This window comes from Lineus longissimus, chromosome 10 (genome assembly GCF_910592395.1).
Source record: "Lineus longissimus chromosome 10, tnLinLong1.2, whole genome shotgun sequence".
Lineage (NCBI taxonomy): Eukaryota > Metazoa > Nemertea > Pilidiophora > Heteronemertea > Lineidae > Lineus > Lineus longissimus.
The window spans coordinates 6,822,543-6,883,490 of record NC_088317.1 but is presented as its reverse complement, the minus strand read 5'-3'; the positions used below and the strand labels follow the sequence as shown (position 1 = coordinate 6,883,490).

Below are 60,948 nucleotides of genomic sequence, written 5' to 3'. Positions count from 1 at the left end.
ACGATTTTTTGGTAGATTTTTACGATTTTCAGTTTCAGTGTGGTGTGAAAGATGGCGCCACCTGAAGGTCTATTTTTGAATGAAATGCCTTGAAAATACCAAAGAATTCGTCCTTGGGTTCCTATGAACCTAGAAATGTATATATATATATATATATAGGGGCCGTGAGATTCAATTTAGGCTCGGCAGGAACTTGGACTATACCGCTGTCCATAGCGCGAGCAGGGGCGAATCTGACGCCCCCCTGATACCGCCCTCCGCACTGTGTAGTGCCACCCATCATCAGCCTCACTGGTTGCGACCCTCAAAGCCAACGGGCTTGTTCATTGTCGGTGAGCGTGCGTGTGTGCGTGTGTGGGTGGGGGGGGGGGGGGGTGTCAGTCGATTTGGGAATTATTGAGCTCTTATTTACAATTGCCTGTGACTGAACATTCCCGGTGAAGATTACCACGTGGCGATCTCACTCCGTATTTCCCGCAATGCGAACTAACGCATGACGTCATCAACAGCATGCTTGGTTCTGTATAATTCATGAATTTGCATGGCATTTCGAAGAATGATAAACTAGCTAAACCTGTAAACATGGTGGATGAAACAACGCTCTTTCCACTTCTTCCCTCTGATGAGGGAAATACCTCCACATTTGCCACTCTAAGCTGTACCCTTTTCCCGGAAAATCCAAGTCAGTGCGTAAGTACATCACCACCAGACAACATGGAACTTTGCCTGAGCTACAGACCACAACTACGATTCAATAGGCCTAATGTCATTAATCATGATGATGATGATCATGCATGTGTCACGTGATGACTCCCTTTCTAATTTCTTCCCTGTCAGTGTCAGTGTCACATGCCTATGTATTAAAGGGACAATATAGGCAGCAGCTAGGCAGGCAAGATAAAGTTACCCAAAGTCGCCAAGTGTGTTGAAATGATTGACGTTTGTACTAGGAATAGGCCTATTATATAGTGCTGAATCTGACATTTATATACCCGCCCGCATTTTGCAAGTGCCCTTAGGCCTTACTCATACTGTGTATACTATAGGCCTAGTCTTGTCCAAGATAATGGCAACTTCCGACAGCACATCGACAATACCACAACTAGAGCCAGCCGTACACTTGGGTTCTTAAGCAGAAACTTACATTCATGCCCCCAGGTTGCGCGAGCTAGCTTATTTCACAATGTGCAGGTCTACCATTGAATACAGCTCTCAGGTTTGGGACCCTGACGACAACAGCAGAGAGGCCTCTAACATCGAACGTATACAAAGAAGGGCAGCACGGTTCGTCACCCGGAACAACCAGCCCAAAACTAGTGTCACGGAACTCTTGAGAAATCTCAACTGGGAACGACGGAAAAACCAACGCCTCATCCTTTTTTACCAAATAATAAATAAGAAAGTCGAAGTTCAACTTGACCCCAATCTGATCAACCCTGGAAGAAGGAACAGACTAATTCAAACTACAGTACAACCTCTGTATTGCGGACACCCATGGGACTGGGCCCAGGTGTCTGCAATAGAGAGGTTATGCCAAATCGTCCGATAGGTGGATTTAAAGTTCCCTCCTTGCAGGTCTTGGTTTTCTCTGTGTCGACATCTAGCGTAGAAACTTTAAACCTGTTGGCTGATCGGTATTTGCTTATGATGTTGCGTTGAATGACGTGAGCTACTTTGGAACTCAGAGAGTCAATAATCTCTCTAGTAAAAGGTGCCCCTTTTATTGCAAAATCTCCTCGACATGTCATAATGTGTGAAAAAACACCATAATTTCTGTCCATCAGCCACCTTTGATTAATAATTAATTTTTTCTAATTTCTCTACTAATGCATATTCGCCGCAACACTGACAAAACCGCGTGGATTTATTGACACAATAGGCCTATGTGATTAGTTGAAAAGATGAGGAAACAAATGCCGCGGCTTATTTAGGATACAAAAACACAATGCCATGGGGTAATTACGTTGATTAATTACGCAAATATCACACCTGTCGGGCCTACTTGACTCTCCAAGCGCACGTGGGAAACCATTGTTTTTGCCTACTGTCCGTAATTGGGTGGGAATTGGACCAAAAATTGGCCAGCGCCCTGTCCGCAATTCGGAGTAGAGAGGTGTCCGCCGTACAGAGGTTTTTGTTATTGGAAATGACTTAGAAAAAAATCGGGACTGGCCGGACGTGTCCGTAATGTCATGAATGTAGAGGTGTCCGCCTGGCAGAGGTGTCCGCTAAGGGAGGTTCTACTGTAGATGCAACACCGACGCGTACAGGAAATCTTTCATCATTCGTACAACTTCCGACTGGAATAGTTTAAGCGCAGACGCTCGCGGGGCTACTTCACCCGCAGCGTTCAGGGCATGCCTCCCCAAGGCATGCTACTAACAAACCTTCCTCCCCGCATGCCCACACCCCAACCTCGGTTATTATACGTCGACAGACGGCCAACCGAGTAATTGAAGAAGAAGAAGTGCAAGATGTTGAGAAATCATGAAAATCGCTCTCAAATTCATAATTTCTGGGGAGTGCCTAATCTGAGAGCCAAGAACCCAAGAGTCCAAGAGCCCAAGAGCCACGAGTCACAACGTAATATGTCATCGCTCTTCACCGCCTGGAATTAATAGATGTGAAATTATGACTGGTCTCCTCTCCCACCCATACACTTTGCATAGGAAGTCTTGATTTCCTGAATCCCTTTCGGTTCTCATCACCTACATAACAATGGAGGAGGAGGTGCTAGATTCTCCATCCAAAGGAGATCCTAATTTTTATAAAAAATTCTACTTGGACTGTCTAAAGGTTACCCCGGTTAAAAATCCAGTACACCGCAAGTAAAACTGCTGGCCAGGGCACTGGAGTTCCAACTGTCGATGGTGGCATTGGTGTGGGTTCGAGTCCCGCCGAATCTTACTAATTTTTTTTCTCTAATCCTTCTCACACATCAAAGGCAAAGATTTTGGTAGAGTGACTCTGCTTCATAGGGACTTCATCCCCTTACACACCAAACATTTTGGTAGAGGGACTCCGCTTCATTGGGACAACATCACCTTACACACCAACAAAATTTCGGTGTAGGAACCAGTCTACTCAAAAAAGGCTCAATTACGGTTTTTCAGACGGTGCTCGTAGCATTTTTACAACTCATCGCTCTCACATTAGGTGGCTCGTGGCTCTTGGGCTCTTCGGCTCGTGGCTAGATTAGGCACTCCCTAATTTCGGACGGTTTTAAATGAAACCTACCTCAAATGATTTAATGAATCTTTGTAGTTTGTCTCGGCATTCTATTCCATCCATTCTAAAGTTTGTATTTACCACATCCTCTCCAAAATAAGGCCAATTGTAACAGCATAGGACATTTTTTCTACACAAAATTTGTACAGGCTTTGAGAGCCAGAGCCAAATGACCTCGTCAACAATGAGACTTGCATTGTTGATGACGCAACTTGTGTGCCAGTGCATTTCATTGCATTTAGCACAGAAAACGTATCTCTTGCTGCAAAGTTAACATTTCTGGTGCGGTTGTAGTCAGAGCAAAGTTTTGAATGGATTAAAATGGTGGAACAAGTTGGGAGGATTCATTTGAGGTAGGTTTCATTAATATAAATATGCAATTGTTAATTTAAGAGAGCGATTTTCAAGATTTCTCTTGAACAAGACTATTTATAGTCAACTGAAGATGGCCAAATTAGCCCCTCTGCTCCTGCCTATAGTCCCCCTTTGAATAAATACTTGAATGATATACTATTACTATCAAGGGTCACATCATTACGAAGTGCGTGTAATTGCGCCAATTTAATAGAGGCCCTCACACCAGTCCTAGCTCGCCATCGCGAGCCCAAGCAAACGAGTGTTGGAAAACAATGGATTACAAAACTATGGATTGGACTGGGAGAGTCTGGACTGCCAGTCACGATCTCCACCGCCAGTGTGCTGTCAACATTATGATCGGAGCACAGGCACTTGTGAATAAGAGCACACCCCCCGTGACAACACACATAAAAGAATTATTTTACATGTGTTGTCACTGTCAGTCATTACTTCTGATGAAACTACATTCAGATTTAATGTATGAGTTTTTGATTTGACCTACTTTTAAAGGTCACAGAGGTCAAACTCTAAATTTTCAGCGAATGTGGCACGTTTTGTCATTAATTGTCTTAGATAGACTCTTTGAATTTGATATGTAGTCACCTGTTGGGCATCTGTACATATTTTAAACAAAAACTCAGGTCAATGTGACCTACCTTTCACGTGTAGGGCCAGCCTAAGTAGATCAGGTCATGAAACTCAAGTCTCATTTCATCTAATGTACCACCAAAATCATTCCCAGGTGAGCACAATGTCCCGAGGACATTTCATTTTTATCCACCTTGAAATGCTACATTATGACTCCAATGCCTTTAAAATGCCTCTGAAGTCCTTGAAATCTTCAAAATAAGACCTTTTAACAAGAATTTAACTCTTTGCCTGCCAGTCCACGCCCTTTTTGGATTTATATCCCCCACTTTGCCAGGACTTCACTATTTTTACCAGATTTGCGATAATTTCTAGAAAAAAACCCAGAAGACACACTTTAAAATCCAACTTACCCCGCCGTCAGCCTAATGGCCCGAAAATTTCTGAGACCAAATTAGGTCATTTTACGACTTATAGCAGGCGGTAGGTGTGCACTGTTTGGAACAGCCAACTCTGTCAATCCTCGGTATTGTAAATTGAAGCATGGACATGACTGTTACGGTGCAAGACGTCTATTTCATTATTGTACCTTTAATAGAGTTACAGTACACTCATCTTATGTTATGTTATCTTATGTTTTGTCTGGACAAATCTTTTTCTAGGCTGTGGCTTGGGCGAAGACTTTGTTCAGACCTCAACCAACGCATCTAACTGTTCAGTAGTGCATGAACTACAGTACGTTGCAGAAAAATGTCATTCACAAGTCGTAAATACTCATGTCTGAAACATAATAAGCCTAGTATAGAGGGGGTGGGATGTAGGTGTGGGTGTGGGTGTGGGTGGGGTTGGGGTTGGGGTGGTTGGGTTAGTATACCTGCACTTTGCGTAATAAAATAGAAAAGAAACGATAGGTTTACAACAATTAACGTTTTATTAATTCAAAATTCATCGTCGTCGTCATCATCAAACAAATGTTCATCGTCAAACGTTCATCATCAAACTCCTCCAACTCCTGTACCCCGCCAACCACTAATTCCCCCTCATCAGCATTGTCTGGAACCTAAGGGAGCAAACCACTAGCCCTCCATCCATTGAGAATTGTCCTCTCGTTCACCCTCTCCCAAGCCAAACTAATCATTCTCACAACGTTCTGCCTCGAAATCTGCTCACAGTTCCTATCTCATTCGTATTTCTCACCTTCCACGCTTTCCACAAACACCTCAAATGACACTTAACACTGCGCATTACTGTCAGGTCAAGCGGCTGTAACATTGATGTGCACCGGCCTGGGATGAACGTCTCTGTTCCGTCAGCGTCGTTTATTTCATCTCGAAATCCTCTGTTCATGTGTGCTGGATAGCGGTCCAAAACCAGCAGAAACGTCCTTCCCGCGACGAACGGTACAATGACTGCTTACAGCCACTCCATCAAAGACTGGTGTCGAGCCCAACCATTCGGACTGCCTGTAACCTGAAGATAAAAACAAGGACGGTGTCAGATGACATTATTCATTTCATTATCTAGTGTTGACCTGCAATAAACATCTACCACTCGTAGGGAATCATGACCAAGCTGTAGGTCATTGATTGTATAACCAAGACATGCAGGATGCGAATGTAATGTACAGAAGATCTTGACCCTTATGCCGTCACGACAAGTCATGGTTCATGGTTCATCCATAATTTTAAAACACTTACCCGGACATTTTCTGGTGCTGTAGCTTGGAGATCCTGGATTACATTTCCATCGGGCTGTAGTCCCCTGAAGTTTACTTCCGCCTGGCCTTTGCGTCCATCGGATGTTATTACCAGGGTTACCGAACTTATTATTCCCTCTGGAGGACCGAATGTCAATGTGTTGAGATCCTGTCGCATTCATTGTGGTCCGTGGCACCATGTCATACAAAACGAACGTTTCGTTCATGTTCATGATCACGTCAAAGTTGCCATTACGAATGATCCCTTGAGTAGCGATTCTGTAGTCACCAACGACTTGTTGGGCGTTGTCCGGAAGAGTCTGTGAGTCTTTGGTCTTCTTCCTGTGACTAATTCGCTTCCTGAAATGGACAATCAATAATTTGTATGAACAGCATTTTTACCACGAAAATTTGGCACAGGGAGCGAGTTCAAACTACACCAAATCCATTGGGTGGCATTGAATTCCCGTAACATTGGTTGTTTCAGCTATATAGAGCCATGTTATGATAGCCTGTAGTAATTTTCCATAACTACCTTTTCATGAAACCCTGGAGCCATTGATCCGAAGCCCTAAACTGATGTTGACGAGGCCGCTTCTCTCGATATTGCTGTTTTCTGTCTTCAGGTTGTTCCCACCACGTTCTGAATTCAAGTTCAGCTTGGGATTGAATGTCTTCACCAGAGACAGGGAAACCTAATCTGCGCCGTTCCTCAAACCAGTCATACAGGGCATTCTCCATTTCTGGCCAAAACGCTGAAAATTAAAGTCACATTTTAGAAAAAGTGCATAAACCATAGCGTTGAATCCAAATTAGCATTGCCACAAACGCAACTACTCTTTCTTAAATAATGCTACAGCATCATTTAAGTGTATAGTATAAGCCTAGTGTCGTCAAAAATGGATTGCAAAATTGATGAAATCGGTGGAAAATAGCGTTTTACCTTGTTCATCATGTCCATGCTCCCGCTGCCGTCTCCGCGAACGTTGTTCCTCCGATGCCCTGTCTACTGCATCACGGATATCATCCTCATTGTTCAGCCAGTCTCTGAATGTGCGAGGATTGATGAAACGGTGTCGGGCAAACGATATTGGCGTTTCGGCATGATGGACGCCCATCGCATGCTCTAGCTGACAAGTGTCAATGTAGTCTAGCATTGTCGTGGCCAGTTGGGCGTAAGAGACGCGAGTCTCGTAAAAAATATTGTTGAGCAAATATCGTTGACCGAACCCGCAACATTCATTGCGGTCTTCGATTCTCAATAGCGCAGGTCCTGGAGACGATCCAGCTTAATTGTCCACATGGCTGTTGAAAACAATTTACACTTATCTCCTGCTAGAAGTTATAAATCTACCAGATCTGGTCTCGGAAATTTTTCGGGCGAAGCCGATGACGGCGGGCTAAGTTGGATTTTAAAGAATATCCTTGAAACCTGTTTTGTTTTTTTTGTCTCAGCTTACTCTTTCACCTACATTTACATATAAGTTGTATTGCTTTTTGTCCCCCGGAGCTTGTGTAGGGGGACATGGTATGACATGGTATTAGTACATGGCACCAACTTTGTGCTCGTTTCAACCCTACAGCTTCTAAATGACTCAAGCAATTTAATCGATATTTGGTGGAAGGAGTGAAGGACATCTAAAGATGTGTCCCACTAAAAATCATCCCGGTCAGATTCCCGGCCTGGCCAGTAGGGGGCAAAATGTTGCGGCGCTCGCCGGACGCACGTTTCCTGTCCGCTCTATAACTTCTGAACGACAAAACATTTTGGATTGAAATTTGGTGTGCTGATAGAGGGTGGGCCAAAGGTGTGTCGCGTCGAAAAATTGGCCGAGTTTGATTCTCCATTTGGCCGCCAGGGGGCCAAAACCAAAAACACATAAAGTGTTAGAACTCGCTTAATATTCGTCCGATCTTTACCAAACTTTTATGGTAGACTAAGCTAACAAAGGTACACGATATATCACCCGGGTTTTTAGTTTCATCCATTTTTCTGCCATATAGGGGGCGCTTCCTGAAAATCATGAAAATTCCCTTCCGCTCTGTAACTTCTGAACGACAAAATATTTTGGCTTGAAATTTCGTGTGCTGATAGAGGGCGGGACAAAGGTATGTCGCGTCGAAAAATTGGCCGAGTTTGATTCTTGATTTGGCCACCAGGGGGCCAAAACCAAAAACACAAAGTATCTTTACCAAATTTTTATGGTAGACTAAGCCAACAAAGGTACACGATATATCACCCGGGTTTTTAGTTTCATGCATTTTTCTGCCCAATTGGGGGTGCTTCCCGAAAATCATGAAAATTCCCTTCCGCTTTGTAACTTCTGAACGACAAAATATTTTGGATTAAAATTTCGTGTGCTGATAGAGGGTGGGCCAAAGGTGTGTCGCATCGAAAAATCGGCCGAGTTTCATTCTCGATTTGGCCACCAGGGGTCCAAAACCAAAAACACAGTGTTAGTGTTAGAACTCGCTTAATATTTCTCTGATCTTTACCAAATCGTTATGGTAGACTAGGCTAACAAAGGTACACGATATATGATTAATATATCTCTCGAGTTTTTAGTTTCATACATTTTTCTGCCCCATAGGGGGCACTTCCTGAAAATCATGAAAATTCCCTTCCGCTCTGTGACTTCTGAACGACAAAATAGTTTGGCTTGAAATTTGGTGTGTCTCGTTACTTGGACACCCAACTGAACCATAACTTCAGTCAATGACAGCCAATAACACCACACGGATTCAAACTACACATTTTTCAAAAAACACCCAACAGCGACGGGGGACATTCAACGCTATGCTTGTTTCTATGGTAGTCATTGAAACAATCACCATTGCAGAGGGGTACTTTGCAGGTTTTGCTTCTATCAGCAGAAAACGTGCGGTTTTTCCTGCCATTTTCACTTGATGATGATGACGTCATGAAATGCATGCGTAGAATGAGCACATGATCGTCTGCTAGGAAGCCTAACACATCAAACCATTACATGGTACAGTACCGAGATGACATCTTGTGTTATGACGGAGAACAAACCATTTCGTTCTGGAACGAGTTTGGCAGAAAACGGATGGGAAATTGCGGTCGTTCTAGAACGAGTTTGGCAGGAAACGGATGGGAAGTTGCGGTCGTTCTAGAACGAGTTTGGCAGGGAACAGATGGGAAGTTGCGGTCGTTCAAGAACGAGTTTGGCAGGAAACGGATGGGAAGTTGCAGTCGTTCTAGAACGAGTTTGGCAGGCAAAGAGTTAAGAATAATTTTCCAAGTGCATGTGAGAATGGGGCAAAAACAAAAACATAAAACCCGGATTCCCCCCTCTTAACTCAAAGGCTGCGAAGAACACTGCAATATTTGTCATTTGTCTTCCAGGATGTGATTGTCGCTGTGAAAAGAGGAATGGCTGCCTTGTCATTAATTGGCAGCGTGTTCATGATCGGGGTGATATGGCTTTTCAGGAAGTATTCAGCATTCACACAGAGATTGATCTTATATCTCAGTATCGCTGCTCTTCTTGACAGCATTGCCTATCTCATGGTAAGTTTTTAGCATTTTCGCATAAATGCCCTTGCAAATGCTCGTTTTGTTTGTCACTGTAGACCAAAAACAAGCTTTCACATTAACCACCACACCAAAAAACCGTACCACTGGATCATTAACCTTTGAGGCTCTCCAATCTGTACTGATGTTGTGGATTTTCTGTGTATAAGAAATTGTTTTTTAAGAAATTGCCCTGGTAGAGTTAACTGAAGAAATAATCCCCGTTTTACAAAAATATATGTCTCATATCATTCAACATGTTCAAAGAATGGGGCAATCGATGTGATCCAGAGTCACAAGTGATGTGTCTTTGTCTGGTATCAAACCCACATAGAGTCCAACACCTACATGTTGTAAAGGATTACTCTGTTGAAAAAATTTAACTTGAATTTCAAAATGTCTAATTGTGTAAAGTTGTAGGACTTTATACTGAATGTAGATTTCAACAGTAGATGAAATCGCAAGTTAAACTCATGTATGATCATCCTGTATTTTTAGGGTGAGATTCATCCAGACGGAGCACTTTGTGATTTTCAAGCTTTTTGGCTGAACATGTTTGGTAAGTGTACTTTTAACTGTAAGAAGCAGCTAGAGTTCACTCTTGTCCAATCATCAAAGACTTCTTCCATACCTCAGCAGGATATATCTTATCTTTTCCTTCTTCCTGAAAGTGGATAATTCCCTCAAGACTAGTGGCTGGGACTCTTGATAAGTAGACAAGAGGTACCTCGTTTAGAGGAATGCCTCTTTGTCTCTCTTGTCTTTCTCTACTCTAGATGTATTGGTATCTTTGCTACCGCACCCGGTATTTACCGGGTCAAGGCCAACCCAACTTAAAAATCAGCTTTTTGGCTCACCGTTAGGGGAGTCTATACAATAGCCCTGTGTCCGTCGTCGTCCTTCGTCGTCCGTCGTATCCTGTGGCACGTTTCTTAACCCCTAGTGCTATGAACTTGAAACTTTGTACACATGACCCCGTAGGTCAGAGGTACTCTGACACTGAATTTTGGTCCGGTCTGGTTCATGACTTGGCCACCAAGGGGCCAAAACTGAAAACATAAAAAGTGTGATATATATGTCTCTTATTATTGATCTGTTTTCAATAAAAATTGTATTGTAGGTACTCCTAGCAAGGATACATCACATATTATACGGGTTTTTGATTTGACCTACTTTTCAAGGTCACAGAGGTCAAATGGCGTAGTCAGGTGATCTCAGGGACCGAAGTTCGGTCCAATATGATTCACCACTTGACCACCAGGGGGCAAAATCCAAAAACCTTAAAAATGTGAATTTTCCTTAACTTCTTGCCCTATTGCCACCAATTTGATATCATGGGTACATCTAACCACCATACAGTATCTGTCACACAGGTTTTTAATTTGACCTACTTTTCAAGGTCACAGAGGTCAAATGGCGTAAATTGGTCGTCAGGCCGTAACTATGGCACGTTTCTTAACCGCACTGCCCATATTGATCACAAATTAAGTACACATGAACCCCTTGGTCAGGTGATCTCAGGTACTGAAGTTTAGTCTGATCTGATTTGCCGTTTGGCCTCCAGCCAAATCCAAAATTCTTCAAAGTGCTATTTTTCCTTAATTACTTGTCCGATTGGCACCAATTTTATATCATAGGTACATCTAATTCTAAAAACCATTCAGTGTGTCACCCGGGTCTTTTTTGATTTGACCTACTTTTCAAGGTCACAGAGGTCAAATGTACTGTAAATTGGCCATTTTGGGGAAATTGTAATTGCTTGGACCTACATCAAACCTAACACTACATGACACAATACCATGCTCTTCATCCATCTTTCCTCCACATGAGGTGAGCACAATGGCCCTGGCAATTTCATTTTGGTTCACCGATACGGTGAGTCTATACGACACCGCAGTGTCCGTCGTCCGTCGTATCCTATTTCAAAAACCGTGGCACGCTTCTTAACCGCTAGGGCTATGGACTCAAAACTTTGTATGCATGATCCCCTAGGTCAGATGACCTTTGACACTGAATTTCGGTCCGGTCTGATTCTTGACTTGGCCACTAGGGGGCCAAAACTGAAAACACAAATACAGTTGTTTATTTTACCTTATTCCTATGGTGAGCCGATTTCGGCTTTCACTACATGGCATATCATCTAACAGTGGTTATATCTCGAATTTGCCAAAAGCTTTTCGAAGTATTTCAAATTATCGTGAAAATATCATAATATCAAATATCATGAAAATCCTACTTTTTAAAAACTCAATGATATTTGTAAAAAATTGCTGGGTACTGAAAGTATGATGTGTCCTTAGATGGATATTGAAGGATGTTTTTATAAATCTTGCCTCATTTTCATGATATTTGACCATCAGTGAGCATATCAACCCTTAATAAAACACGAATAAAGCTCTTCTTTGTGGAATATCTCGATGAGGAAGACTGATTGAGAAGTGAAACTTTGCCAGTGAAGGTTACTTGTCAATGGCTACAAGATGAACCCAAAATCTCATGAGATATCAAAACTTTGATATTTTCGATATTTTCGATATAGTCAAATATCACGGAAATGAAAAGAGATTTTTGAACGGTTTCTTCACGTTTGTTCTCTGAATATAATGTACATTAATATTCGACGTTTTTCATGAATTTTTTTAATACTGGAAAAAGTTGGTTTTTCGCGATATTTTGAGATAGTGATATTTTGCAAGATATTTTGAATAATTTCGGAAGTTTTCAATTAAGATGTTTAGGATGGTATGTAGAATGATAGCAACCAATTTGATAGGTCATCTCATTAATACTATGCCAATGCCGTCAAAATGAATGGGGTATGAATACTTATGAGCACAACTGTAGTCTGATATCTCACTTATTAGTGATTTGTTTTTGATGACATTTTTGTGGTAGGTACTCCTAGCAAGGATATATTACATATCATACGTGTTTTTGATTTGACCTACTTTTCAAGGTCACCAAGGTCAAATGGCGTAAATTTGCCGTTTGAGTATAACTGTGGCACGTTTCTTAACTGGTAGGGCTACGAGCTTGGAAGTTTTTATGCATGACCCCCAAGGTCAGATGACCTCTGACAGCCAATTTTGGTCTGATATGATTCTTGACTTGGCCACCAGGGGGCCAAAACTGAAAACACATAAAGTGTGATATCTCACTTATTAGTGATTTGTTTTTGATGACATTTTTATGGTAGGTACTCCCAGCCAGGATACATCACATATCATCATAGAGGTTTTCGATTTGACCTATTTTTTAAGGTCATAGAGGTCAAATGGCATAAATTGGTCGTTTGAGCGTAAATGTGGCACATTTCGTAACTGCTAGGGCTATGGGCTTGAAACTTTATACACAAGACCCCCTTGGTCAGGTTACCTCTGACTCTGAATTATGGTCTGATCTGTTTCTCGACTTGGACACCAGGGGCAAAAAGTGAAAACCTAGAAAGTGTGATATCTCGCTCATTAGTGATTCGTATTCGATAAAGTTGTTATGGTTAGTACTCCCAGTAAGGATACATTACATATTCTATAGGTTTTTAATTTGACCTACTTTTCAAGGTCATAGAGGTCGATGAAAATGCCTTGAATTTGCTGTTTGGCGGCCTAACTATGGCATGTTCCTTAACTGCAATGACATATGAAGTGCCCTATGATTAGGATACAGATACTAGTAGTACCTCAGAGTCTTCCTCTGTCATATCTCAAGAAACATTCATTGTCAATTAAGTCGTTAACTAATTACTGGTGAGCACAATGGCCCCTGGCCATTCCATTTCATTGTGGCTTTGTCTTTTTCTGCCACCTGGATCGAACCACCTGGACCTGGGTTGAGCATTTTTAGGGTCAAAATTCGGATTTGCGATTTTAAGGTCTTCTTTGTTTTCATTCGATTTTTTTTTAATTGTAGATTGGGTGATCTTGATGTGGATCATGTGCGTCACTTTCAACCTCTTTATGAATGCTGTCAGAATGGTCAGCACAGATAGATTTGAATGGTAAGTATTGGTCTTATCTTCAAAAAGGATCTATATCTGACTCTGAGTTTCTGTTTTTAAAAATCATCTAAGTTAGCCTGAACAACTTTATTGAAATCTGACACTACTTACAGGACGAAATTTCAAATTTGTTGGGGGGGGAGGTTCAGCATTTTTTTTTCACAGGAAACATTTTACAAATCAAATCTTTGTTTTTTTCAGGGCCTACCACTTGTTGTCATGGGGATTCCCATTGTTTATTTCTTGCTTACCGTTCATCGATAATAAATATGGTCCAGCTGGTCTCTGGTGGTGAGTATCAGAAGTTTATACATATAATTTTTAATAACCAATTACAGATGATTGGTTTGAGACAGCATGAAACAGGTGATATGCCCATGCTACATTTGATTAATACCGAGAGAACCTGCTGTGATAAAAGCCCATGTCTCATGTAAAAAGTACAGAGTAAACCTGGGGATAAAAGCCCATGCGGTGTGTTAAATAGAGTGTGTACCTGGTGATTTTTCATGAGTAAAATTATTCGCATAGCCATGTGCTGTGAATGTTCTTTGCTTTTAATAGTTTTAAGTTGTTTTGTTAATTTTTTTCAGTTGGATTGAGGACGATTGGCGATGGAGGTTTGGAATGTAAGTCAACGGGCCCAATGGTCAATGACTCCGGAATGAATGAATGAATTTCCGGCAGTGTTCTTGGCTGACCTATATGTTTTATTGGGCCATAGGCCACAAGATAAGAGACCGTACCACCAGGCCAAGAAATTTGAAACTGCAAAGGTTTTTCTATTAAAAAATTTTAGCCACCAAACCAAACAATCCTTAATACCACCGGACCAAAAGTTGAGGAAAAACCCTCCCAGACTAACTAGGCTTACCACCAGTTATCACCTGTTACTGCAAAGCCCCAGGTTTAAAAACTGATGTTTTACTGGTGCTGGTTGTGTGCCTATCCCATTCTCAATGACATATCTGTAGCAATCTTGGGTGTCTTCATTCAAAATGTTACATGGGAAAATTTTGTATTAAAATGATTTCCAAGTATAGCACAATATCTTTTTTATTGAATTACGAATCCTTTAAAAAAAAAGAAAAGTATTTCACTGTCGTTTTTTTGTGACGGAGGGGGCACTGGCTGAGATTGTTGTTAGCAGGGTTCTTTTGAGACACCCTGTAATTGATAGAGTTTCATGTATTCTGACTACCCCAGATAAACACCCACTCCTGGGGGCGCTCAAAGCCGAGAAAAGATAAGATACATCTTCCAAATTGTGCCAGATTTAGAAAATGTTGTTACTTTCTCCTTTCAGCTGGTATGGACCAAACTTCGGCATTATTGCTCTGATGTTCATCACCTATCTTTATATTGTCATCACTGTCAACAGAAAGGTGCGTAAAATTCGTTTTTTTGGCAGTCATTTTGTCACTTTGTTTACACAATATTGTGTTCTGGCACACCTCAATGCAAAATGCATCACATGTATATGTGGCACATGTTTAGATTTGGCCTACTTGTGTGCCAGAGGTTAACCCTTTGCCCCCTGAGCTAGTACCCACCTGGGACTTGAGAGCACTTTTTCCATAATTGTATTTACCTGTCAGAAACGCCGTGAGTACTCGCCATTGTGTAGTTCTAATGGCCGCCGAATGTTTGTACTGGCAGCACGAATCATTAGAGTAGTTACGGAAGTTGTTTGCAGATGGCAGTACTATGCATTCACTTAAAGCGCATATTTTTTAGGCGTATCGAGTAGCGTGACGTGTCCTGGGATAGTAAATTACTGCGTACAGGGTACGCGTTACGTAGGCAAAGGGTTAAATGGATTAAATTGGCATTTGGCGATAGACTAAAGTGAGTGACTGTTATTCTTGACAACCAATGAGTGCATTGCCCTCTGGTCGTTTCATCTTATGCTCACTTTAAAATTTGCCTGAAAACATTTTTAATCCTTATTAATTTTTTCGAAATTTCAGGTGAAAACCTGGGAAGGATTGTATGACCCAGATATAGAAAGACAAAAACTATTACTTAAAGAAGATGTGAAGCCACTGAGGGCATACCCTTTTGTTTATCTCAGCCTGTCCATATTTCCTTTAGTTAATCGGTAAGTGTCATTAACTCTTTCATCGCTGGCTCCGAATCTTAGCAAACTTGCTTTCACGTGCCAGCGTATCCCCTTCTTAAGATTTATGATATCTCGTTAAATGCAACCCAAATTTTCCCATTCTTCCTGGTGCATCTCTCAGCCCAGTGTTCCCCTGGTTCTGTAGTGTAAGATAGTGCATTTTGCCAAGCGATTTTAGTTTAAAAGATATAAAGCCAAATCTTTCCTCTTTTTCAGAATACAGAATGCAATCAACCCTCATAACCCAGTATTCCCACTGGTCCTCCTGCATGCAATGTCAACACCCTTACAAGGGGCCATCAACGCTGTTGTGTTTGGCTTAGATAAAGAGACCACAAGCAAATTAACACCAACACAGATTAAGGTAAAGAAGTTTATTTTACTTATATAAATACACCCGCTTTGCCCTATACCAATACCATATACAGGGTGGCCCGAAAACCCTACAAGCATATTTCCACCACTTTAAGACTCAATTGCCAGTACCAGAGCCAAGTGGGAGGAGAATTTTTTTAGGGAAAAAAAATGAAAAGAAGATATCTCAATACCGCCAAATGGTGTTTTCTAACGAGCAAATTCTGTAAGGCAAAGTTGGGATTTTGGTCTCACGGTGGTGGAGGTATGGTTTTTTCCCACCCTTTATACATAATATGAAGGGACTACGGGTGCCAAGAATTCATAAAGACTAGACTTTATTAATTATGGATGGTGCTGACAATAAGGTGTGCTTGGTTTCGTGAAATATGGCAGCAGGAATTTTAGCACAACTTCAGCATCCCTTGCTTCAGTCACTCATGGGAGATAGGGCGACTCTATTTGGCAATACAATGACTTGAGGGGACATTGTACCAGCTACCAAGAAATCATCATACTGTAAACCTGGAAATTTTCACGGCTTTAAATGTTAGCAATTTTGATCTTTTCAGGATTCATGAGGATTAAATTCAGCATTTAAGATCATAACTTGAAGGTTAATGCATTAGAGAGGAAATTTTCACGAATTTAAATTAGTGAAAATAGCGAAAATAAAACTTGTAAATTTCCAGGTTTACACTACAGTATTAGTGTTTGTGCTGCGCATAATGCTACTAACTTGCAAACCCTGTAGAATATTTCTCCACAACTCCTTCATTAAGGTTTGACCATAGGTACCGCCATTTGGACCAGACCTCAAAATCCTAAAGCTATTAAAACTCTTTCCAAACGAACTGAATGCTCATTTAAAAACCCTGGAGGCTGTTCTCTGGAAAACAAAGAACAGACTCCTAGGCCCGGTTGTTAGAAAGCATGTTAGCTCATAACATCATGCTGGCATGTTGTTACATGCATCGATGTACATGAAACAACATGTCAACATGATGTAAATAGCTAACATGCTTTCCAACAACCTGGCCCTGCCTTTGAAATTCACTACGTTTTGTAAAAGTTCTAATTGCTTTAGGATTTCAAGTTCTAGCCAAAATGGCGGTACCTATGGTCAACCCTTTAAAAACAGACAGCAATTCGTGTTCATGCTTGTAGAATCACTTATATTTTGACCCGAAGACTGTGTCTGTCCTTTTATTTGCATGGCTGTTGTTGTAACTATATTACCAGTAGATGTGTGTCTCATTGATTGTTGTTATTTACAAACATTCATTCACAGCATTCAGTTGTCTATATTTGCTACGCATAATTGTGCTAACTCACATACTGTATTGCCACATTGCAGACTCAATTGTAAAGAACAGATTATACTATTAAATGAACAATTGTGAAATTGACCTGGTGTCAAATTGTTTTACCCCTACAACACAAACCCAGGGTATCATTTGTCAAGCTGCATCTGTCATCACCGATAACATGGACAAGAAGACTTTGATGACTAGGTCTCCCATGTGTCTGCAGCTCTTCAAAATTGCAGCTGCCTGTGGTGGGCCATAGACAGATTGAAGCAGACAACTCCAGATGTGAACCCTCCTGTCTGACCGAAGAAGCTACTACCAGAGGAAAAACAAGTGTCTTGCCGTCTTTCTCCATGTGAAATACCTGTCAGAGATGCATTTCGGTCTTCAAGGTTAAAGGCGTACAGACTTATTCAAAGCGACAGACCCTGCTGTTGCTGCAAGGGAATAGTCAATAAAGAGGTGTCAATCCAATGTATCTATCTCATCCTGTGGGCTTCATTCAGAGACTCTTATAAAGGAGACTGAGTGTGTTCTCAAAACCACATTTGTGACCCGTCACAGCAAAACCAGGCACTTGTCGCACAGCAGATGAGCCTAAATGACACCAGGAGATAATGCAAGAAATAGATGTGCTCATGGGAGTCATATTTCATAAAAGGCAGACAAGAGAGAAATAAACAAACAGTCCGTCTCAACCTGCCAAGCTCAGAGCGACATGCGCCTGGTTTTGCTGTGACGGGTCACATTTGATAAGCGTGGGCATTTCAGTTCAGCTGGCAACTTGGAAGTGGCGCATCATATCCCCAAAGCTTGCCTGAATCACGTGATGGAGAATGCTAAGTTTCCTGACAGGGACCAAAGGAGGTTCAAGCAAGGAGTTAAGGGAGCTTTTTTCGTGCCCTACAGCTGACCCTGAACAGTTACCAGGAGATGCTCGGTGACGTCATATTCCAGCCGAAGAAGGATCGACACTGCCAGTATCACTGGTTCAAAATTGTTTGTAATACTTGTAATTTTCATGTTGTGATCATAAGTTTAAGACCACTCCAGATTACCTTAAATATAATGGAGATTATACTGTTGGTGAAATAATGATGCAAAATAAATTAAACAACAAATGTTCAGTGAAAGTATCATCTAGTCAAGATTACTCTATATGAATTGTTAGAAATTTGTGAGAGTGGTATGGAATTACCGGTATAGAATAGTCTGATAAAATGTTTTGGTACCGATATGGGTTTAACCACTTAGCTACGATTCCTTACATGCATGCTTCATGTAGTGTTTCAGCCAGGATTTTAAAAAGGCAGGGCAACTTTGCACCCTGAAAAGGCAAGAGCAATTTTCAGCCAGAAAAGGGCATTTTTCATTGCGGCAATTTCTGCTTTTAGTTAAAGGAACAACAATTTTTTATAGTTTTATGATACAAAAGAGATTTTATGGAGCCAATTGTGCATTTTAAAACACATGTATGCCCTTTATTAGGTGTCACACCACTTCTATTAATCATAAAAACTTTTTTTAGAAGGGTTTTTTAAGGGCCCCTCCTGGTGAGGCAGGGCGCCGCACCCCCTTCCTTTCTGCTTTTAGCTGAAACACTCTCATGCATTTTGTAATGCATCACACTACATTGCGTCATGATGTCATCAAACTGGTATTTTGGTCTCGTGTTGCATCATGATGCTTCATGATGATCAGAATAATGGTAATTTGTAGTAATATGTGACCCGTCACAGCAAAACCAGGCGCATGTCGCACAGAAGATGAGCCTAAATGACACCAGGAGATAATAGAAGAAATTGATGTGCTCATATTTCACAAAAGGCAGACAATAGATAAATGAATAAACAGTCCGTCTCAACCTGCCAAGCTCAGAGTGACATGCGACTGGTTTTGCTGTGACGGCTCACATATTGTTAAAAACGTTAGTGTGCATTTGTTTGGCCACACCCTCTGGTTATAATCGTGCTTGCATTGTTCTCATTGTGTGAAGTGGATGCCTCCTGCAGTCTCCCTTTTAACCTCTCTGTCCAGTATTTGATGTTACCCTGGCAGCAGTGCGACCTTTCCGGCAGAAAGAAAACAAAAAAAGTTGGGTGAGACAACTCAAACCGCTTGGGTTGATGCAAAACATGGAAGCATGTCAAAAGCATTTAAAACCACATTATTCGATATTTAATTTGAGATGTTTTAGAATAGAAATTGATACCTCACTGTCGGTATTGATTGTCTCACCCAAACCGCTCGGGTGGAGCTAAAATATTGTCCAAAACCTCGGCTACGCCTCGGTTTTGGTCTAAATTTTAGCTCCACCCTCGCAGTTTGGGTGAGACAACCAATACCTCCAGTTCTGTATCAACTCCTTAAACAACGGTGGCCTACCGGTGTGACTTGGGCAGCATCAAAACAGCGCCGTTTTTCTTCATTTTACAACAACAACAGAACGAACACCACCGTCCACGCAAAATTATGTCACGTTTTCATCAGCGACATCACACTGGCAGGCAATGTCATGACATATTAGGTATTTTATTATGTCAGATCCCTTGCTGAAAATAGCCTCATTTGATTCATGACAATTTACATTTGATACGTTTGAGAGAAGTTTCTTTCATCGCTTGACAGAACTTTCATACCCTAGTGACAGCCAGTCATCGCTGCCAAGCCCGATTCTCTACTCAAGCTGGGGTCCCTATCTCATGTACATTAATTCTCTGCCTGAGAGCATGTTTTTGTTCTCACCTCGGATTCTTGGCAAGAAATGAATACTCTATATACTGTTTTTCATAATCCAGAAGAAAAAATACCGAAAACAGGTAATGCCACCATACTTGATTTATTCTGTTAGGAATTGCTTCTTCACTATAAACCCAAATGATATGAAACAGTTGGTTTCTGTTTATTAGTAAATCGCATTAAAGGCCATATATCAAGGTTTGAAAACATGCTTGATACTCATGAAATATGTTGAGGGTTAAAAAAACAAGATCCCAGACATTAAAAAAATTCTAATAATAAAGTCATTATTTAGTTACTAGCATATACCCATGGAGCGGGCAAAGTTGAAATGTAATATACATTAGTTAAATGGGCACGATGATTGAACTACATTAAATTTCTAACGTTACTGAAGTTTTATTAAAGGTTAAACACGCAATGAACTGCATTTAGGGACTTATTGCTGCTATCTACATGCAACCCCCAATAGATTCATTGGAGTACGCTATTTTACACAATGCATTGAGACCAGTGACAGCAGGTCCTGTTCCAAATAAGGCCCTCACATATTAGGCATATCACCTACCCACTCCCTTACCCAATGCCACTGTCGGACCAAAGCCAGGTGCATGGAGAGATGCAGAACACAATTCAAACTGACAACATCAGTCAGTAAAGAATAAATCAAAGAGCAAGCACTGGCCACTGTACATATTTTGTCCATCCTGGCATAACTGTTTCTGGAATAGAACTAAAATAGAATAGGCTAATCATTAATCTCCCTGCTAATACCCTGCACCATGGACCAGGTTGTGTAGCACTACATACGTGCTGGAAGCTAATACTGATGTGGCAGGGAGAATATGCGTGAAGTTTGTGTATGCTTTTGAGAATGAGCGGAGCTCTCCAGTCGACGTGCTCTCTGAAAAGTTGTTATTTATTCTAAAACCACCAAGATATTCGACGTATGACACCCTCAGTGACACTCTTACTTATGATCCACACCTACGAAACCAAAAGTTGCAAGAATTCGACGCATTTTCGAGGCCCAATTTTGAAACAAAAATCGCCTCCTATTTAGCGGCCACAACGCGCATTATATTATAGATTTCAATTTTCAATTTTAAACTATTTGAATTTCCCACCACACACAACTTTAGATTAGTTCCACATGTGGCCGCTAGGGATTTTTTGATGACGTAGATCAGTCAGTCAGAACAAAGCAAGATGGCTTCGGCATACAGTTCAGAGAGTGAGAGCAGTGAATTTGAGGATGTTTTGGTCGATACAGAAGGATATTTAAACGTTGAGCCGTACATGTTCGAGCCATTAATATCACTAGATCATAATGAGAGTGATCATTCGGACGAAAGTGATTAGAATTTGTGGTTAATCAATTTGCATGGCAGACCTGCCGATATAGCAAAGAAGACATTGATAGACGGTTGCAGAAGCATAACATGTGTGATTTTTGAACAGACTAATGTTGCACAATATTGTTTCGCCTCGTCTGTGTTGTATCGCCAGTTATGTCATAACGCTGAACTACTATTGAAAAGTGAAGGTATTATGCACAATCATCTTGACGTGACGATATAATGCCGTGCAACGTTAGATAGGCCTAGATGTCAGATGACAATAATCTGTCATTGACAGTGGCTGTCACTGACACATTATGTATAACAACCGACCTCAGCAGCCTCGGGCATTAAATGCAATTGACATGGTTGGAACAGCTGTTTTTAACAAGTGGCATTTAATATTCAGTTGGCTGCAGATATCCGGCTTCATGTGATAATCCGTATCGATAAAGTGATCACTGCAAAGTTTGGCCGAAGGCCCAGGCTTCCAACACTCCAAACGTTTGCACTTCCGAATCCACAGCTTCCTCCTCTCTCGTTCAACTGGCTTTGGAAATTCATGAAAATGGGTCCCATCCGTCATTCGATTGTTCTTTGTGCTATCCTTGACACAATTCGGAGCCACACAATACACCATAGTGAATGAAACACATTACTTCCAGGTGTGCATAATTAATTAAGGCCCTCCTGCTTTTATGATTGCATGACATGTACAGATGACCTGATCTACATCACAACTTTTGCTGAACCCGCCGCCTGGCTCTAACAAGCCAGTTGCTAGCCTGATTAGGTAATTGGCTATATCTTCAAAATGGATGGAGCTAATTGCATTTGGTTTTCTGTATTGTATAAAGTGTTAGGTACACTTTTGAAATCATCTTACAGCAGAAAATGGCAAAAAACCTTGAGTTATGACCTTTAAAAGTACTTTTAGTGTTGGCAGGTAATGCCCTCACTAATGCAGGACTGACATGATCTTTATCATGCTATCTGCTGTTGGGGTTGATATAAAGATCATGATTTAAATTTTGAGTTTATTTGAATTTTCTTTTGATTGTGATTTGTGTCTCTGCCTTCACTGTCTCTCTTGTTGCACCTCTCGAGTGAAAACCTCTGCTTCAAAGTAAATCAGTTTTATTCATTTATTTTTAACAGTTTTAAATGCTTCATGAAATTTGTTCAAAATTCTTATTAGTGAAAGTTTTAAAATTCATTGGATTGAAAAGTCATAATAGAAATGACGAGTAGCTTGCACTTTGTGACAGCTTTTATGATTTCAATTTCATCTTTTGTCTGGATTGTTAAAGCTTGAGCACTTTTTACCATCCACACTATTACAAGTTTGATTTAACACAAATTACTTTTTAGAGGAAAAAAAACATTGACACAATTTGAATATTTCTTGGCTGAAAAATGTTTGAATTATCTCAATTGTGTAAAAGAGTTTTTTTCTTCTCTTCCAATTATTCTGAAAGAAAACTCAGTTGCCTTAAATGATTTTAAACCCCTGGTAATTGATAGAAAATTATATGACTGCACTTCTGTTTTTTGTCTTTTCCCTGTAGGTGGCACTGCAGAGTCGCAATGAGCCCAATGTAATTCGCGAGTACCCGGTGGCGTTCCGAAGTCGAGAACCTTCCCCTCCTCCTCAGGAGATACAGTTTCCTAAGTTTAACAACGTATCATACTCTCGTTTACAATAAGACAATGTCAAATTAGGAGACACGAGAGTCTCTGCAGCTAGTCAGTTATTATCATACTCAACTTTAACAATGTATCATACTCTCTGCAACAATAAGACAGTGTTGAATTAGGAGATAGAGTGCCAGTCTCTGCAGAGATTCAGTGTCCTTGTTGAAAAGACAATGTTGAATTAGGAGATAGAGTCTCTGCAGAGATTCAGTTTCCTAAGTTTAACAACATATCATACTCTTTGTAATAATAAGACAATGTTCAATTAAGAGCTATACATGTAGTCTCTGCAGAGATTCAGTTTCCTTGTTACAAAGACATTGCTGAATTAGGAGGTAGAGTCTCTGCAGAGATTCAGTTTCCTAGAGATTCAGTTTCCTAACAACATATCATACTCTCTGTAACAATAAGACAATGTTGAATTAAGAGATATACATGTAGTCTCTGCAGAGATTCAGTTTCCTGGTTAAAAAGACAATGTTGAATTAGGAGATAGAGTCTCTGCATAGATTCAGTTTCCTAAGTTTAACAACATATCATACTCTCTGCTACAATAAGACAATGTTGAATTAAGAGATATACATGTAGTCTCTGCAAATATTGAGTTTCCTGGTTACAAAGACAATGTTGAATTAGGAGATAGTCTCTGCAGAGATTCAGTTTCCTGGTTACAAAGACAATGTTGAATTAGGAGTCTCTGCATAGATTCAGTTTCCTAAGTTTAACAACATATCATACTCTCTGCTACAATAAGACAATGTTCAATTAAGAGATATACATACATGTAGTCTCTGCAGAGATTGAGTTTCCTGGTTATAAAGACGATGTTGAATTAGGAGATAGTCTCTGCAGAGATTCAGTTTCCTGGTTACAAAGACAATGTTGAATTAGGAGATAGTCTCTGCAGAGATTCAGTTTCCTAAGTTTAACAACATATCATACTCTCTGCTACAATAACACAATGTTGAATTAAGAGATATACATGTAGTCTCTGCAGAGATTGAGTTTCCTGGTTATAAAGACAATGTTGAATTGGGAGATAGTCTCTGCAGAGATTGAGTTTCCTGGTTACAAAGACAATGTTGAATTAGGAGTCTCTGCATAGATTCAGTTTCCTAATGCAAGTATCAATTCGTGTGTTGTACCCCCCCTCCTCAAGGGTACGACACCTTATCACCCTATAACGACATCTTAAGGCTCAAGCATCACCCTTTTTTCACCAATGCTACTTTTTCTTTCGTCAAGACATCACCATCAACAATATATCAGTTATCACCGTCATATAAAGTAACCGAACTAATTTTACTGGGTAAGGCTGTATGTTCGACAAGACATCGACACATTAGCATCCTTATTCTTTCCAGCTTCGCCAAATTTTCACTAAAGGAAAAATAAATACTTCTCAAGCATCGGCAAAGATTAGTGGTGATAGCTTAACTACCCTTGAGGAGGGGGGGGGGGTACAAGAAACGAATTGATACTTGCATAAGTTTAACAACATATCATACTCTCTGCTACAATAAGACAGTGTTCAATTAAGAGATATACATGTAGTCTCTGCAGAGATTGAGTTTCCTGGTTATAAAGACAATGTTGAATTATGAGATAGTCTCTGCAGAGATTGAGTTTCCTTGTTACAAAGACAATGTTGAATTAGGAGACAGTCTCTGCAGAGATTCAGTTTCCTGGTTACAAAGACAATGTTGAATTAGGAGATAGTCTCTGCAGAGATTGAGTTTCCTGGTTACAAAGACAATGTTGAATTAGGAGACAGTCTCTGCAGAGATTCAGTTTTCTGGTTAAAAAGACAATGTTGAATTAGGAGTCTCTGCATAGATTCAGTTTCCTAAGTTTAACAACATATCATACTCTCTGCTGCAATAAGACAATGTTCAATTAGGAGATAGTCTCTGCAGAGATTCAGTTTCCTGGTTAAAAAGACAATGTTGAATTAGGAGTCCCTGCATAGATTCAGTTTCCTAAGTTTAACAACATATCATACTCTCTGCTACAATAAGACAGTGTTCAATTAAGAGATATACATGTAGTCTCTGCAGAGATTGAGTTTCCTGGTCATAAAGACAATGTTGAATTAGGAGATAGTCTCTGCAGAGATTGAGTTTCCTGGTTACAAAGACAATGTTGAATTAGGAGATAGTCTCTGCAGAGATTCAGTTTCCTGGTTACAAAGACAATGTTGAATTGGGAGTCTCTGCATAGATTCAGTTTCCTAAGTTTAACAACATATCATACTCTCTGCTACAATAAGACAATGTTCAATTAAGAGATATACATACATGTAGTCTCTGCAGAGATTGAGTTTCCTGGTTACAAAGACAATGTTGAATTAGGAGATAGTCTCTGCAGAGATTCAGTTTCCTGGTTACAAAGACAATGTTGAATTAGGAGATAGTCTCTGCAGAGATTCAGTTTCCTGGTTACAAAGACAATGTTGAATTGGGAGATAGTCTCTGCAGAGATTCAGTTTCCTGGTTACAAAGACAATGTTGAATTAGGAGACAGTCTCTGCAGAGATTCAGTTTCCTGGTTACAAAGACATTGCTGAATTAGGAGGTAGAGTCTCTGCATAGAGTCAGTTTCCTAAGTTTAACAACATATCATACTCTCTGCTACAATAAGACAGTGTTCAATTAAGAGATATACATGTAGTCTCTGCAGAGATTGAGTTTCCTGGTTATAAAGACAATGTTGAATTATACATGTATTCTCTGCAGAGATTCAGTTTCCTGGTTACAAAGACATTGCTGAATTAGGAGATAGAGTCTCTGCAGCAATTCAGTTTCCTAAGTCTAACAACATATCATACTCTCTGCTACAATAAGAAAATGTTGAATTATACATGTAGTCTCTGCAGAGATTCAGTTTCCTGGTTACAAAGACATTGCTGAATTAGGAGATAGAGTCTCTGCAGCGATTCAGTTTCCTAAGTCTAACAACATATCATACTCTCTGCTACAATAAGACAATGTTGCATTAGCAGATATAAAGGGTGTCTCAAAAAAAGTATACCCACCTTGAATCATCGATTATATGTAAACTACTAAATTTTATTTCAAGTGCAGTATGTCATTAGAAAGATCTGGATTTACTCCTTTAAATAACACAATCAACATGCATTTATTTTCATGGGTGTGTCAGTAACAATGCAATGATTGGCAGCAGTTTAATTCCACACTGTGACAAATCAACAAGAGACATGGTCAGACGATGCCACCTGTGCATTGATAGGGAGGGGGTCATGTGGAGGGATCAATGCCATAATTTCACACTGTGTAACATTTGAACCGGTGAGTAATCTTCATCAGTCTCTTTGTTTGTGATTTCATTTTCCCACAGTTACGAAGAACAGAACACGAGCAAGAGTCCGGGTACCATTAAAAAAAATATGCATTGTTTCTGATGAACTCGTGAAAATAAATGCATGTTTAGGGTATCATTTAAAAGAAGTAAATCCAGCTTTTTCTAATGACATACTGCACTTGAAATAAAATTTAGTAGTTTACATATAATGGATGATTCAAGGTGGGTATACTTTTTTGGGAGACCCTGTAGTCACTGCAGAGGTTTAACAACATTTCAAACTCAGTTACAATAAGACAATGTCGAATTAGTTAAAGTGTCTACTCGGCGATGAAATTTCTGCAAGTGATTTAGTTTCCTGATTTAAATAATGTACTCAGTTGCAATAGACAACTATTATTGGTCATTGAGGTTATGCTAGAGATTTAGTTTCCTAATCTACTCGGTTACCATTCTGTAAATCATCAAATTTCTGTTTCATTTTGACAACGCTGCGTTCCCCATGGAGTGCGTAAGTTATGCAAGATACCAAGAGTCAGGATGGTCCCCCGGAATCAGAAACAACCTCTCTGAGGGGCTGCATGAAGCAGATGGCATGCCCAAAATCTAATCCAAGGCAAGGGTTTGTTTACAAACGGAGGTATCCAATGCTGTACAAAAATTCGCAAATGTACACAAAACTCATTCATTTGGAGGAATTCAGTAACCTACATGTCACTTCGTTTGAGTGATGAAAACATGTTTTTATCCATGTACCTAGCAACAGTTCAAATTTATCTGTTTTAGACTTGGAATAAGGAGGACGATGATCACAAAAAGTTGAAATATATTTGGTCACATGCTACATCATGTGACCAATTATTCTGATCTTTTTGTGATTTTTCTGTTTTACATCAAGTCTTAAACAGATAATTTAGAACCGCTGATGTGATCATGTGTTGAATATATGTTTTCATTGCTCATGTATAGTTAGGTTATTTAAAGTCCTCCAAATAAGTGAGCTTTGTGTACATCAGTGACCTTTTTGTACAGCATTGTATACCTCTGTTTGTAAGCAAACCCTTGCCTTTGATTGGAGTATTGTGACTGGGAGTGCTGTACACTCAGCGTAACAAGGAAACTTAAAGTTACATATAAAGTGAATGCGAGGTTCTTGTTTTGAGATAACCTTCGATTCACTAGGTTAGGTTATTAGCCTTGACCTGGAGAGGTGATATTCTGCCTGAATCTGTCTGTGGGGCAATCGCAGCTGTGACCTGTGTTAAACAATATCAAACATATTGATAACTAGTTTTACCAAAAGGCAAAAGACAAGCAATCCAATCCAATTTCTTTACTGACTGCTTGTTAGGGTGTAGTGAGAAACCAGTTTATAAAACCTTGATGATAAATCATCAATATCTACATGTGGGCTTGTTGAAATTTAACAACATCTTTGAAATGTTGATTTTCTGCCAAACAAAGATTTTTGTGAAATTACTGCACAGTATACTGCGATATTGCATATTCATAAAAGTGTTCATTGATCTCTCATAGTGATGTTATAGTTATCAATATTGATATTGTACTGATGGTGACAGTGACATTGTATGTGACCTGTTCCAGCAAAACCAGTCACATATTGCTCTGAGCTTGGCAGGTTGAGACGGACTGTTTGTTCATTTCACTATTGTCTGCCTTTTGTGAAATCTGACAACGTCAATTTCTTCTATTATCTCCTGGTGTCATCTAGGCCTAGGCTCATCTTATGTGCGACATGTGACTGGTTTTGCTAGAATGGGTCACATATGTGACCCGTCACAGCAAAACCAGTCGCATGTCACTCTGAGCTTGGCAGGTTGAGACGGACTGTTTGTTCATTTCACTATTGTCTGCCTTTTGTGAAATCTGACGACATCAATTTCTTCTATTATCTCCTAATGTCATCTAGGCTCATCTAATGTGCAACATGCGACTGGTTTTGCTAGAATGGGTCACATATGTGACCCGTCACAGCAAAACCAGTCGCATGTCAATTTAAGCTTGGCAGGTTGAGACGGACTGTTTGTTCATTTCACTATTGTCTGGCCTTTGTGAAATCTGACGAATTTCTTCTATTATCTCCTCGTGTCATCTAGGCTCATCTTATGTGCGACATGCGCCTGGTTTTGCTAGAATGGGTCACATATGTGACCCGTCACAGCAAAAGCAGGTGCATGTCGCTCTGAGCTTGGCAGGTTGAGACAGACTGTTTGTTCATTTCTCTGTTGACTGCCTTTTGTGAAATATGAGCACATCAATTTCTTCCATTATCTCCTGGTGTCATTTAGGCTCATCTTCTGTGCGACATGTACCTGGATTTGATAGTGTAAGGTATTTGTAACCCTGGTTTAATTGTACTGATTGATATCCCTATGCATCAAACAATGCAGGGCTACAAATAAACTGTGGCTACAAATACCGCATTCTGCCTTTTATTCTAATTCAACGATATCAAAGTCTCTGATTTTTTGGGTACGTATCTTTACCCTAGGATTTATTTTGGGTACAAAATGTTACCCATTTTACCCTCTGGCGGAAACCCTGGTAGTGATGGTTGGTAAGCTGGAAAGCAAAACATGTTCAGTTCAGTTGTCAACCAAGTGTCATTAGCCTAGCCTAACATTGGGGAGGGGAGAGTCTTACATTGATTGCAGTATTTTTTTTCCAACTCGATTTCTTGATCAAGTCAGCATATTAAGGACTTGGAAAAGATCTCATGAATCTGTTTATTTAAAAACAATATGTTATGTAATCAAAGTGATCGAAGTGATTTGTTATGTAAATCAGATAGATAATCTTTTGTGAATTACGCCGCTTGCTGTACAACTTGCAGTATTGTTATTTTCATATTTATAATTGTTATATTATGACATATCTGCTATGAAAAATACTCATTTATTGGTCCGGTGCATTAGAGCTAAGATTGGAATATTCTTCCAGATTCCATAAAATCAGTATAGCCTGACGTGAGCGAATATAAACTATCTCGTCAGTGAGAAGACGAAAGTTTTTTATTTCTTCGCATCCGGTGCTGGGGTGGTTTTTGGGGCCCTGGGGTACCTTTTCAACTAAAATACTATGTCATTTGCAAGAAATACTGTAGCCAGTTCAGATATCAATCAGATTGGCCGAAGATGCGTTCAAAAAGGTAGACGGTAAAAAAGGCACCGGTAAAAAAGGTACAGTAAGGCAATTTAAAACACAGCGATGGAATGGTGATCATTACCCGAGGTGAGCACATGGTCCCTGGACCATTTCTTTTGGAATATAATATCCTGAGATTCAGGTTTTTGATACTCCCAACTAAAAATCGAGACAGGCCTTTTCTGACTGCCCGCGAAGGCCACTTATTGCAGTGTTTACTGTATTTAGCTTTTTTCAAAATTTTCATCACTGGTTTAATATTTTTCTGTTTTCAAAACGGGACATGGAACCGCTTTTATACAATCTAGCTCGCCTTTTAGGCTCTCTCGACTGTAAATCTTATTCGAATTATTGCCACTTTTTCTCATATGAAGTTTTATTTTATCAATAAAATAACAAAATATGATCTTGATGAATAAAATATGACACTTACTGGTGGGTAAAGATGATTGTATGGAGAGCTATACATACAGTGTAGGGCAGCAGTCGTTTTCGCGGTCTTAAGCCCGTTCGTTACACACGAGGGACTTCTCACCAACTTAGTTGGAATTTTAAATCATAACAGGAATCGGCCAACTCAAATCTTTCATGTGTTTGCAACGCAGACCAGGTAACTGATACTTTGCCCAATTGGTTGGAGTTGCTGGCTGCACTACCGACTTGTTCTATTTCTCGATGACAAGTTTTGTTTATATAAGGATTTTTTTGTTTATATAAGGAGTGTGGGGTATAAATTTCCCTGTGTGATTCAGTCAACAACATAGTTGGGCCATAATTTGACTCTTTATCTTTATAGAGGCCCATAGGCGCAAAGGCTGTACCTTCTCATAATCCACGGTTTTGCCCAAAACCTCCTATTATCCCATCGATTTCTCCTTTTCCTCTTTTCACTGATACTTTTTACAATAATAACAAATAAAATCTTCTTTTTCTTCCTCTCATTGTACACAACAAAATCATTGGCAGCCATGTTTCTAGATCTAAGATTTCCCTGCCAGAAATAATATATATTTGCACTCAGCCTTGACCAAGGTTTTGGCCTAAAAATAGTGCAGGACCTAAATATTGCTGCGATTATGTCTTTCGTGTGAGTGGGTGAACAACTCTCAACTTCCAGTCACCTGTGCACCTGTTCTTAATTTTAAAACCAACTAAGTTGGTGAGAAATCCAAATCCCTCGTGTGTAGCAGGCTTTAGTGGTGATGCGATAGCCTCATTGCAATTAGAAAAATTGTTTCCTTTTCTACATTGTTCATTTATATCCGCTGTACTGCTTTTCGAAATGGTCGCAACTTACTAGTTCTAGAGGTGTTGTAGGTCCTAAAACTACAATACTCATACAATTTTGATACAAACTCAGTTTTCAAAATGATTTAACGTTTGGAACTGAAGTTGGGAGTGAAGTTTGATAATATTTAGTATTTAGCAAAAACCTCGTATGGAATTATGGAGGAATTTAACTAATGCACTTTTTGTGTAGCTACTAGGTTATTCTGCGGCCCACCAAGAAGTGACTAGTCACAATGTGTGTAATAAATTTCACAGAAAACGACTTTGTTTCTGAAGTGCAGTGGCTTAATGAGTAATGATGAATTAAGATTTCCAACATGTTGTCAAAAACAGGTCACAGTAATAAAGATCACTTGTTTACAGGTCGATTTAGTCGCTGATCTGCATGTATCAAAGCACTGTTTTATTTGCCGCTCTTGGTGATTATACCCACAGAGGTGTCACAGTGACCAGTGCAAGTCTTCGGATTTCAGAAAAGGTGTGATGTTATCCTTATGTTCGAAGCAATTGTGAATAGATTATATTTACATGGCAATTTAATATATTTGAGTCCATTTTAAAATGTTTTGTCAGCATCTTTTAGGGCCTGAAGTGCACACTACTTGTCTAAGTTTAGCTTTAATTTATCATATCTTTGCAATCAAACTGGAATTTTTGGGGTTTTCAATTGATAAGTTTCATTGCTCAGTGGTCATTTGGGGGGGGGGGGGGGGGAGGGGAGGATGGGAGGTCACCTTGACCATTTTGTTTCCGGAAATTTTATAAGTTCTTATATTTCTCACATTAAAAGATGGACACAAAAAACATGTCCTGAATATTTCATTGGTCGTGAATTAAACCGTACGGAGCAGAAAACATCCAAATTACGTTTCTGTGTCACTGACTGTACACAAATACATATCAAAACCTTATTTCATTACCATGGTTACTAAGATGAAAAAATCCTCTTTGGTCACCAAGCTAGGAATGATAAAAATCCAACTTTAAAAAAATATCAACAGTAGTTTGTTGCAGAGCCCAGAACAAATTGGACAAAACATTTACGAATGGAAAGTCAAAATCATTCATCATGTCTAATATTTTGCTGGTCATTTGTGTTGTTCGTTGCTTTAGACAGAAGCTCCCTTGTCTCATAATATTGTTCGTGAATATAACGCATGTACACCTTTACAGTACACATTTATTGTAATAAAGTCACATAAAAGTCATTTTGATGTTTTCAGTTACTTAATTGGCCAAGACAGTAATTTCAGTGGGTTGGGGTGATACCTAGAGATTTGTTGACAGCATTCACAACAAGAAAACTCGATATGTGGGTAGTTCATCATGCCAATGGCTAATATTTATAAAGACTAGTAAATGCTTTTACTACAGTTTTCTACAGAGATGGCTAGTGTAAATGTACATGAAGTTTAAAGTAAAAGCATTTACTAGTCTTTTATAAATATCAGCCATTGGCTCTGTTGTGGTTTTGGCAACAAATCTGAATTTGTACCTCATGATTCTTCTGTTTGTAAAAGTCTTCGTGCTGTTTATTCCTTCAGCTTGCTTTTTAACGACATTGCGATGCGTCGGCCTCGACAATCAGGGAATATCCTACAAAGCGCCATGAGTCGATCAGCAGTCAGGGTTCCGATACATCCTATCAGTTGCAGGATAATGACACAAATTGAGACCCAGTTCTCAAGTCATACCAAATATGTGTGAGACTGCATGTGCGTATGGGCCAAGAAAAACCGCTGCACGCTAATATCTAATGACTTTGCCCTATGCATGTGCTATTGAAAAATAATCTATTGTAAAATAGTACTGTCCCTGCTGTTACAGTCCATGTCACAATTGACATCCTTTCGGTTCTGAGCAATGTACGTGCGAGTTGCTGGCATGCCAGTGAAGTGCTTAAAGTGATACTATGATGTGATTTACAACTTTGCGGAAATACGTCCGTTTTTAATTGTTGATCACAAATGTAAAGCTCAAATTTTCCAATTTTTATTAGATTTATTATAAAATCGCTAAATGTAAACAACCGTCACCGCGAAAATGTTCATGTTGTGATGTCATCAACGAAAACGGCATCGAAGCGAGCCGTCCGGGCGTGATTAAACCATCAATTTCTAGAAAATGTGCATTTCGATTCGAAAATCTTACCGATTTATGAGAAAGTGACGTAGTCATTTGTCAAAAACAGCTAAAACATTACATGGTGAAATTTGACACGAGTTAACCTTTAACAGTAGTGTCAACAAGGTTGAGCATATAGTATGCAGGAAATATGCTTGACCAAGGTCCTTCATAGCGCGTCAGTGACACACTACTGACACACCAATTATGCGATTTAAGGGCTGTCAATTGTGATTTGGACTGTATAATAACCTCGTGGCTGTCAGTTTAGAATGTTATAATTACCTCGTAGTTGTTAGTTTGGAGTGCATCTATAACTTGCATCTTAATCAACTGGCAGTCCCACGACCTGTGCACTGCTTAGCGCGCCAATGATGATCCAATGACTGAAATTTAGCGATAACAATTGTGATTTGTACTGTATACTGACAATCACGAGAATATCCGTTACAAATTCCAGTTATTTTAGTTCACCAATTGGCTCCTAGGTGGCCAAAATAGCTCTACTCAGTGCTGCCACCTAAATCTTTCTTTCAATCAAGCTCAGTTCACAGGTTTCCTGGTTACTTATGTTGATATATCATGTTTAGGACCAACTATTACTTTTGTTTTATATTAAACATGCAATTTACTTATCATAATAACATGGATAATAGCATTTTTACTCGGCCTCTGAAATGTTGTCATGAATTAAAAAACTAAGCCCCTTTTTTTATTTGGCTCATGGCCTATTAGAACTAATGCTCGATTTTCTGACTTCAGCACTTCAGTTTTTTAAAAGAGATAAAGTTCATTTACACTTTTCTGCATTAAGCCGACGTCATCCTAAATAGTGTCTACCAGCATCCACCATGATTAATTGTGATTTTAAAGTAGAACTCCCTTATCTCACCTCTGAATTTAATGAAGTTTTCAGGAAATGTATTAAACAGTCTATACTTATTTTGTTTATGACCATTTTTATTTATTTTTGATGACTTTAAACCTGGTGGATGCTGTTCAGGATGACCGTTAAACACTTGCTGTCACTCTGGAAAGCTTCTCGAACTACTTTGAATCAGGCCTCCTAACTTACCAAGATCACTTTACCTGGGAATGGCGTTGGAGAATGTTTTCCTCACAAATGTGAGTGTGACGTTCAGGGCAGGCGAGCTTGGTAAGTGGGCATTGTCTGATTCTCCGCAAGTTTGAGAACAGATTCTCCTGAGTGTTTATGGTGTTGCACAGTCTTCACTTGGATGCATAGCCATCTTAATGTTCTCTACAAAAGCCTTTTGCCCTCAAAAGGACAAACATGCATGTGGGGAAGCTGTGAAAATATAGCTTGCTGCATGGATGCATGAAAAATCTGTTGAGAAAGATGTAATATTCTACATTGAACTAGGGTATTATCCCTATGTTCCCTGGATACTATGTTCCCCATATACAATAAAAGACCAAATTTTAGCTTTTTAAAGAGATATCTGCTATGTATATTGACATGGATGAGATTGGGCCTTGGTTTCCCAGGATTAGTTAGTCAAACCCTCCACCTTGCCATTAGGTGTCCACAGCTATCTCAATGTGCCTATGGCAAATCTTTAACTTCCAAGATGAAAAATCTAACTCCCCCTAAAAAGTGGATGTACTCTCACTCACAGTCATCTGTAAAATAGTTCTGTTTCAAAACTAATAGTATAACGACTACATTCCGTTTATTTACTACAGCTTGCTTTCCAAAAACACAGAGAAGCTTCCCAGTCGACGATCCGAGAATACCCAGCAGAGGAATCCGTCAACAGTTCGAACGTTGCCTACCAAATGCAACAGGACGAGGTGATCTGACCACTTCTTGTCCAGGAAGATTCAGACTAGATACATTGAGTGTGTGGCTTTGTGAGGGTAGGCTACACAGCCAGATTTCCAACATGTTTTTCTATGTAAGTCCTATACACAACATGAATTATGGCGGGTGTTTTCTCTTACAAATTGAAGAAGTATGAAAGACACATTTTCTGAATATTTGGACATAAAAGTTAAGCCTCTAGGCTCTATGTATTTATACTAAGTCAGATAATTAAGATTTATGTGAAATTAATGTCGGCGTCTTGATGTAACATTCAAATCCGCCTTACCGATATCTTATATTTGGTACATTTGCCTGTGTATTTGCTCCAATTGCATGGTTGGTGTCCACTGCTACAGTTTGCAAACACTGCTTTTAATGACGCATTGTTTGCAGGTGCGTTGCAGTATTAGAGCACTGTTTTATCAAATTGACGCCTGGCATCAGATCATTCTGAAATATTTCAAAGAAGTTTTCATTGAATAAGGACAGAAATTTACTGTGAGATGTCTAGATTTTCCGTGTATTTGATTCTCACAAATTTTTGCAACTGACCTTGATTCAGGATCGAATAAGTGGCACGTTTTGTCATTATTTGTCCAAGAATCTTTTTAGTTTTGTATATATGTATGATATAGGCAAACAAAATTGAGGTTGAAAGAGACCTACCAGGTACTTGCCATGTTTTGTACATTGTACCAAGTATGGATTAATCTACATGTATACTTGTAAAATTGTACCAGTCTGTTTGTACCAGTCTTGTTTGAAGGTAGATTGTTGTTGTGATTCATTGTTGTGATATGTGCAGTGTTCTAGTTAAAGCTTACCTGGATCAGTTAATTGGAGGTGTGTAAATATCTTATTTATGTTCGAATCTGATAACTTTACAATATAATAGACCTTTAGCAGCCCATGACCAATGAAATACCTTGGAGAATGTCAGGGCAGACGGATTTCTAGGTATCTATTTTGCGCAAAATAAACACGATATTCAAGTATGTGTACTGTAAACCCCAGAAATATTTGCAGCCATTTTTTTTCACATTTGAGGAATGGAAACTTTAATCATTTATCCTTTTGACAACTCTGTTACACCTATTTCAATTAAATTTGTCTTTTCAGACCATAAATATTTGTGATAATCTGTGAATGCGAAAGGCATGAAAATAAGAGGCGCATGAATATTTCTGGGTTAGTACTCATTTTCGTTCAAAATTCAAAGAAAATTTTATTCTATGCGTTTCTTGAAATTTTGCATCACCCAACCATTAGCTTTTGGGTTTAAGATTTCCAAATGTGAAAAAATGCACTGAATAATATTTTGATAATGCTGATACCTAGATATCTAACATTTTCAAGGCTTGTTTATATATTTGTCCTGGTATACCCATGCTGCGTATACCAAGTCACATTTGCATACATAATAACTGTCGTATGGTTGCCACTGTACACATATAGGAACCATAACTGTTATAGTTTTGTACCAAAACATTTATTATATTTTTCTATTTGTCTGTCGGATAACTTTGTATCAAGTAGATAACTGTAAAACTTCCTCTGGGCGGTTTTCCCTACCTCATGAAGCAGTCTGTGGACATCTCATGATTCCAGTACTGCTTTGAGGATGTTGAATAATCTACCAATGGCAATTGTTTTATTGTCATACTGATACTCGGTTTGCTCTGGGAAGTTTTTACAGTATGTAGACGGTTTACCCTGGTTATGACTTTCGAACGCCCACTTGCCTGGTTTTCCCGAGGGTGGCGCCACTGTCTAAGCGTGAAAAACACGACAAGTCCAACAGTCGTTGCAGCATGCACCGAGCATTATCCGTGAGTTTATGAAAAAAATATTCAGATAAAAAAGATTATTTTGGCAGAAAGATTACATTACAATACATGCAAGATATGAATAGCAAACATTAAAAGAGTATTGCTCTCTTGGAGAGTGAACATAATGAAAACGGGGATAAAAGTTGGATATGTTTTGTGAATTGTATTATTTATGCCAAAATACATCTTTTTTATTTACTACTTTTTTTGTGCAACTCATGGATAGTGCTCTGTGCATACTACAACGACTGTGGACTTGTCACTTTTTAACGATTAGACAGTGGCGGCACCCTCGGGAAAACCGGACAAGTGGATGTTCAATAGTCATAACCGTTTACCCTATGTCGTTACATCAGTACTGTAAGCCATGAACTGTCAGGATAATGAACTATTGAAATGTGGTCATCTTTATTTGGCCGTAGACTAAATTCCATGTATCAAAAAAATTTTTGCCAGAATTTGCATAGGAGTTTACATTTTTGCCAGTTTAACATGTTTAATGTTCATGTTTACCTTCAAAATCGTGAAAATAAAACGGATGTGAACATTTCCTGGTCTACAGTACTTAGTAATATGTAAAAATTTATATTTTGTATATTTATCTATCATGTTATGTGTCTGGTTCGAACAGATGTCTATGGTGAACAATTTGGTTTAAATACGCCATTATTTTTACGAGAGACCACTTTTCAGTCATGCTCATATTCTTGTGTGGTTGTTGTATTTTGTTGACCACGACCTTATCACGTGAAATATTGAGGAATTGATCTGATTTATATCATAAGACAGTGAGACAGTGTCGCCATTAATCACAAAAACCATGCATCAATAGTGTTCTGGTGTTTTTTAAAGTGCTCTTAAAGCGAATTTAGTGAAAGCAATACAATGCCCGTGCTTCAGTTGGTATCAAAGCTCTGGCTGCATCATCAAGTTATAGGCAAGTTACTGAAAGGTACCCTATTGTGGGCCCTATTTGTGCACATGTTGAGTAGGCTGAATTCAGCAAACTGATCTGCACTGGACATTTAAACAGAAAATGAGAAGGTTCATTTTTAATGCCCGAGAAAATGTAAAAAATAAGCTTTCACGTGTTGTGGGAAATCCCCTTTAACCCTTGAACTCACTATAAATGCACAGTTCTTGTGATAGATTGCGACTCTGTCTTTCTCTCTTGTCAAAGTTTTAGTGTTGCGTCACAGACAACATCCTCTGTGACGCATCACATAAAAGTACATAAAAGTGAGGTCGCGATTTTGTATGTGACGTCATTTGCACTTTTTTGAGAACATCTCTTATATCTCTGTTATCATTATCAAACAACCATCAAAGTTTCATATTTATGATATATGTGTAATTTCAAAATGATATCACCGGTGACTAGCTGAAATGAGAGCATTTTAGCTGAGCTCAAGATATTTGGCTAAGATTTTCAATCATGTTTTCTTTCCGGTTGCTCATAAATGTTGAACATTGGTTGTGGTACACAGTTTAATGAATAGTGTATTAAATTTACATTTTTTTTGTGATTATGAATATACATGTATGTTGAAATTATATTGTTGTATAATTTATAGAAATCATATTATGTATTATGATGTAGGTGTAGCTAGCACTTTCATGTATTATATAACTATCTTTATTCACCCTTTCTGTGGTAAGGTAAATATTTTTTGTAGGGTAACATATTTGTTTCTAGTTGATACATCATGTTCTTATAACTTTCTGTCGTGAAATAAAGTCATCTCAAAAATTCAAATTATTGTGGATAAAAAATGGAGCCTGAAAGTCACTCCATGCTTGTGTCCATATTTCGATATCATATTTGGGCCGTTTATTTTGTACGTACTCATCAAGGAAGGGCATTTGTAAATTTTAGGCCCATTTTGAGTACTATGTCTGTGTGTGAGGGGGGGTGGGGGGGGGGGGGGGTGAAAAGTAACTTGAAGATTTTTATTCTCGAATAGTATCAAAGTAGGAAACAGATCAGACTGGTTGGAATTTATAACTGGTTATTGGTTTGAACATTCTTCAAGTTAATTTGTTCAAAACGAATTCCATTGTGTTTTATTATGCAGCATAACAAGATCAGTTGTGCTGTTGGCTACATACACCAGTATTGACTGATAATATTTCTGCATACATATGCAAGTTCGATGAGAGGGAGTACAGTGAATTAGGAAATTGTACAAAATGTAGTAATATGAATATCCAAGAAGTACAGTGGAACCTCCCTTAGCGGACACCTCTCTATTGAGAACACCCTCTCTATTAAGGACACTTGTTTTTGTCCCAAAGTGGTTGTTTCCATTCAATTTGACCTCTCTAATCAGGACACCTCACCATTGAGGACAGCATTTGTCTGTCCCGAGGTTGACCTTAATAGAGAGGTTCTACTGTATATAAGTACTGTGATATTCCTGAATAAGGTCTGGTGAATTTTGATTCATCCTGCGCCTTTAGTGCATTTAGCATGATTAGATTTGAATAAGGATAAGGTCATCAAAATCTTTTAAAAACTTTATGAGAAAAAACAGTTGAATTTCTTGTAGGCATATATTATGGGATCTAGGCTTGGGTCTATACATGTAGGAAGTAAAAGGGAGTGTCATGCTACAAACACCCAAAATTTTCGGAATTTATTGTTCCCACTGAGGGATTGTCTCCCGGGATCCTTGCCAAGGATGTGTAGCAGGAATTACTGTAGCCCGATATTTCTCTCCATGCAACATATGGTTGTAGAATCTGTGTTTGAAAATAAATGACCTTTTTAAGAGCATTTTTATCATTTTGTTGTTTGTTTTGTCCATTATTAGCTCACCTGGGGAGCTTATGTCATCACGTCTGGCGTCCGTCGTCTGTCCGGCTGTCTGGCTGTCCGTCAACAATGGGGGCACGTTGCTCACTATTAAGTCTAGAAAGTTGAAACTCGGTGTGAGGGTGTCTTATGACAACATGACCTGACACACCAAAATTCATCGCCATTCGACCTACTTCTTGGACTCCAGGCAGCCATCTTTGAAAACCTTATTTTGTCAATATCTCTTGAACGCTGATGGCTAGGACCATGACATTTTTACTGTGGATACCTCTGATGACACTTCACGACATAATATCAGGGTTTTTAATTTGACCTACTTTTCAATGTCACAGAGGTCAAACTCTAAAATTTCAACGAAGGTGGCATGTTTGCTCACTATTGAGTCGAGAAAGTTGAAAGTCGGTGTGAGGATGTCTAATGACAACATGACCTGACACACCAAAATTCATCGCCATTCGACCTACTTCTTGGACTCCAGGCAGCCATCTTTGAAAACCTGCCAGGAATATGGGTGAAACCCCCATTGGTAGAACAGCCAAGATGACTCGAGTATGATTTCCCATTTTGCCTAAATGCCATTCCTACTCTAAAGATGACTCAAGAATGAATGTCTATTTTGCCATTCCATGTGCTTCTGCCATTTCTGCAATGCTGGTTAATTTATATTGTATGTTGAGTCTGACATTTTATTGACCAATGAATACTGTTAGAAGGCCTACTGAACTGACTATTCTTGTCAATGACTTGATTGATGGAAGATTTAGCGAAAGCTCTCTATTACCTCCGAGGCTATCAATATCTCCCATTATCACTTACTAATGAACAACTAGAGACCCCCCCCCCCCCCAACAGATACATCTCCTTTAATCCTTAAGAAGGAAATATTGATAGCTTAAATTCTAAACGTCTCATTCAATTTGCCACATTCACCAGTCGATATTTAACCTCCATGTCTCATTTCATCCACCAATACATCATTCCCAGGTGAGCACAATGTCCCAAGGACATTTAATTTTTGAAGATATCTCTGAAGAGGAAACATTTCGAGTTGGTCGTAACTCTGTCTTACATCAAATTTGGTTGAGTGTGCAACTTTTCATCAAGATTTGTTGTGACAAATGGAACAGCTAGTGGTAAATATTTGCGACTACCTGAGGCTTGGTAATGAGACATACATAATAAATTATTGTACCGGCTGTCTGAAAACTGGTGACACATCAATATGGCTTATATATGAACGGGCCATGTAGAATTAGCGGAATGAGCGGAATATGATATAATTTCATACGAAATGGAACTTAATGAATTCATTAAGTTTTAATTTGTTCGATACGCCACAAAGATTACTTGCGTTGGATCCTTGCGTCAAGTTGCACTCTGAAAAATTAGAACCAATCTGTGGTTGGAATGGTGTTAGGTTCAATGTCGGTCGATTTCTGATCTTAGCCGCCAGTAAATTTTCGTATTGACTCTTCTAAACCAGGTGAGCACACAGAGTAATGCTGGGGCGAAATGTTCGGCCATGCACTATCAAGCATGGGTTCCGCCCGATGAATAATCTAACAGGCATTATTAACATAACTAGTCAAAAAGACCACTCCTCATCTCGCACGCAGGCAGCTAGGAGGGGCTAGTAACCTCCGGATGGTGAATGTGATCCCATACCTTCAAAATGAATAATATATGTTCCATTGACTTACTAAAAGTACACCAGGGTTGATTTGATGGAAAACCGATAATTTTGGAACTTCAGTTAAGTCTTTGATAAGGCATGCGAATATGCTTGTTAAAAATATAGTTCACAATAGTTTTATACCTACAATATAAGTGAGAGAATTATCCCACTTTTCTCATTGTTAATGCGTATTCCCAAGTGTGTTTTATGCGTATCTTGAATGTTGTTTGGAATACGGCCTTTCGAGACATACATCGTCTGCTATAGGAAATGTTGTTTATGGTAAATACAGTCCGTCATACATGGAGTGACTCAACCATACGGTGGCCCATAGAGGACATGCGTTTATTTTCAATATACAGTAATAGAAAAATTTTCTTTTTACAATGCGTTTTTTTTCTCTCGAATTACAACCGCCGTAGGATTTATTTCTCACCGCCAAAAAAATAATTTCCACCGCCGGGTAAAAAATAATAATTCCCACCATTTTTTTGGTATTCATCCGCGGCCAACCCTAACCGTAGTTCCTAAAAAATCATTGATTTCTTGGTCCTCACAGTATGCCAGTGTTGATTTAGCAGTTGTTTTGGCAAATACATGTACATGTTTTTTTTTAGTTTTTGAAACCTGGATCGCTACTCAATAGGCGGCCAACAAGAAACTACGCATTTCGCTGTTGTTGCCGACGTATGTGTACACTGAACTTGGGATGTGCGTCGGCCCCGTGTTGAAATGCCGTCCAGTGCCAGTTGGTGCGTTTTTCGCTGATTTGTGCAAAATTCGACATATCTCAAAAGTTAAATGTTGTCCCTTGATATTTTTTTGTTTTTTGTGTAGCGTAAGCAACTGTCTTTCATGGTAGAATTGTCACTATAAGAATTATTCAGGAAGAAATGTATAATATTTGGGCTTTTCCTTGATTGTCCCGCCAAATTGGCAATATTGCCATTTGGGATGGTGAACATAGCTAGGAGCGAATGCGACGCTTATGATTTATTTAAAGTAATAAAATGCCCGATTTAACATCCTGCAGAATAAGGGGAATCGGGCGTTTCCAGTGATATACGACACAAAAATGGGTTGTCCTCATGCAATCACTTTGGAAATGCATTTTAAAATAGATGTTACGTCCTGTTAATGGGGTACGTCATCATCGCGTACATTCGGGAAAAACTCCCTAACAAGACCACAGTCAGCTACGAACTTTGGGCTACAAACGGCCCCCGCCAAATATTGATATATCTTGGGACAGTCTTAATGCATAGGGTCTATCAATATCCAGTCCTGTTTCTATATTATCGTACCGGTATAAAAGTTTGAAATTTCCTAGAATAGATTAGAATGTCCGGGGAAAAATTATTCTGTAAATTACACGCATCAAATCATATATACCAAGAATCCGCCATAATACAATAGGGCTGGGCACTCTTTCCAGAGGGACATATTCGTATTCTACACTTGTCTTGAGAAAATAAAACTTTCAGAGAAATATGACATGACCAAGTGATTGAAAATGGCGTGGCGGTTTGCCGCTTTCCTTCTTCATCATCATCGTTGCATTCGGCCTTATCACTGAATTAAACGGTTCCGGATTTCACTGTTTTGTTGTGTTTTTTGGTCTAGCGCGCGATACGTTCTGAACTTTTGCTATAGGCCCTACCATTTTTTGAAATCGATGTATATTGTGTTGTGTCATTGCGAGAAATGCCGTGGTAAAATATCTTTCGCTGCATGGTATGCTCCCACCTGGGATTTGTGGGAGTGTTATCATTTTAAATGCCGGTACAGTCAGTCAGATCGAACTTACATGACAAATAAGTAACGTATTTTGCCGGAGCAATTGGGAAAACGATACGAACGGTTGCGAAGTGCAAGACGTTGTGGCGTTGTTATGTGTGCGCTGTGCATGGTGGGATACCGGAACGTCGTGACGTTGCTATTGGTTGGAACGCATGCTGATGTCACAACAGAATGAGGAGGGGCGGGGCTACCAATCGCACCCTCCAATTTCGATATTTCTTTCGACAGTCATAATTCAAATTATCATAATTTTCCGGTTGGGGGGGGGGGGGCTTTTCGACTGCTACACCGGGCGGTGGGCACTGACTTTTCAAAAATATGTTCAAAAGTTGTTTTTTTTGTAATAAGTATTTTTTATTGTAAAGCTCACATGAATATTTTGTACACAAAAAATTCTGATAACAATCCTTTTTGTTTACAATATTTTCCTTTTCTGAAGTGCAGTGTGCAAAATGAAGAAGTGCAAATGGGCGAAAAAGACTTGGAAATAAACGATGAAAAAAGTACTCCACGTGGCACTAGTGATCGAATACGGCAATATTTCCTCCTCCTCAATATCATCACATTTCGGTCACATTATATGTGTTATACGTTTCTGGATTTTACTGGTTATTTTTCAATTTGTTTCGATTGTGCGCAGTGCCTACTGATGTTTGCTATCCAGCTTCGAAATCAGTGACCAAACGAGAAATGGTTCGAGCCGTTCGGAAAGTATAAATCCAGTATGATTCTTTGGCTAGCAGACGATTTTCTAGGAGAAGGCCTACATAAATTCTCTCATTTTTCGTTTGAGGTAACTTTTCAAGTCCATAGATACGGAGGTCTTTAATAGAGTGATTACTGCTATTAAAGTGAGAGCGAATCGATGTGGATTTCTCATTGTTTATGCCAGAGCGATGTTCATTCATTCGGGTTTTGAGTGTCCTTTTAGTCTGACCCACAAATTGATAGTTACATTTGGCACTTTCAATGAGGTATATGACCCTTTATGAGTTACACATTATGTTTTGTTTATCATAATGTTTTTTTGCCGGTGACTCTACTGGTTACTGAGTTTGATTTCTTTGCAGTTGGGGCATTTGCTGTTGTTGCATTTGTTGCTGCCTTTTGTTGGTGGGGGTGCGAACAGTAAGAGGGTTTGTCTTCCTATCTCATTGATTGTGCCAGTGTTGGGTCTATAAAGACTATTTTCTTTGATATCGGCTCTAGTCAGAATGTCTCTCAGGTTTTTACATCTACGGTAGCTGATAAGTGGTTTGGCAGAATTAAGGGCAGTCCTGAGTTTATCAGAGCTTTCTAGGACATCCCAGTGTTTATTTACTATTTCTCGTAGATTCGGAAGTGATGGGTTGTACGTTGTAACTAGAGGAATGACAGTGTCTCTGCTAGTTGCTGTAGATTGTTTTTGCAGCAGTGTGTCTCTGTCTAGAGATCTGGTTTTAGCTATGGCTTCATTGAGGTCGTTTAGCTCGTGTCCTCTGACATGCAGCATCCGGATGAGACGTTTGCTATGTTGATCATAGTCGTCAATGCGTGAACAGATTCGGCGAATCCTGATTGCTTGACTGTATGCAATACCTCTATTGGTGTGGTCTGGATGACAGGAGGTTGAGACCAAATAGCTATGACAATCTGTGGGTTTAGTGAATAGGGAAGTTTCTATGTTGTTATTGTCCCCAATACTAATAGTGACATCTAAGAAATCTACTGAGGTTTCACTAATGTTAGCCACGTATTTGATGGTGGGATGATGTTCATTTATGTCTCTTATAGTTTGATCTGGTTCGTCTCCGCCGTGTGGCCAGATCATGAAGATGTCGTCAATGAATCTGACATGCATAAGGGGTTTATGGGGTTGGCGGTTCCAGAAGTCTGATTCCCATTTAGCCAAAGACAGGTTGGCATACGATGGGGCCATGGATGTGCCCATGGCTGTACCTGATTTTTGTAGATAGTGTTTGTTATTGAAGCTGAAGTTATTAGTTTTGAGTATGAGTTCAGCAGCATCCGTTAGGATGTCTGTTGGGATAGTACATTGTCGTCTGGTGTTGAGATGTTCTCTCATAGCAACCAGGCCTTCATCATGGGGGATGTTAGTATACAGGGATGTAACATCTAAGGTGACCAGGAGTGGTTCGGGTTTGTCCGGCTTTGGTGATCCGAGATCAATGGTGTTTAGTTTGTTGATAAAGTCGGTAGTGTCCTTTAAGTATGTGTGTGTCTTGTACCAGTGGTCTTAAGTGATGGTCGACAAATTTGGTAATTGCCTATTACATTCTTTGATGTAATCAGAGGTGTTGAGCACCACTGTAGCACCACCTTTGTCATCTCTTTTTATGGTTATGTTGGGTTTATCTCTTAGGGAGCTGTGAGCTTCTCTATCATCCGGAGATATGTTGTCAAACGTTTTCTTGGGTTGGACTCTGTTGAGGTTGACAGAGATGGTGGCGATGTATGATTCAAGGTGGCCATTGCGGTCAGTGGGCGGGGTCCAATTTGATTTTTTACGTAGTTGGTAGTCACTGGGGTTGGTACCTTCGGTCTTAGTGTCTGTTGCGTCATCAATGTTAAATAATTCTCTCAATCTGATTCTTCTGAAGAATTCTTCTGTGTCTTGGTTGAGCTGATGGTTGTCATATGATTTTGTGGCAGGGCAGAAGTTTAAGCCTTTGCTAAGTAATTTAATTTCATCATTAGTTAGTTTGTAGTCACTCGTGAGGTTTACTACCGATCTTTTTAATTCGTTTTCTTCAATGGATTTCAATGTCTTGGGTTACCCCATAGCATATCGCCTAGTTGATTTAGGGACCCCCTCCCACAGAACTGTCATAGCATTTGGGTCCAGACCTAGAGCATTCAGGCTTACCGAGCGTTGTTGGTATTGTCTTCGTGGCTGATTGAGCTGGTTGTGCGGCACTTGTGGAATCCTGTTGTTGTTGTCTGTTTGTGGTCGGCGTTGCTGCCGGTTCCCTTGATTCCTTTGTCTGGAGTTGGATCTGGGTCGTCTTGTCTCTCGGGAGGTTCCTCCGGCGTTTTTTGATTGTCGTTCGCGGTTGGTACTGCGTTTACGTTCACTTGGACGTTCCTTTCCCACCTGGCCAGTACTAAACAATAACTTGATCGATCGAGATAATAAGTCAATCGATTGAGATCGAAAGACTTCAGGAAAACTTGTTTTTGCATTAAAAAGGTTTTATGTCATGTCCTTTTCAGCCATAGAATGGTATGGAATAGATTCAGTTCCTCAAAAACGGCATTGATCGACAATAGCGAGTGAATAAAGTACAGAATAAAGTACATGTACATTGTTGTCATAATTCTAACTTTATCACCTTTCACATCCGTCTACCTGGCATAAATCTGAATTGCGTCCACTCGCGCCAGCCATATCCATAAGGCTTGCGAGCAGGAGCAGGTTTCATACGTCTACATCGGGTGGCTCATTCTAAAAAATCCGATTATCATACTTGTGTGGCGAGCACCTGGAATACAAGTCACAAAGTAAGCAGTAGGGTGTTATGTACTTCACGAAGTACACAGTAGGGTGTTATGTACTTCACAAATCACACAGTAGGGTGCTATGTACTTTACAGAAGATAAAGTGGAAGAATGCGTTTCCTCAATCTTTTTTCTTCAAGTAGAGGAAACAATCGCTTATTGAAATGTAAGGAAGATAATTATCGACTTTAAACTGGCTCATTCCTATAGCATCTGGTGACATGTGTCCCATGTTGCAGAGGACGACTGGGATTAGGTCAAGCTTGGGCTAGGGCTATGCTGTCCGAAAGTAGCCAATTGAATTACAAGTAATGTCAGGAATTGCCCAACCATCCCACTGATCTTCCCATTATTGTTTGGGAATGCTGAAAGACAGATCGACAAGTCATTTTTCTTTGTTTCCTCCTATTGAAAACTTTCTCTTTTTAGCTGTCTATTGGAAACACTGAACTATGGAGAACAATCAATCAACGTTTTACCGGAACGCATAGTACCCGCCCCTAAAACAAAAGTACTGCTTAATCAACAACAATCCATTTTACAATCATTGCTTTACCAACACGAGAAACATGACAACGATCTGTGTATGCTACTCTAGAACTACCCACTCCTCGAAGCCCTCAGACAAGAAATCCGACTAAAAGTGTCAAAATACACAATAATTGTACGGGGACGTGGTGAAAATGCTGTGGACAACTCAGTAAACCTATGCCAACAACAGGGACTGTACGCAAAGAAGAAGAAAAAAGCCATTAATTTAACGAAGATGTACATGTGGTATACGTACTGAGTTACGTGTAAATGGTAATGGCGGTACACATTAGATCAAGCTGGGAACCTAGATCAATATCCAGAACGCGGTTATTACTGGAATTTGCCCCATCATACACTGTAGGAACACCAAGCATTGAAGATATATGTACCGTCGAGACAATAGTACATTTCACTTTCGCATATTCATGAGCGAGCTCGCGTGACAATAGTACATGTACATTTCCAACTCCCCAATATTCACGAGTGGATCTGCGAAAAACAACAAAAACATCTTTTTGGGGCTAAAATGGCGGGTCCCCTCAATGACAGATTTGGTTGACGAAGGAGCCGCTGTCAAACGATAGATCGTGGTGCACTCTCAGTGCACAATCTGGTACGTTGCCAATGTGTAGACCGCCACCCATGCATGCGGATGCCGCCATTGTTTTTCAATTTGGCGTCATAGCGTGACAGTTCTGGTGCATAAAAAGGTTAACGGGTGAAAGGTCGCCCCTGCCCATGTTTTTGATTAATACCACACGCCATCATTGAGTATATCCGACCACCAAAGCATGCATGTGAAAGCAGGAACTCCCGGCCTATGCATCCTAGCAAGTAATCAATTGTGTATTACGCGGCCGTTATATTTTCGCCGTCGAGCGACCTTTACATAGATTAGATAAAACCTATTAGTGCAAAACAAATTTGAATGTCTGAGTACAGCGCTTCATCAGCTGATACCGGGCATCCAAGCAACAAGAAATCAGCCGGTCAGTTCGTGTTTCTTACCGATAGAGGTCATGGAGACGTCGGTATTGGCTGCCATCTTAACTACAGCTGCAACGCATGAGCTAGGGACTCACTCCACAGTTTCAGAAATAAGCAAAATAGTGATTGGAAGTAGTTCGTACACAAATTATGTTGGCTCTTAAATGTTCACACATGCTGAGCACAACAGCCCAAACCATTTCGCGTTGTCGAAATCCCCGGAGAATGATAACGAGCGCTGACAGGTGAACCACTTGAGGCGATTCTTTTCGCAGCTGAACTAGACTCTTGAAAACAGAACGTATCAAATAAATCCCCGCCGGTTTCATCTACTTTCTCATTCTCTCATCCAACGTCGAAAGGACTTTCATCAGGATTTGCCGCCACACCCCTCTATGTCAAAATGAACGTATTGGCACTCGTCGTCATCGCTGCTGCTCTGCTGATGTGTAATGTTGAAGTCCAGGCCGAGACGTAAGTACATGTACATTTTATTATTTAAGTATTACGGCATTCATACTAGCGACTAAAGGTCGACGCCACGTCGATTTCTCTGGTGTCCAGGCAAAACGTCCCCTTGCCAAAATGTCCCCTGTTAGCAATAGTCAAACCTTCCGCATGCCAGAACATCGAGTCAAAACGTCCTTGCTGCTAACACAGTCTTTCAAATAAAGAGTCAGGCAACTAGGGAACATGCTTTCAACATCAAAGCCACCGCCCTTTCCGAAAGACGCGCTTTGGGACAGAGCTCTCTCGGGTCAGGCGTTGACCCAAGCCAATCTTGAACAATTCTTTGATCAGCTGAACATAGCCATTACAAATTCTCCGTTTTAAAGCAAACGCCAGCTTCAAATTCACTGATTTCTATAAAACTATTTAGATATAGTGTCAAAGACAACTATGATATAAAAAGCGATATGTTTCGTCCTTTTGCCAGTTTTGAGAAGTAGTGATGACACTGATTTAAGAATAATTTTCGAGATGCGTTTTTCTGCTCCACATCATCACGTATTTTTGTAGTTTACAAAATTTACTAACACATCCGCCTAAATTGTTAGATCGTTCACATCAATAGTAAGTCAGCAATTTATGTTGTATACATTTGTTTTCCGATATACCGCATTTGCAGAGTATATTTTTTCTTTGAATTGTTGGTTGTTTTATTATTGTTCTGCAACTCAAGTCAGTTTGTAGCTGAATTAAAATTGGCCTCGTCATGGCTTTAAGTTAATTGCCCGAGAAAGCTGTGGGATCAAACAATGTCAAAGGAAACTTGCCGTGACCTGATTCTTTACTTGAAAGAGTCTTTCAAGTAAAGAGTCAGGTCAGAATTTGTAGTATGTTCAGCTGATCAAATAATAGTTCAAGTCCCAGTTGTGCGGAATTGGCTTTGGTCAACACGTGACCCGAGAGAGCTCTGTCCTGAAGCGCCTCTTTCGGAATGGCTCTGGTGTTGAAACTATATGTTCCCTAGTTGTTGCCTGACACTTTATTTGAACGACTCTGACCTAACAAACACAAATTCCACCCCTCTTCAATGACTTTTGCCTATATTAATGCTCATCTTTTGTGCTTAATTACTTTATTCATTGAGGCCTGTTGGATTTGAGTATACTGTATAGACACGTACACATCATCACCTATTCTCTAGTATAGCTCTTGGTCAAAATAGAGATTTTTATTTAACTAAGAAAAATATCCTGACTCACGAAAAATTCATGCCACGAATTTTTCCATCGGCCGGCATTCGCGAAAATATTGTATCGCGATAATTTTCTCTTCTACACTATTTCTTTTAAGTTTTATTAGCCGACACTTTTACACCTTTCCTTGCACTTACACTTGCAACTTTGTAGGCTACAGCCCAATTCAATTCCGTTCTAAACATTGCATTCGAAGAAAAGAAAACGAAATGCTTTTATCAAACAAATATCTCTTTAGCATCTTTAAAATTGAAAATTCGAAATAGACCAATTATGGTAGATTGTTGTGTAGCAGAACCTAAACGCGAGGACAATCTCTCCTGACCCGAGGACGTTTGGGTTACCATAATACAGAGGTAGTACATCATTTACGACCGCCTTATATCACGAGACCCAAGGGATGACGCTAAATCGGTCACAGACTGCCGGGGGCCATTTCAAAACGATTTGATTTTGATTCTCTGAATGAACTGATAGTTTCGTTAAATGTATCTTAAATCTGACAAGATAAAATTTGCTAATGGAGGTCAGCAAGTAGGTAAAATTAAATTTGTAAGGCGCCGTTTTTACAATTATTCAAGATCGACATTCACTTGTCAATCCATTATGTAAAATGTCTCCCAAATAGGTAAGTTTTTAAGGCCTTTCGGAAATTGCCCAGAGTGTCCATCTGGCGTATACAATAGTCAAACCAAAATCTGCAGGCCAAAATCTGTCAACAGATTTGTTTCTATTCTAATTTGTTTTATTTCTACAATTCTTATTTTGTTTTTTTACAGACGCGCAGCCGAAAAATTGAAAGACGGGGCGGACTGCTTGAAAAGTACCGATTGTAGTTCAGAAAAATGTCGTAGGAAACCTTATCCGGAGGCGACCGAAACCGACCTTTATTGCGAGCCGTAGAATGCTCGTATTGTCTGTACTCTGGCAAGTCCGAATAAAATCATCCACCAGATGTTTCAAATCTAGGTGCTAACAACGAGATCGAAATTTGGCATCAGTCTTCTGAATTTCTTATTGACCACCTCCATTTTCCCTCATATGAGCTTGAACCAACACTGGTTTAACAAGTGCTTCTCGCAAAACTAAACGACGTCGAGTAAGGCTTGGAGGTGTACTGCAGCTCTAAAGAAGCTTGACTGAAGCACTGCGCTTTCTATTACAAGAGCATGATTAAGAATCAGAAATTGTGAAATAGTATATTATGCCCTTTTTTGTGAAATAGTGTATTATGCACTATGTGTGGATAAAGGTTTTATTGGTAAAACACTAGAAAAGAATTTTGGTGTACATGTAGTCCGTTATTTGTTACCGCTAGATGACAATAATGCTGATCCTTCAAATAGTCAGATAAATCTGATCAGAGTCTTCCAATCTCTGCTCACATGTACAATCTAACCTAACCTGGAAACAACCAATTTGGGACCAAAACTAGTGTCCTTAATATAGAGGGTGTCCTTAATAGAGATGTGTCCGCTAAGGGAGGTTCTACCGTACTTCTAATTAACTGAGACAAAAGTTTAAACCTGCAAGTGGGGTAATATGGCTGTGAACAGATTCGGCATGCCTAGGATTGCGAACAAGTTGCAATGATCTGATAAACATTGATAATACGGCATTTTTCGATACCCCTTTGAAAAGCTTGAATATTTCATTGTTCAGAGTACATTAAGGACCACTTTGATAATCGGAGGAATCTTTAGGCATTCGGCTTCTCTTATGTTAGTAGTAGTTGTCAAACGTCTTCGATTCGTGAGATAAATGGTTCAATGTCGGTCGATTTCTGTTCTAAGCCGTCAGTAAATTTTCGTATTGGCTCTTCTAAACCATCTGGTTAGCACATAGAGTAATGCTGTGGCGAAATGTTCGGCCATACACTATCAAGCATGGGTTCCGCCCGATGAATAATCTAACAGGCTTTAACATAACTAGTCAAAAAGACCACTCCTCATCTCGCAGGCAGCTAGGAGGGGCTAGTAACCTCCATCTGCAAACAAGTTTATCTTTTCTTAATGGTGTAATGATTTATCATGGTTGATTGGTAGAGACGTTCGATAAACTATTCTCTACTGCATTGAAAAAATATTCATTGACGAAATGAACCCATTAGTACAAATGCAACATTAAGCAGTACCAGGGTAACGCGGCTGCTATATATAATATTTCTGGTCATCAATATCAGACGATGTTATATTGTATTGATTCCTATTTGCAAACAGCCTTGATCCACATTCTTAAAATGCGATCAGTCATTCTATTGATATCTAGGTTGAGACGTTCACACCTGATGATAGCCAAATCGACATGGGGAAATTAATTATTCCAGCATCTACATTGAAAATCTGTAGCCGATGAAATGTTTTTCACCAAATTCTGATTTAGATTGAGGAACTCAACTGAACAGTCAGTGTAGATCTGATCGATTTCTCAGTTGTCAATGTTTGTTTGGAAAAGTTTTCTCCGACTGAAAAAGAAGAACTAGCTCACATCGTATATCTAATTCATGGACGACTGGCACTCCCTTCATTAAGAAAGAGCAACAGAAAGAAAACAGACATATCTCACATTCTGACACCGAAAAAGGAAAGAGAGTACTTTATCAACAAAATGACTAAAGACAACAGACATTCCATCAACGAAAAGTAGTGAAGACAGCTGTCATTCCATCAACCTTACCTTACCTTAGGACCCTTCGTGCCCTAGGTGGCACATGGGGCGTTCCCCAGGGTCCTCCACTCAAGTCTGTTGGCTGCTCGCTGTCTGGCTGCCTCCCACGTTAGGCCCTTCTCTTGAAGTTCCTTTGCCATGGAACGCCGCCAGGTCTCTCTTGGTCTGCCTCTATTCCGTCTCCCCTGTGGTGTCCATGTGAGTGCTCTCCTTGGCAATGCGTTTGCAGGCATTCGGAGCACATGGCCCAACCATTGCCATCTTCGTTCCTTCACCAATTCTGATATGGGCTTCCATCAACACATTGGAGTAAAGACGACTGACATTCCATCAAATATGTGAATACATTGTACATTCCATCAACTGACATGAGTAAATGCAACTGAAACTTCGCTAGTGGGATGTACTAGTGTGATGTTTTGTGCGAAAACCAAGAGAATGGTTTGGAATGTTTTCCTATTCTTACTACCTTTACTTCATGATACGAGTGCAGCACAGTGGTATAACGTCTTCAAAAACCAAGAATTTTATGGAACGACTATTTTTTCGATCATTAGTCTTTGTCTGCCAGAGTGCCTCAGTAGATGCGACCATAATGATCAATGTGTGGCGGCCATGTATGGTAAACTCACAGCGATGTGTACGGGATTGTCTGCCGAGGGAGAGCTAATGATTGGAAAGATCAATGGAGATGTAGATATTTGCGTGAAATGTAAGTAGAGCTCTTGCTTTTTGTAGACATGGTAGAGGTCTTTGTCGATGGACCTCTGAGAGTAATCTCATACATAAGGTCACTCTCCAAAGCAGCGATAATATTCAAGTATATTCCATATTGCACGTGTATTGCATGTAAATGTACACAAATGTGCGCAGCAAGAACGCTCGAACAAAATGCTCTAAATGTGGTGATTTACTAACATGACTAAATATCTTCGAGCCTGCTGAAATGTAACCCTAACACATAGCAATGACCTCTTGTGGTGCACTTTATATATATAATATATATATTACCGGGAACACATCCACCCAGCGCCGAAGACCACTCTCCAACTGGAAGTAGTGGACCTCGTTCCCAATGTCCAATTGCATGCATTTCATCGTGTTTCTGAACAGGCATAGAAATAGGTATCACTTTTTGGGTTTTCGCCATTTATTGCGCTAAGCGTAATATTGTGCAAAATACAGTAAGCCAATTGTGCTTACCCTTTAATATTCCTGATATGAATATTTAATCCTATTTTGAGCCGATTAAAACTGTCAAAGGCCAAAACTCACGTCGCTTCAGATCATCAATTGTTATCGTCTGCACGAACAAACCTGATCACACAGCAATGTTATATATACGGTACCAAAATAGTGCGCAAAAACCCTACAAATCACTTTGTTTTAGGAGGTAATCTTTCGGACAGAGACTTGAAGTGCCATATGACAACTTTTTTTGAATTTTTTGAATAAAAAAGACCACAGAAATTCGTGTAGTTTCGTGGATGAGCGTTTTTCGCACTTTCTGATTAAAATGGCGGCCAATTCAAGCAGTGAGGTCTCATTAGGGAGGTTTTTTTATTCATGCGCGCCCCCCCCCCCCTCACAGTTCTCGGTCCTCACAGTATGTCAGTGTTGATTCAGCAGTTGTTTTGGCAATGACATGTTTTTTTGGAGTTTCTGAAACCAGAGCGCTACTCAATAGGCGGCTAACAAGAAACTGTGTATTTTACTGTTGTTGCCGACGTATGTGTACACTGAACTTGGGATGTGCGTCGGCCCCGTGTTGAAATGCCGTCCAGTGCCAGTTGGTGCGTTTTTCGCTGATTTGTGCAAAATTCAATGGTTGACCCTCGATTTTTTTTTTGATTTTTGTGTAGCGTAAGCAACTGTCTTTCATGGGAGAATGTTCACTCTAAGAATTATTCAGGAAAAATTTTATAATATTTGGGGTTTTTCGTGATTGTCCGGCAATATTGCCATTTGGGATGGTGAACAGAGCTAGGAGCAAATGCGACGCTTATGATTTATTCAAAGAAATAAAATGCCCGATTTAACATCCTGCAGAATCAGGGGAATCGGGCGTTTCCAGTGATATACGACACAAATGGGTTGTCCTCATGCATTCACTTTGGAAACGCATTTTAAAATAGATGTTACGTCCTGTTAATGGGGCACGTCATCATCGCGTACATTTGGGAAAAACTCCCTAACGAGACTCGAGAGTAGTAGCCTGATACCATTAGGCCTCACAGCTGGCGCTGAAGTGGCGGCCAACGGGGACCTAATTTTTTAATGATTTTATTTTTGTAATCCTTGCGCAGAATTTTGGAAAATACGAATCTTCGGCTTGGAATAAGTTTTAGTGTTTTAACGACGCAAAAAATTAATATTTTTATTGCTTAATTCTGAAAATGTCGCTTCATCTTCATGTTACATTCTGCTCTCATGAGCCTATATTAACCACGATAACGGGACTATTGAAAAATATCTGCGTAAATTGATGACAGTGGATCATACTATGGAGGTATAAATAAGATTTATTTAGCTAGCTACGCTCCTGAACCTGTTACTTTCCCTACAGGTTAAAGTGTCCGTGATATCATCCAATGTTGAGGTTGCATACATGAGCTTTAATGGTAAGGACACCGACAAAATGTCATGGTTTTCGGACCAACATCTTCTGAACTCATCCTGGACAGATCTGAAGGGAGGACCCCATAACATCTTCAGTATAAAGGGCGAGTAAGTTTATGAAAACAATATTGTAAAGGCCACGGTCATATGATATCAATGTTTGTAATTGAAAATACGTTCAGCCTCATTTTGATCGCAGTGGTCCTTGGTGTCACTGGGGTAGACCTCCGATTATGTAAAAGAAACAGTTTGGTTTGGGACTGCATTTTCGGTCAGCAGTCCTCGTGATTGGACAATCATGGACCACCAGCTTGGTACTAATTCCTCATTTCAGAGTAAGGCTGATGACATTGAAAGTGTTTCAATAAAGAGACATGAAACTTGGGAACGTATGGTTTCAACATCGAAGCCACCGTCCGTTTCGAAAGATGTGGGTTGAGACAAAGCTCTCTCGGGTCACGCGTTGACCCAACCCAATTCCACACAACTGGAACCTGAACAAATTCTTGGATCAGCTAAACCAGAGCCATTAAAAACGCTCTGTTCTTTGCAAAATCAATGATTTTATTAGTGATCACGACACCATATCAGAACTGTGTATTTCATTACTCGTTCGGAAAATACACCGATTTTCTAATCTGTTCATGTTGCAGTGACGTCACGAAATATGGCCACCCTCACGACCGGCGGTTTTTTGCCAGTAAAGGTTACGGTGGCTGTCATAGGGATTATGGATGGCTGATGGCTTTAGACACCGCAGGTCCAAACAGCGGCTGCTATAAGACCTATGAGAAACCACCAATACCAGCAATTCTCTATTCAGTGTATGGGACTAACACGCTTTGGAAGCAAGGTTAGTGGTTCCATCCACATATTATTTGCTAGCCAGAAATATACGTTATAGACATGGCCCATTGATGGCCGACCCGATATTTTGCAAATGTTCTAAGGTCGCGATAATCTTTAAAACTACGAACTTATTGGGGAACTCTTATGTATTTGAGATGGACAGATGGTCATTAAAGGGCGAAGTTGCAAAAGTGAAATCTAGAGTGGTAATTTTCCATTTCTGGCGTCCATATCTCGCTGTGAGTGCGCGCAACAAAATACCCATGAGCCATCGCCCGTTTCGAAGTACGCGCGGTGTGACAGAAGTCGCTCGGGTCACACGTTGACCCCAGCGAATATTATTGCCAACAAGTCAATATCACAGTTAAAGGCAAGCGGTATAATTAGTCAGCAGTCAAAACCAAACTTTGAGCCAAACATGCCAAAAATGAAAGGCCAATTTTTCCACACGACTTTTTGGCACTAACTCTTACTCCCAATTCATTACACAGTACTGCAGGGTGACTTTGAAAAAGGAGAAGATAGTACGGTCGTTCTCATCACTGGTGTAAAAGTTTGAAATGTCCTTGGGTAGAAAGTCCGGGGAACAATTCTGAAGGATTCTGATATTATCATGCCCTTTAATCTCTTAGCTGTTGGCGGCCATGGCCTCTATAAAGAACCATTCCAAGATCCGACAAAAATAAAACTGGGCCTGACACCTTCCCAGAAGGACCCTTTCTCCACCCCGGCACAACTTAGATCGAAGGAAAATTATAGTTTTCCTCTTTGGTTTCAGAGTCAAGATACACCTAAGATTTCATTAACTACTACCTATTATATTGCAGCGAGGAGAGCCGACAGCTTCAAATTCTACGTCCAAGTTCGGCTATTGACCAATGGACAATGATATCGGAATAACATGATGTGAGACTTTCGGACCGCAAGTCATGACCATTGTGGAACGTACAATATCTGTAGTACATAAACCAGCATCTGGTGAGCCTGTTAATATCGATCACACAGACCTCACTTTCCATGGCCACTGCGCTGCTAATATGAACTAAATTTCAAAGTAACTTCACAGGGTTTGCAATTTAATCTTCTCTAGACATTGCATAAGTTTCAATACAAAGCATATTGAAATTATTTGAAAAACTCCGGTCGGGGAGACGACTTACAAAATCAAAAAACAAAAACGAAAAAATATTCAAGAAATGTTGGGCATAAGATATGTTGTTTTTTTTGTACTAAAACGGCTTCCAGCTGGACTGCAACTTCTCAAAACAGGATTAATGAAAACCCTTTGAACTGCAATGAACAATGCAATAGAACGGGGTGTTAAATTAGGCCTGGCTGAAATTTGCAAGCCATATGCCCAAAACTACCTTCCAACACTGGTGAAAATTGTTATCAGAGAACGGCATCAGTGTAATACTACAAGTGGCGGCGCATGGTGTCAAGTTGGCAAATTATCCTCCTGCTCAGGAAAACACACGCCCAAGTTGTCCCTTGAAAAGCAGCAAAAGGAACGCCAGTAAATCTAATCTTCGATCCTCTTAAAGGCTTTCGTCCTTCTAAAATTAAATATTTGTTATTGAATTTGAGAACTTCCTACATAGCGTAAGTTTCAAGATAGCCGATGTGTAGACAGATAAGTCCAGTAGTCCTGACTCTTCCAGATGATGTCCCCACATATTTGACACACCCCAAAAGACCTGAGGGACGCCAGAGTAATACCAGTGTAGTAGTACCGGTGTAGCACCAGTGTCACTCACGTCAATTACCGGTTTGAATCCGAGAGCACATCTTGTACACCACTGTAATGGAACACCTAGACCACCACAGGATCCTTCTACATAGCATAAAAGAATAACCATAAAGGTCTCATTTAGAATTACAGAATTGTTCCTTTTTGACGATAGCCCACATAACAGCTCCTGATTCTAAAGCTAGAGTACTATGGGATCAGAGGGACAACTAAACGATTGATCGAGTCTTTCCTCTCTAACAGACAGCAGAGAGTTTTGTCCTTGGAGACACAACATCAGTCCCGAGAGGGACGTAACTTAGGGTGACCCGCAAGGAATAGTACTGCCATAAGACCCCTACTGGGTTTTTCTACATAAATTAGATTCCTGTAAAGTTCCAATGTGATGTTGTGGAAACTTGCATTGGCTATTTGCGTTGTTGGCCAATTGGTGTTGTAAATGACTATAATCATGAAATGTGACTACTACGGTTTATTTGGTCATATGATCATTGTGTAACTTGTTCCTTTGCGTTTGTTTGGGTTGTGAGGAATAAAATCACTTCTGAAGTCAAACTCGCACTGTCCACTTCGTTCTTTGCATCGTACTGGGTTTAAAGACAGTTTCAACAGATGTCTAAAATAATGAAGTGGTCAGGGGCATAATGACAGCATTGACATTCTTATACATTTGAAGAGCATGTGACCTTGACTTATTTACACATCCGTAATGCTGAATCTGAAGCTTCGTTCTCTCCGTAAGGGTTGCAAATTAGCCATCATGAACAACCTGAAATTGTCTTGACCATTTCTGAATACCAGCCCACGATACCATTGATTGAAATCAATTGAAAATCGAAACAAAAGTGGGCTTTACGTTTTATTCGAACCAATTTTGAATTGAGAAACTTCCGATGAGGCGATATAGCCTGATTAGTAAGAAATTATATTCTTCGTTGAAATGACGAGTTTTTTTCTTGGTTAGAGCTTTCCTTATTATAATATGATTCTGTTCGTCGCAATGGATCATATCACATTCGTGTGTCGTTGGAGATGTTTTTTTGGTTCGAGCAGGAACTTTGGGGGGTGACTCCCTTGACGCAGCTTGGAAAACGAGAATGAAAAACACTAGTCGGACAGCCTCATCTATCGAGGCAATGTCCACCTGCCAGCAGCCAGGAAGTCATCTTGACCTGAGCCTACTTTTCTGCATTAAGGAAGCTCCAAAGGACAGCGGATCTTGTCATCAATTGGTGAAGACCTGTAAAGCTTACCAGATTTACTGTCTACAGTTAATGAAAAGAGCAATTGGAGAAGACGAGTAAAAGAACAGTGGAAGAAGACGAGTAAAGTTTACCATGTGCTTACTGGCCGGTTCTTCAACGCGAAGCTTCTCGACCAATCCACATTCGGTCAACTCGTTGGAGGTACCTTTGGCCTCGTCAACTATCAGACCAACGAAAGTATCGTTGCTCTCTTCGACAGTTTCAACATCAGGTCTCGTTAGGGAGTTCCCAAATGTACGCGATGATGACGTGCCCCATTAACAGGACGTAACATCTATTTTAAAATGCGTTTCCAAAGTGACTGCATAAGGACAACCCATTTGTGTCGTATATCACTGGAAACGCCCGATTCCCCTGATTCTGCAGGATGTTAAATCGGGCATTTTATTTCTTTAAATAAATCATAAGCGTCGCATTTGCTCCTAGCTCTGTTCACCATCCCAAATGGCAATATTGCCAATTGGGCGGGACAATCACGAAAAACCCCAAATATTATACATTTCTTCCTGAATAATTCTTACAGAGACCATTCTCCCATGAAAGACAGTTGCTTACGCTATACAAAAATAAAAAAAAAATCGAGGGTCAACCATTGAACTTTTGAGATATGTTGAATTTTGCACAAATCAGCGAAAAACGCACCAACTGGCACTGGACGGCATTTCAACACGGGGCCGACGCACATCCCAAGTTCAGTGTACACATACGTCGGCAACAACAGTATAAATGCGTAGTTTCTTGTTAGTCGCCTATTGAGTAGCGCTCTAGGTTTCAGAAACTCCAAAAAAACATGTATTTGCCAAAACAACTGCTGAATCAGCGCTGACATACTGTAAGGACCGAGAAATCAATGATTTTAGGATCTACGGTTAGGGGTTGGCCGCGCATGAATAACAAAAAAACTCCCTAATGAGACCTCAGTAGTCATCACCAGCGCATTAGCGGTAGTATCGTCGCCAAAGACATCACCAACAGCTTTTTCCGTTACAGTGTGGTGACCGGTCTCGCCTCTAGCAGTGAAAGTCTTCTTGACTTTCCGCCAAGCTCTGCGAGCCTTTCCCGGTTTCTTCTAAAAGTGGAGAGGGATTGATTATTAAAAATATTTGCAATATCATATAGATAGTGAATGGCCCAAAGCCTGGCATGAGGATGATAAATTTCGATTTGGATTGGATATAATTACCTTGGCAACGAGCGCATGATCTTCCGCCTTCGGATCAGTGATGTCCTCAGTTTGAGCATCACTCATGATCTCCTTGACAGCACTGTCGATTATTCCTTTAACGAAAGCCTCGACAGCTTGACGCATGGCTTCGTCATCAGTGGTGTCATGGCTGGAATCAGCATCGGCGGCCACCTGGATGTCCTGTGCCACATCAGTTGGTACATCGATATTCCTTGGCTGTGCATCGAGATGGATCTCCTCGACGGTTTCGACATCAATGGTCTCTACCTGAGCTGCAGTGGCAGTAGTTACGCTGGGGACATCGCGGACAGCTTTTTCCGTCTCAGTGAGGTGACCGGTGTGGCCTTCAGCAGTGAAAGCCTTCTTGACTTTCCGCCAAGCTCTACGAGCCTTTCAAGGTTTCTTCTGAAAATGAAGATGGATTGATTATTGAAAATATTTGTAATATTACGATGCTTCCATTCTGTCGTGGACGCTGACTTTTGCAAGCTGCTGGTGCCCCAAGAAGGTAGCGACGGATAAGTACCTGGTCACCAGTAAATGGCCCCAAGGCTGAGGATGATTTTAATAGGATATATACCTTGGTAACAGGCGCACGATCTTCCACTTTTGCAACAATGATGTCCTCAGGTTGAGCATCACTCATGATTTCCTTGACAACATTGTCGATTATTCCCTTAACGAAAGCCTCAACAGCCTGACGCATGGCTTCGTCATCAGCGGTGTCATGGCCAGAATCCGCATCGGCGGCCATTTTGATGTCCTGGGCCACATCAGTTGGTGCGCCGAAATTCCTTGGCTGCGCATCGACATGGATCTCCTCGACAGTTTTAACATCGATGGTCTCCTGAGCTGCAGTGGCAGAAGTTACGGTGGGAACATCACTGACAACTTTTTCCGTCTCAGTGAGGTGGCCGGTCTTGCCTTTAGCAGTGAAAGCCTTCTTGACTCTTCGCCATGCTCTGCGAGACATCCCTGGTTTCTTATGAAAAAGAGAAGATGGAGTTATTATTGCAAATATTTGTAAATGTAATATCATATTACGATGTGTCCATGCTGCCGTGGACGTTGAGTTTTGC

At 40.0% G+C, this 60,948-nt stretch overlaps 1 protein-coding gene across 4 annotated transcripts; it reads left to right on the top strand.

Annotated features, from left to right (window-relative positions):
* The first annotated feature begins 580 nt into the window (after positions 1-580).
* On the top strand, positions 581-38,433 carry LOC135494581 (cyclic AMP receptor-like protein A). 4 transcript variants are annotated; one of them, XR_010448404.1, is made up of 11 exons: positions 581-690; positions 9,237-9,401; positions 9,903-9,963; positions 13,314-13,401; positions 13,603-13,692; positions 13,995-14,030; positions 14,708-14,786; positions 15,372-15,502; positions 15,740-15,887; positions 32,282-32,452; positions 34,569-34,623. XR_010448404.1 is itself a non-coding variant. In XM_064782680.1 (10 exons), the coding sequence occupies exons 1-10, from the start codon at positions 583-585 to the stop codon at positions 34,683-34,685; spliced, it is 1,023 nt and encodes a 340-aa protein (XP_064638750.1). In that variant the 5' UTR covers positions 581-582; the 3' UTR covers positions 34,686-38,433. The 4 variants fall into 4 exon arrangements, 2 of the variants coding, with proteins under 2 accessions (XP_064638750.1, XP_064638749.1); XR_010448405.1 differs by having other exon boundaries at positions 32,282-32,440; positions 34,569-34,621; XM_064782680.1 differs by lacking the exon at positions 32,282-32,452 and having other exon boundaries at positions 34,569-38,433.
* Positions 38,434-60,948: the final 22,515 nt, after the last annotated feature.

Bases quoted from the DNA above. Each gene is read 5' to 3' on its own strand.
- LOC135494581 (XM_064782679.1), top strand. From the start codon at position 583: ATGGTGGATGAAACAACGCTCTTTCCACTTCTTCCCTCTGATGAGGGA. The intron at 13,402-13,602 runs GTAAGTATTGGT...TGTTTTTTTCAG, and splicing joins AGCACAGATAGATTTGAATG to GGCCTACCACTTGTTGTCAT. The intron at 14,787-15,371 runs GTGCGTAAAATT...TCGAAATTTCAG, and splicing joins TCATCACTGTCAACAGAAAG to GTGAAAACCTGGGAAGGATT.